This window comes from Gossypium arboreum, chromosome 1 (assembly GCF_025698485.1).
Source record: "Gossypium arboreum isolate Shixiya-1 chromosome 1, ASM2569848v2, whole genome shotgun sequence".
Taxonomy (NCBI): domain Eukaryota; kingdom Viridiplantae; phylum Streptophyta; class Magnoliopsida; order Malvales; family Malvaceae; genus Gossypium; species Gossypium arboreum.
The window spans coordinates 32,067,571-32,139,659 of NC_069070.1; the positions used below are offsets into that span (position 1 = coordinate 32,067,571).

The following is a 72,089-nucleotide window of genomic DNA, read 5'->3' on the forward strand; positions in this document are numbered from 1 at the left end:
CCCTCCGCCACCCCAGAATGAAAGGGGCGATCTCGTAGTTCTTGGTCTGTGAAGATGCATTGTTAGGTGCTCTATTTTATTTTCCCATTGAGGTTGAACTTAAACCTGTGCTCGAGAGATAGCTATCCATACACTGATAAGGGATGTATGGATTATTAAAAATAGAAAAATCGTGGTGGTCCCCCCTAGACCGCCCAGATCCCACGAATGAATAGAAAGTTAGATCTACATTGGATCTCACTTGAATCACCCCATCTATCCTCTTGAGGAGAAGTTTGGTTTCAAACCTTGGTTCGAACCTAAGAAGTACGCCATGCTAATGTGCCTTGGATGATCCACATCTTAGGGTCAGACATTGATGAGCACATTGAACTATCTATGTGGCTGAGAGCCCTTGCAATCCAGGCACAACGATACAATTATCAGGGGCACACTCTACCACTAAGCTAATAGCCCGTCCCTTTCTTTCCTTTTTACACCCCCATGTCACCACATGAAAGGGACCTGAGGGCGTAAAAGGGGATCCTATCAAATTGTTCCGACCTAGGATAATAAGCTCATGGGCTTGGTCTTACTTCACCGTCAAGAAACAAAATAAGACTTTCATTGCCAAGTTTAATTCAGATCTAATGCGCTTTTTTTTTTGGGTGAAGCAGTGTCAAACCAAAATACCCAACAAGCATTAGCTCTCGCTGAAAAGGAGGTGATCCAGCCGCACCTTCTAGTACGGCTACCTTGTTACGACTTCACTCCAGTTACTAGCCCTATATTCGACATCCCCCTCCTTGCGGTTAAGGTAATGACTTTGGGCATGGCTAGCTCCCATAGTGTAATGGGTGGTGTGTATAAGGCTTGGGAACAAATTCACCGCCGTATGGCTGACCAGTGATTACTAGTGATTCCGGCTTCATGCAGGTGAGTTGCAGCCTACAATCCAAACTGAGGATGGGTTTTTAGAGTTAGTTCACCCTCGCGAGATCGCGACCTTTTGTCCCGTCTATTGTAGCACATGTGTTGCGTAGGGCATAAAGGGCATGATAACTTGACATCATCCTCACCTTCCTTCGGCTTATCACTGGCAGTCTGCTCAGGGTTTTAACCTCAACGGTGGAAACAAAACACGAGGTTTGCGCTCATTGCGGGACTTAACCCAACGCCTTATGGCACGACCTGACGATAACTATGCACTACCTGTGTTTGCGTTCCCGAAGGCACCTCTCTCTTTCAAGAGGATTTGAGGCATGTCAAGCCTTGGTATGGTTCTTCGCTTTGTATCAGATTAAACCACAGGCTCCACCGATTGTGCAGGCCCCTGTCAATTCCTTTGAGTTTCATTCTTGCAAACATACTCCCTAGGCGGGATACTTAACGCGTTAGCTAAGCACTACACGGGTCGATACGTACAACGCCTAATATACATTATTTACGGCTAGGACTACTGGGGTATCTAATCTCATTCATTCCTCTAGCTTTCCTCTCTTAGTGTCAGTGTCAGCCCAGCAGAGTTCTTTCGCCATTGGTGTTCTTTCCGATCTCTTCACTGCTCCACCAGAAATTCCCTCTGCCCCTATCGTACTCCAACTTGGTAGCTTCCACCGCCTGTCCAGGGTTGAGGCCTGGGATTTGACGGCAGATTTAAAGACACCTACAGACGCTTTACGCCCAATCATTCTAGATAACGCTTGCATCTTCCGATGCTTATTCTCCAGATACCGTCATTGCTTCTTCTTCAAAAAAAAGTTCATGACTTGTAGGCCTTCTATCTCCACACGGTATTACTCTGTCAAGCTTTCGCCCATTGCAAAAAATTTCCCACTGCTGCCTTCAGTAGGATTCTAGGCCGTGTCTAAGTCCTAATATGGCTGATCATCCTCTCGGACCAGCTACTGATCATCGCCTTGGTAAGCTATTGCCTCACCAACTAGCTAATCAGACGTGAGCCCTTCATCGGGCGGATTCCTCTTTTTGTTCCTCAGCCTACTGGGTATTAATAGTCATTTCCAGTTGTTGTTCCCCTTCCAAGGGCAGGTTCTTACGCATTACTTACCCGTCCGCCACTAGAAACACCACTTCCCATTCGACTTGCATGTGTTAAGCATGCTGTTAGTGTTCATCCTGAGCTAGGATCAAACTCTCCATGAGATTCATAGTTGCATTACTTATAGCTTCCTTATTCGTAGACAAAGCCATTGTCTTTCATTCCAAGGCATAACTTGTATCCATGCACTTCATATTCACCTGGAGTTCGCTCCCAGAAATATAGCCATCCTTACCCCTTCATGTCAATCCCACAAGCCTCTTATCCATTCTTATTCGATCACAGAGGGGGCTAAGGCAAAATAGAAAAATTCAGATTAGGTTTAGGAATAATTAGGCTTGAACTGATGACTTCCACCACGTTAAGGTGACGCTCTGTTGCATTGTCAAAATCTATGTACATTTGAAAGAGGTTGACCTCCTTGCTTCTCTCATGGTACAATCCTCTTCCTGCTGAGCCCATTTTTTCCTCGGTCCACAGAGACAAAATAGAATGTAGGACTAGGACTGGTGCCAACAATTAATGACGGAAGAAAGAACTCACTAAGATGGGATCACTAACTAATACTAATCTAATACTAATAGAATAGAATACTAATCTAAACTAATAGAATAGAAAAATAGAATAGAAAATACTAATATAATAGAAAGAAAGAACTGCTTTTTCTGTATAATTTCCCAGTTCTATTGCTATCGTGAGCTTTACGTAAGCAATCGGATCATATAGGTTCAACACAACATAGGTCGTCAAGAGGATCTTAGAGACTCACCAAAGCACGAAAGCCAGGATCTGTCAAAAATTAGATTCCTATTCGAAAAGTGCATAACTGTAAGGATTAACTCACACTAACCCGTCAATTTATCCAATTCGGGATTTTCCTTGAGGGTATCAGTAAGGAATTGGAGTGTAATAATATTGATTCATATAAGAGGAAAAAGTTCTCTATTGATTCAAATGTTGTACCTATGGGATAGGGATAGAGAAAGAGGAAAAATCGAAGATTTCACATAATGCATTTGATCAAAAAATTAATCTGATTTATTTCGTACCCCTCGCTCAATGAGAAAATGGGTCAGATTCTATAAGATCAAACCTATGGGAATTAGGGAATGATGGAAGGGAAAAAAATTAAAAAAAAAGAAATAAAAAAAGAGGGGAAAAGTAATAAAAATAATAAATAAATAAATAAAAATAAAGTAGAAGAACCTAGATTCCAAATGATCAAATTCAAACTTGAAAAGGATCTTTCTGATTTTCGAAGAATGAGAGGCAAAGGGATTGATCGAGAAATATCTCTTATTCTTATTATAAGATCGTGTGATTGGATCTATAGATGTTTGGTAAAAACAATTTCTCTTTTAAGAATAATCAAAAATGGAAAGTGTTTAATTGGAACACAAAAACATGATTAAATTTGTTCTAGTTACTCTTCAGGACAAAGTGGAAGAAGGGAGGAGATTCTCGAACGAGAAAAAGGACCCAATGACTTCGAAAGAATTCAATAAGGGGCCGTATAAAGTGAAAATCTCATGTACGGTTCTGTAGTATAGCAGTAAAGGTGACTTATCTGTCAACTTTTCCACTATCGCCCCCAAAAAACCAAACTCTGCCTTACGTAAAGTTGCCAAAGTACGATTAACCTCTGGGTTTGAAATGATGGCTCAGATACCTAGTATTGGCCATAATTCACAAGAACATTCTGTAGTCTTAGTAAGAGGGGGAAAGGTTAAGGATTTACCTGGTGTGAGATATCACATTGTTCGAGGAAACTTCTTCTTCATTTTTTTTTTCTTATCGATTATTTTATTTTTCTTCATTTTGATTACTGTCGTAATTGAATACGGAACTACTCGAAGTTATCTATTGTTAGTTGCACTGATTGAAAGGTTATTGCGCGAGGATATCGGGAGTAGTGAACCTCAAAACATCAATTTGAGTAATCGTTATTGATCTTTCAGCTTTGGAAGTCTTCTGCATCGTTCTGACTTCAAAATTACTTCAAGTGCATGCCAAACACCCAAGTTTTTATGTATTTCAAACGCCAGAAAACATGGCTGTTGACGTCACACAATCATGTGCCAACCGTGTGGCTAGGACAGGCCATGTGTTAGGCTGTGTAACTTACAGTCTACCAAATATGAGCTACACAGGCAAGGGACACGGGCGTGTGTCTAGATTGTGTGTGGTTAGATTAGTGCAGGATTCACATGGGCCAAAGACACGTGCGTGTGTCTAGACCGTATGACTTGCTGTTGTTTTTAGATATCACACGGGCTAAAGACACAAGTGCGTGTCTGTAACACCCCGTACCCGAGTCCGTTACCGGAGTCAAACACAAGGTGCACACAGACTTAACTTAATTGTTTTCACAGTCCATAAAAAATTTTTCCAGATAGCTGGTTACTGCGTCACTGTCGCCTTAAAAATCATATCTTGAGTTTTAAATCTAGAAAATCAGTTTCGTAATTTTTCCCTGAAACTAGACTCATAAGTCCATCAACATATTTTTTTCTAGAATTTTTGGTCAGGCCAATTAGTACAGTTTATTAGTTAAAGTCTCCCCTAATCCAGGGTTCCACTACACTGACCTTCACGCATTACGAATTGGATATCTCCCTGTACAGGGCTTCAATACTGATTCCGTTTTTTCTATAGAAACTAGACTCAGAGAGGAATCTATACATATATGGCATGACTCCTAATTACCTCTGGTTAATTTATAATGAATTTCCAAAGTCATAATAGGGGATCCAGAAACCGTTTTGGCCCTGTTTCACGAGAACTTTAATATCTCTTAACATATAACTCATATGACCGTTTCGTTTCTTCCATATGAAAGTAGATTCATCAAGGTTCATTTAAATAATTTATTTACTATTTAATTCCATTCCTAAAATTTTTAGTGATTTTTCAAATCCACACCACTGCTGCTATCAGCATATGTTTTCAAGGTAAACCTTACCTATTTCGTGGTTTCCATGGACCAACTAGAGTTTTGTCATACATAGGTCCACATATGATCATATTTAGCCATTCCAAGGGCTGATCATTGCCCAACACTTCCATTCCAGTCCATAGTCACATCATGAAACCATATATATATACATAAACACAAATGGTCTAATGCCATACTCCACTTTTACGAGCCATTTTCGCATGGCTGTACACACATACATCACAAAACGTACTTGAAAAAAAAACAGCAAAGGGTAGTCCTATACATGCCATATCCAGAGTTCAACTAAAAGAGTACCAAAGGGCTTTGATAGTGTGGATGACTTGACTTGATGATCCCGAATCCGATAGCTAACGAGCAAAATCTATAAAATAGAGAGCCAAAGCAACGGGGTAAGCATTTTAATGCTTAGTAAGTCTCAAGTAATGAAATCAGCTTTGACTAAAGTATTACATTCACATACCTAAATGAATCACTTTAGTAATACACATTCTCATAATCATACTTACTTCACACTTCATCAACATATACACACACAAGGTATCAACCTATCTAAGAGCCGAAAGTTCGTTAGTCGATCGAACGAACACTATTTCAAACGAATCGACTTTTCCGATGCACATGTAAACATACCTTATCGTATGGGTTTTTTTTTTTGAGCGTATTAATTGAATTTATTACAGCACCAAAACGCTCACCTTCAACCGAGCTTCTTCGGAATTTAGCCGGATATAACCACAAGCACAATTGCCTTGGTCTTAACTGGATTTGGTAACTTGCACAAATGCCTTGGTCTTAGCCGGATATAACAACTTCATACGAATGCCTTGGTCTTAGCCGGATATAATCACTAGCATAAATGCCTTGGGACTTAGCCCGGTATCATTCAAATGCTCATGTACACATATATCAATAATCACGACACATCCATATTTCATTCTCGTTACTAAGGCTCAAACACAAAACATTTATCAAACCTTTCCAATTTGGCTCAATAGCCACACACAAAGAGCATGATTTCAATTGACTTTATAACTTAGTCCCTACAAACATTCGCTGTCCGCCATAATATGACAAATCATTTCAATATAATTCAAGTAGGGTCATTACTCAAGACTTACCTCGGACGTGGTCGAATGATTTCGACTGACTATTCGACTACTTTTTCCTTCCCTTTATCGGATTTAGCTCCCTTTGCTCTTGAGCTGAATTTAACAAATAAATTGATTTAATCATTTGAGCATCGAAGAGGAATTCAAGGTACTTAGCCCACATATTTTCATTAGACATTAAAGTCACATATGTACGAAATCATGAATCAACTCAACACATTAGTTAGTACTCTCCTTAGCGAATTTTCTAAGCCAAGAATAGGCATCAATATGCTTGCCTCTAACCGAATGCATGCACACCAATTCCCTCATGTGGCCGAATATGCATGTCCATGTTGAGGCCAATTATACACTTAATACCACAAAAAACAGCATACATTTTACTAACTAACGCATTCCATATTGTAACTCAATACACATCTATCATTTCCTTCATAACCGAAACATCATCATAAGTAAATATATACCTTGAGATAGTATATATGTCATACCAATACATCATGTGCAAACATATATACATATATATATGCTAGAGTCGAATCTCAAGTTGATTGTAACTAAACATGAACATAAATCCAAAACACAAATCTTACTTTTCATGCAATGAGCATAAATCATACTTATGGATGTACCATGGCCGAATACATCACAACACCATAATTTTTGGTCATGATTAAACAAAGAACTTAATGTCTTACTCAAAAATACTAAAAAGAAAGTCCAAGAGCCATCAATCCACCATCACATGTATCATTAGCAAGCTTCATATTTAACATGCAATGGCATTAACACAAAATCCACCTTGGCCAAATACCATCCCCATGATATAACAAAGATTTGAACCATGGGCTAATAAGAGCATCAAGCTATCAACTAAAAACATGTATGAATCTCATGGCACAACCTCAAACATACCTTAATCTAGATACAAGTATGGCCAAACCTCCTCCTAATCCTCTTCCAAACCACGCATGAAGCAAAACTCCTTCCTTCTTCCTTAGTATTTTCGGCCAAAAGGAGTGAAAAAGGATGAACAAATTTTTTTTTCTTTGCTTTTCTTCAACTCACGGCAAAGGGGAGGGGGAGAAGCCTTCACACACATTTTTTTTTTCATTTTTTTATTACCATACAACTTATTTTATATATTCCAACATAAACCACTTACAAAACATGTTTCATGACATGTTTTGCCCATCCCTCTTTGTCATGGCCGGCCACTTGTTCTTAAATGGGGAAATTTGACATGCAAACCCCTCATTTTTTGCATGCATGATCAACTAGTCATCACACATTTCCCTATCATACTTTCAAAGTTTACTACTAGGTCCTTTCTAGTGAAATTCACATTTATAACTCTAAATCAAAACATCAAAAAATGCCACACATGAGTTAACACACATTATAGGCATCAAAATAAATTTTAAATTATTTTTATGCCTCGGTTTTGTGGTCCCGAAACCACATTCTGACTAGGGTCGTTTTAAGGCTATCACAGTGTCCAAGTCGTGTGACTCACTGTTTGCAATTTAAGACCACACGGGTAGACGAAACTAGTGTGTGTCAAATTGGGTGAGACACACGGGTGGAAGCATGGGCATATACCATGCCGTGTGGAACCACACAGGCATTTAGGTAAGGTTTGGAATTTATCTCTGAGGGTATAAGTGTCGTTCAACATGAACGTAGGCCTTCTGTAGTGTATTTATGATCTGAATTAGATTATATGAATGCTATCTGATGCTCCAAGATTAAGGTATTGATTGAATAAATGTATATTGATTGTGATAACTATCGATGATATTGATCTGTATCACCAAACTATTAATTGAATCTGAATGACTGTGTATATATTCTTGATTACGTAATCTGCATTTGCATTGGATAAGAATTATGTAAAGGAAGAAGTAATCTGTTCCAATTCAATGGCTAAGCCACAATTTATATAAGAATCTGACGTTTAATTTCAGTTTGATCTGCATCTCATTAAATGTGTCAAACTGACACTATATGGTGTAAAGGGTTGGACAGGTTTTAAATGCCCTTAACGGTGTATTGGGACGGTCGAAGATGGTGTGTAGCGGATGAGGGTAGGAATAACTACATATGTTTCTGATCTGTCCTGTATCTAAAATAGAATTGTTCTGCCTTATCACTGATACATTAAATCTGTGCTGGATATTTTCTAAATCTAATTGAAATTGAGATTTGAGAATTCGTTATTATAATTGTGCTTCTAATTGAATCTATGTTGGTTATACACCAAGTTCTCTACTCACTATGTTGTTGACTGAATTTCAAATAACTCATAGGCTTGACCGGGTCGGCGTAGTGGAAGCTCGGTCAATCTGCTTTATCACCCTTTATCTATATTATCATATAGTTCTAGTATTTCTTAGTACTACAAATTTTCTAAGGTTGTTGAACTATCAGTTGGATTTAATGGTTGTTATGATCTGTCAAATGATTTTAACTTTACTTATAAAAGTTGGTTTTTTTAACTTTACTTATAAAAGTTGGTTTTCTTAATAACGTTAATGTAACTCTTCGGACTTGGTCTAGATGCCTAGGCTGGGTTGGGGTGTTACACTCTCCCAACTCTCTCAAACTCTCTCAACTCTCAAAAAGGTTTTTATTAATTTTTTTATATTTTCATTTAAAAATAATATTTTTTTAATTATATCGTTTTTTATTCGTTCGGACTTGTTTATTGAGAATGAAAGTCTCTTTAATCTGCTTCGACGACAACAATATTTTCGTCGCCTAATTAGCAATGATAATTCGTCATTTTAAATTTTTTGTTATTTTTAATCATGTTAATTTTTTCGATAAATCTAAATAATTTTTTTATGTTGTAAATAGGCGAATATGTGCTAGAGGCGTTTATACGTAATACGAGAGAGCCTTTGATCCTTGAAATTCGTGGGTACTTGTAAGAGGCTGCATTCTTGTATGCGTCTTACATGCAAGGGGGTTGGAAACTTGATCTCACATTAAACGCCACGTTGGTGGAAAGATAGAGGCTCAAAACACACACTTTCCACTTGCCATGTGGTGAGTGTACAATCACACTTGTGGACATAGAGTTATAGCTTGGTCTGCTGGTAGGTGAGCCAGTCATCATGGGGTCAGTGATGGTTCTGAAAAAAATGGACTTCTACATGGCAATGTTAGGGAAGGTCTCGAACAAGTTTGAAGGTGGTCGAATATCGATCAACTTGTTGGTGAAAAATTTCAATAAGCTTCCTGAGAATGCAACGAAGAAGGTCATATAATGATAAGTTCGAGCATTCATCATGAGGTTAATTGGGGGTATTTTAATGCCTAATAAATCTAGAAATTTGGTGTACGTAAGGTGGGTTTTACATTTAATAGTCTTCAATCAATGCGCAAAACTAAATTGGGGATTTGTCATGTTGTCGACGTTATATTGGGAGCTTTGTCGAGCAACGCAAACGGATAAGATGTCAATCAATGGTTGCTTGCTGCAGCTGTAGTCGTGGGCTTGATAGAGAATACCGTTTCTACGTCCTAGAGTCACTGACCCATACATGTTCTCGTTGGTGACGAGGTAAACATAATTTATCAATAAATACGTAGTTTGTGTAATAAATGTTTTTATTTATTATATGTTTCACATAATATATCACTTGTACAGGTGGAACCATGGGCCGAGTTACGTTGGATTGCTAGATCAATGCTTTGAAACCGAGGTTAATTTCCTATCCTTTTCAAACCTATATTAATTATGCAATGATTCATTAAACAATCAATACGTAACGATATTTACAATTTATGTTTTTCATTTTGAATAGATGTCGTATGCCGACCCCAAGATCATATCTTGCATCTCGTTGGAAGTGCTGGACAACCAGGAGATGTGGAGGTAGTGTACGCGATGGTGGAAATGCACGAATCAGACCAGGTTCTACAATAGTTCGGGTATAGGAAACGAATTCCACTGCCACCGCGGGCCATGAAGAAACTACACAAGGTGGACATGTAGGGGAAGAACGATGAAGACTAGGCAAAGAAGTACAATAAGCACATCCAAGCTTGGGATCGTAGGATGGAATCCATACCCATCTGGGAACCATTTTTCTTGGCAGACACAACGATAGTCGATGATTACTTGACATGGTTTGAAGCCTTCGGCAAGCCCTATCTGCTACAACCGGAGGAAAAGAGTAGGCAAATTTGGTTGAGGAGGCAATGTTGACTGCTACAGTAGCATAGGAGGGGACGCAGTTGCACGACGGGTTCGTCATCGACTCTGGTAGAAGATGCGTCGCCTGTGGCTACGCAATATTTGGGTTAATTCCCTTAACTTATTCCCCTTCAATTTATTAACCCTATGTATTTTTGACAAGCACCACCACACTATGGACCACTGTCGCACGTGGCCGGTTATTCTACGTACCGATGTCCCTCGTATACTACCTCTATGCAGATGATGATGCCAACGTATGCATCGCCATCAGCGATGACACTGATGCAAACACCCATACATCAGTCAATGCTAATATCGATGCCCAAGTCGATACTGATGTATCCGGGATTTGAGGCACCATATGGTTACATTATATAATGATCCAAACACCGTGCACATCACTATTTTATTGGGATGGCTCATCGTTGCAACCACCTGATGCGAGAGAGGTGAATATACAATGGGCGACAAGGATGACACAACAATCGACCACGGAGGAAGATGATGATGCTGCCGATCCGAAAGATACAGTTGCCAAATGGGACATGTGAGGTTCATTTTCAGGCGATGACGACGACGAAGAGAAAGTCTATAGGCCCACACTTTCGAATACACCTACGGAGGCCCCTCTGGTTGCACCTCCTATTGAACCTTCGGTTGTACGCCCGATTCTATGGAGGAATCCTGCACGCGGTCTTTGTCCACCACTTTGCAGCACACATTTTGCCCGTCGATGAATGCGATGTATTTTTGGTTATAGATATTGTCCTGTAAATAAAAATTTCATAAATAAAAAATAGTTTATTTTTACAAAACAATCTGCTTAGGTGTTGTACATTATTAATTATTACAATTAGTATAAGGTCTCTATTTGAACAATACTTTTGTCTTTTCATTAGTTATGCATAGTTTAAAAATAAATAAAAAATTGAACCAAATTGAATACGCGCAACACGCTAATGAATATGAAAGTTTATTGAAAGTAATGTTATCGACATTGAGGCCCAAACATATTCCTGTACATAGAACATGTTGTCTTGTTATGCCCTAGGTTTCTACAATACCCGTATAATTTTTGTTGATCATGCCTCTCCTAAATATTCATATTGTTCCTTATCTAGGAGGAATTTGGGTGACCTTTCAGGACGTCATGCAGGTCCTTATTTGGCACCAACTCGAACGGTGCATTAGACACAGGTGGCCACATACTCTCATTTAAGATGGGTGGGAATTCAAGACTCTACACACTATGAATGTGTTGTAGACAGTAAACATTGTTGATGTAAGGCACGTACTCAATTAGTATGTTTCAACATGCGGTAATTGCATGTGTGCATGGGAACCGAAGTGCTTAGAATCTCCCACAATTATAGGTCCCTTTTGTTAGGTTCATACGATAGGATGCACTTGAATTTCTTGGTTGGGCCTAGCGTGCTCTGTGCATAAAAATCGAGGTTTCGACACAAGTGACACACTATTCTCGCTGTTCTTCGTCGAATCTCTTGCATCACATCATCGTAGAATGTACCTTCACCTGCTATCTGTCCAGCATACATCGACTCCCTCTTAGGAAATAAAGGGGCTAGTCGAAAGTATGACTCTTTGACAACCAATGCTACTGGAAAGTTATTCGTTCCCTTTAGTACCAAATTAATGCACTCGACCAAGTTTGACATCATGTGCCTATATTATAGATCCCTGTCATACGACTACGTCCATTGTTTGAACGGTACATTTGAAACATACGTCGTACCGTAGGTGTTAATGGTGCTCAAGTTTTTAAACTTTTGATGAAAAACATGTTGGACGAGCTCGTAACCTGTCGATAAATTGCTACACATTAGTGTAGTGGAATAACCAAGTATTTGAAAATTCAATGTGCAGTGAATACGTAGCTAAACTACAAGCCCATGTCGATGACTAGATCTCACTCAGTTGCCAAAGAATATTTTTGGTAGTAGTTGAATCCCACATGTCATATACGGTACCTATGATAAGTGCAATCCCAAAGGGATCCATGATGATCAATCGTCGACAGTATTTCGAGTCCCTTGTCCTATATACACATATGTCAGGCTACGATCAAATGAGCTGGTGCAACCGGCTCAGTAAGAAATCTCTGTCATCTGTCGTTTCCCTGGAAGTTATTGCGAACGTTATCGACAGAATCTTTTGATTACCATCTTGAGCAATGACAAGCAACAAATGCTATTGTACTGTGACAGCCCTAAATTGACCCTAGTCGGGAAGTGGTTTCGGGACCGCTAAACCGAGTCACCGAAGTATTTGAATGTGATATTTATTGTCTAGAATATGTGAATATGAATGTGTGAAAGTTTTAAGCTTCGATTTAGTCGATTGCATGTGAATTTAGTTAATAGGACTTATGTGAGAAAATTTAGAAATGTGCTAGGCAAATGTAAGTGGCCTATTAATGCATGTTATAAAGATGATGGGTTTGCATGTCAAATTACCCAAAATTTGAACTAGTGGCCGGCCATGCTGTGGGTTTAAACCTATTATAAACATGTTGTGTTAATGCTTTATGTTAGAAATAATAAAATAAAAAAGGGTTAGTAATAAAATAATGGGAATTAGGGGGGTGATGAAAAAAAAAAGAAAAAGTTCTCATTTTGTTCTTCTTGACCGAAAAATAAAAAAAAAAAAAGAAAGGAAGAAAGGTTGAAGAGGTTCGGCCATGCTTGTAACTAGGTTAAGGTATGTTTGATGTTGTTCCATGAGATTCATGCATATTTTTAGTTGTTAGCTTGAGTTCTACCTAGCCCATGGTTTAAATCTTTACTATGTAATGGAGATGATACTCGGCCATGAGTGTTGTCTTCTTGGTTGGTGTTTGATGTTATGGTGATGAGACATGAAGATGATTGAATTTGAGTGCTTAATAAAAAGGATTGAATGTGAGTGTGTGTGAGAATTTGAAAAGGATGGGTCTTAACAACTTCATGAAGTATTCGGCCATGGTGCTAAAATGTTGTATTGTGTTTAAACTTAGAATTTTTAGTCATATGGATGTGTCTTGTTGTATGAGTGCTTGAACAAACTATGATTAAATGGATGCATAGATTCAAAGTGGGAAGAATTGGCTATTATGCTTGATACTAATGCCGAATATGAGAATGTTGTACTTGAAAAAAAATGTAGGTGAACATGACAAGTGTATTGACTTAGGGCATAAGGATATGAAAATTTTGGGTATTTATTTTTGATTGTGTGTGCATGACTATGGATAGTTGGCTGTAAAAATATTATAAATACATGGTGTATGTTAAATTTATTAAGCTACAAAACATTATACATGTTCGGCCAAAGTAAATTATTTGAGTAAAGTATATCTTGATGGTACATTTCGGCTAGTATAAAATGTATATGGATGTCGTATGACTATGTTTGATTTGGGAAGAAAATTGTTTGATTTAGCTCAAGAGCCTAGAGGATCAAAGTTGGATAAGGGAAGGAAAAGTGATCGAATAGTCATCGAAATCGTTCGACAACATCCGAGGTAAGTCTTTGAGTAATGGAACTTAGTTTATGATTTGATTAAGTTATGACGTATAAGCATAACAAATAAACAGTGATATAATGATTTTACTTGAATTATATGTCGAGATAATTAGTTTATACCTATGACGGGTAGCCGAATGTGCATAGAGATCATGTCTTAAAGCAAATCAATTTGTGCTCTTTGTATGTGGCTATTGAGCCGAAAATGGGAATGATTGATAAGTGTCTTGTGTTTGAGTTCTAGTGATGAAAATGAAATATAGATGTGATATGATTTATTGATATATGTGCATGAATATTCGGATGATAACCGGGCTAAGTCCCGAAGGCATTTGTGCGAGTTACTATATCCGGGCTAAGTCCCAAAGGCATTTGTGTGAGTTTCTATATCCGGGCTAAGTCCCGAAGGCATTTGTGCGAGTTACTATATCCGGGCTAAGTCGAAGGCATTTGTGTGAGTTACTATATCCGGGCTAAGTCCCGAAGGCAGTTGAGCGAGCAGCTATATCCGGCTAAATCCCGAAGGTACTTGGTTTGGGAATGAGCGATCTTGCTGTAATAATTTCAATTAATACGCTCGTAAAATCCCAACGATGAGGTATGTTTCGTATATGCATTGGAATAGTTGATTCCTTTTAAATAGTATTCGCTCAGTCGATTAATAAGCTTCCGGCCTTTGGTTAAGTTGATCCCTTATGTATGAATATAAGGGTTGGAAATGTGAAGTAGGTATGATTTTGAGAATATGTGTATATGAAATTATCCGTTTAGTCATATGAATGCTATACTTCAGTTGTGCCTAATTTCATTGCTCAAAACTTACTAAGCATTAAATGCTTATTCCGTTTCTTTGATTCTCTGTCTTATAGATTTTGGTTCGTCAGCTATCGGACTCGGGAGTGTCAAAGTCGAAGTCGCCCACACTATCAAAGCCCCTTTTGGTACTCTTTTAGTTGAACTCTGATAATGGCATGTATAGGGCTGCCCTTTTGTTGTTAGTCAAGTACTTTGGTATTGTATATATTTGGATAGCCATGCGAAAATGGCTTATATATTTTGAGCATAGCGTTATAATCATTTTGTATATATATGGTTATTGAGAGGTGTGGAAATGCTTGGCAATGATTAGGCATTGGAATGGTTAATCACGATCATATTCTTGTGCTATGTATGTTAAAGGGCTAGTTGAATCATGGAAGTTATGAAATAGGTAAAGTCTACCTTAAAAGCAGATCGACAAGCAAGCAGTGATGTGAATTTGAAAATCACTAAAAATAGTAGGAATGGAATTAAATAGTGAATAAATTATGTAATCGAACCTTGATGAGTCTTTTTTCATATGGAAGAAACGAAACGATCATATGAGTTGTAATTTAAGAGATGTTTAAGTTTTCGTGAAATAGAGCCAGAGTGATTTTTGGATCCCCTGATCTGACTTTGGAAATTCACTATAAATTAACCAGAGATAATTAGAAGTCATTCCCTATATGTACAGATTCCTCTTCGAGTCTAGTTTCATTAAAAACAAATGAAATAAGTATTGAATCCCTGTACAGGGAGATATCTAAGTCGTAATGCATGAAGGTCAGAGTAGTCGAACCCTGAAACAGGGGAGACTTTAACTAATAAAATGTACTAATTGGCCCAACCAAAAATTCTAGAAAACAATTTGTAGATAGATATATGAGTCTAGTTTCAGGAAATATTTACGGAATCGGTTTTTGAGCTTCAGAACTCGAGATATGATTTTTAAAGTGACTGTGATGCAGTTAACCAGCATGTCTAGAAATATAAAAATGAACTGTGTAAGTAAATGAAATAAGTCCGTAAATACCTCGTGTTCGACTCCGAAAATGGTCTCGGGTACGAGGTGTTACAGATACCTTCCGTACAGCCAGGTGCTGTCAATTTGGATCATAGGCTTAAAGTGCTGAAATGGCCCTCTGCATCGCTCAAAGGTCTAAAAGAACTAATGGAATACTATTTTCCTAGGAATCAACTAATCACTGCAGTACCCTGGGCGCGTTTTGAGGTCAGTTTGCCGATCCAATACCTGACACCATTGCCTTAGATTGTTATACAAACCCTCCCACCAGTAATGCAACTTCTGCATAGCCTTTGGTTTTACAACCCACACGTTGTAGTACATTGGAGTGTACTGATGCTAGCTACAAATGTCTACAATCAACACCGATATTTCAATCCAGGGACTGGCCTTCACCATTGGTAGAATAATGTCAGCAATCATGTCTGAGTCTAGCCTCAGATGGTCCTGACTTGCACCCGTCGCAACACACGTATAGGGACTGGGATACTTCTTTATCATCCATGGCTCAATTTTTTCCGATAAGACATCATGATTTTCCCCCTCTCATCCTGCATTACACACTTTTCTTCAAATTTCTAGAAATAGGACATCATGACGTAGTAGTTCATGCCACTCTTGATGCTGTTTTACTTCAGTGCAGTAAAAAAATCATCTTTGTTGGGTTATTCCATTCAAACTTCCAGTACTTGTACATCACAATATGTGCTTACATGACCAGGTGTTCTATGCGAAAGCTGTGAAAACTCTAAACCACCCTCTGTCAATAAGTCGATATTTTTCATGTGCGACAAAGGTCTATACACCCTAAATCGCGCATATGGACTTGGAGCATTGTCCAAGGTGTCATCGCCAGACTCACAAGGTTTTGGCTTTGTTGTAACCAGACTTGGTTCGAAAAGTAGTGCCACTTTTGAACCTTCTAGACCGCAATGGTGAATTAGCTCAAGTTCTGAATCCTCCCATTCATTTACATCTGCAGTCTTTTCTTCCTCACTTGCATCCTCTTCCTCGTCCGCTCCTTCATTGTCATATTTGAGCATATGTTGGACATACCCTCGTCAGCCCCTTTGGAAAGGAGTAAATCATTGGTTCTCCTGTAACCCATGTAGTCGCCAGAATATTTAACGGGTTGGTACCAATGTACGTTGATGATCCTCTGGTATAATTGCTTCTTCCCCAAAATATCGACCTAGTGCCAAAGTTGAAATCGAATGCATTGATTGAATATCGAGCATGAGTGTCCAAATTTGGGTTATGCTGATACCTCTACTGGTACTGAACATAGAAGTTTAGATAATTTCTGGAGATCGATAAGTGTTTTCCCATAGATGTTTCGGGAACATTGTAGTAGCCACTTTGAAGAAGGCTAGAGAACCCACTACACAACCTCGTAATAGGACTTTTTGCTTCAGCTTCGATACCCGTATTCGTTGCGACTGTGGTCGAAGATGGGCCAGATCCATCAGCATCGGTGATCTCGACATATAATTCAATAACTACATTTCCACTTTTGATGTGCAATTATATGACCGTCTCAAGATACGTCTTGCTAATCAAATCGAATAACTCAGACTTATAGGGGTCAAAGGATGTAAGATATCTACATTATAACCTTGTAATTCTTTCTCGGGTTGATCCCCTGACTTTCCTCCTGATTCTAGTCTGTAGCTCACGTATTTTAATGGTACTATTGAACGCAAATTCCATGGACTTCACTCCTACAAACACCACCCCAAACTCTGTATTACATATTTGACCATCGTAGTATATAACATATTTCACTCGTCTGCCCATTTCAATATCGCTCACGATTTGGATGAATAAACGCAAAAAAAGTAGAGACTTGTCCGAAAGAGTAGACACAACTCTCACTCGTGATCCAAGGTTATTCTTTTTTATATTAACTTGATGTGTGACTATATTATGCAAATTACGCCCCTTTTATAAGAGAATTAAGTAGGGAGAAAGAGAATACGTGCTATGAATCTCGTTTACAAATGCACACATTTTTGCATATTGTATGGTATAAATACATTTTATATCAGGTAATCAGAAGTCATATAATTTCATTGAGATTTGACCCTGCATAACGTGCTCAACATGCATACGAAAAGGTCATTTTTTCCCGAGGAATAGGAAATTGGTTACAGAAAGAAAGGGCGTCCAGCTAGGTGCGCTTTCCTGCCATGTCAGCAGAAAAACTCCCCCAGCTGAACGAGCATTCTCTAACCAATTTCCTATTCCCTTGATAAAAAATCCTAATGCTTTGAATAATTCGGGCACTTTAAAAAATTTTCAACATGTTTAGAATATGTCCTAGTGCACTTTCAAGGTTTTTCTTTGCAAACAGACCCTTCCCTACTACTATAAAATGGCTCTCACATACCAAGCTTCATCATTCATTAGTTATATAATTTCTCTCCAGTCCTCTCCATTTCTTTACTATAAACCATTTTTCGATCTTAAAAATTTTGGTGGCTAAAGATATTTTGTTTACATTCGAGGTATTTTTGAGTTGTCAGTGATGTGATATTGTTCTAAGCTGCAAACATTTCATATATCATTGCCTTCGAAGCTTCTCTTAGAGAAGTCGGTTATAGGGTTATTTTGCTTTCTAAGGTCAAAGGTGGAAGTCGATGTGGAGGTCTTAATCGACGGTCGGTATGCGGGAATGGATCGGGTATAACAGGGTAACCAGTTGACGGTTGTTATGTTGCCATGAGCTCAATCTTTTCGAATACCAAAAAATGATGCCATATAAATACCATACATAAGTTCGATGGCATATTCATACGAAAAACTTTGGGGCTTCTCGCTATAATCGGTGTAATTTTTTTCTCCATTTCCAGACAACTGGTACGTTTAACATTTCTTCTTACTCGAAGGCCAGCACCATCGTGGATGCAAGAGGACTCTTAAGCGGTGAGTGGCTATTGCGGTGCACTAAAGGTGATGCTCCTTTCGGGGTGACAGCGGTTGTCATTATTACATAACCCATTAATAACTATAATCGCTGTTGCGTTGACCCAATTTTAACCTCTACTATGTCGAAACATCCGCTCTCCTCCTAAGAGCCCTATTGTGTCCACCTCAGCATTAGGCTTCGAACAACAATGAAAGGTTAAAGATGCCGACTACTTGGAAATAGAGGAAAATATTACTTTGATTACACTGAAAGTCTCCATAGTTTTTTCGCATGATTATGGTATCAATCTTATGTATGGTATATATACGACATTGTTTGTGGGTAACCAAAAAGCTTGAACTCCGGACTGCGTAACGATTGTCACTTGCCCCCCGGTTATACTCGTACTCGTGACTACATCATTGCCCCCGACTAGGACCTTCACGTTGACTTCGACCTCTGATCGTATCAAGCAATGTCGCCCTCAAAACCTTATTTTTTTCAGGATAGGTTTCTCAAGTGATGGTCTTATCCTGCCATGATATATGAAATGTATGTGTACTGAGGCACAATATCACATTCCCAACCCTTCAATACTACCTAAGAACTTCTGTCGTTTCATTTGGAAATCCTGAACACTTTTAAAAAAACCCTAAACCTTAAAAAAATCTAAAACCTAACCCCAACAAATTAATAACCTTAACCATAACCCTAAAAAACCTAACCTTGGAGAGAGAATGTGAAAGCGTGTCCAACTGGGCGCACTTTACTGCCATCTGTGTAGAAAGCACGCCCAGCTGGACGCGCTTTCACATTCTCTCTCTCCTAAAACTGGCCAATTTTCCTAATTAAAATTAAAATCAATCTCAAGGCCTAAATAAAAAATAAAAATAGCCTATATAGGCCTTATTTAGCCCTCTTATCTTTTACATAATTATATTATAAAAATATTATAATTGTAAAAATCACTATATTTAATTATTTTATTTTCTTTTTCAACTCAACCAATTAACTCAAATAAAATAATATGCAATCCTTTTCTTTCCTATTAACTTTTCTTTTCTTTTCTTTTACTTTCCTTTATTTTCCTTTACAATTATTAATCCAAATATAGTGTAAAGGTTGATTGAAATAGTAAAGTTAAATGATAAAATTCATTATATTATGAGTTCAAATCTCATTATGATTAAATTTTTATTGATTTTATGTTAAAACACTCTTATAAGAATATAACTTATTTTACATCCCTATTGACTTGATGCCCAATTGATTAGATACATATAATAATATAACTTACATTATAGAATATAGATATACAAATATATTAAAATCTATAAATATAAAATATTAACGTATGAAAATTAAAATATTAAAAGAGAAATTATAGTAGCAACATGTAATACCTTTATAGGCAATGATTAAGGAAGTAAGGTGGTATGTTGTCCATGTTTTTGTTGCCACCCATGTTTCCCACATCTTTATCCAGCTGGTAGTTTGAAATGCTTCAAATGGTGTTGGACTATTGTTTAAAATTTTCAATGTTGATGGCCTAATTTTTTACCAATCCAGCCAGGACAAGATTGCCATGCTCAGCCTAACTGCATGTGTCACCCAATGGTTAGCCATAGAAACCGAGCTCTTCAGGGCACTAAAAACGGAAATAACTTGGAAAATATTGTTCACATTTATGTAAACAAAATATTTCAGGCTTCCTCAGCAGAAAAGCTTGTTCTTTTTACAAGCTCAAGTTGGGGCTGGCTGAGCAACACCTGCAGCAATGGACAATGGCACAAATGAAGGCATGTTACATTACAACTTTCTCAAAAAAGACCCAGAATCAGAATGATTATAATAAAAAGGAACATATACTTTTACAAGTATTGAAACCTGGTCCATAGTCCATATAACTCCTAACCGGAAGAAACTCCAACCCTGGCATATTCATCGATCATTCTAAGATTATCAGATACCCTTAACGACGGCTGCCAAGTCAAAGCTAATGGGAGAGACAAAAGGAACAGGCGTTGTTGTATACAAAACTTTGGACTGTTTGGAGAAGGAGCGACACAGCCAAGATGAAGAAATGCTAATTAAAAATGTAGTGGAGGTTCGGGGAGTTGAACACCGTGCCTCTCGCATGCAAACCAAGCGCTCTACCATATGAGCTACACCCCCGATTTTTATTCAAATTACTTTTTCCATATATATAATTATTAAAGGTACATTGCCACAAACCTTATATATTGCTTTGATATATTAGAGTTGGCACAAGTCTAAGCACAAAAACCTGCCTGTGCCAATCCAACTTGTAACGATCTAAGTCCGAGAAAACTCGAGTCTATAACAGATTCGAGCTCAAGAAAACCCAAGCTTGTAACAGATCCAAGTTTGAGACCGATCTGGCCTGAGCCCTATATAAATCTGACCAAAAGCCCAAGAAAGCCTAATTTTATAGATATAATCATTAAAGGTACTTTTCCAAAAACCTTATATATTGCTGAATATTAGAGTCGGCTAAACAAGCTTGAGCATGAAAGCCCGCCCATGCCGATCCAACTTGTAACGATCCAAGTTTGAGAAACCCCGAGTTCGTAATAGATCCGAGCTTGAGAAAATCCAAACCTGAGAAAGCCCAAGCTCAAGAAAACTCAAGCCTGAAACAAGTCCAAGCCCGATATAAATCCGACCCAAAGCCCAAGCAAACCCGACTTTATAACTAAACAACCATAATGTACATTAATAATTAATATAATTTTATGATATTACTTAAAATAAAAAATAAATAAATGATAATTTTTTATATTTTGAAAATGTATTCATAAACCTTGCATATTTATATTACGAAATCAATTACTTAACTTGACCTTAAACCGATATACTAAATTAGTATATTACTAATACATAAAATAATATTATGATATATAACTATTACTAAAAATATTAATATACATATAACTACTATTATAATATAGATTATAATAAAAGATATAGTATTACATAATATTATAATGTTTAATCATCAACATATATATATACACACTATTAATATTTTATACGATATGATATATTATTATATAATATAGCGGGAGGGCTAACTTTTAAATGTACAAAAATTATAGAGACTTAAAGAATATTTCAACTAGTTTAATAATAAACAATAATATCTAATGTACTCCTATTATATATAACTATTATTGTAATATAGATTATAATAAAAGATATAGTATTATATGATATTATAATGTTTAATCGTAGATGCATATATACAAACTATTAATATTTGATATAATATAACATTATACGATATAGTAAGAGGCTAATTTTCAAATGAACGAAAAGTATAGGGGCTTAGAGCATATTTCAACTAGTATAATAATAAACAATAATATATAATAATATGTAGTATATAATGTACTACTATTATATATAACTATCATTATATTATAGATTATAATAAAAATATAATATTATATGATATTATAATGTTTAATCATTTATGCATATGTATAAACTATTAATATTTTATATACTATACTATATGATATACCATTATATAATATAATAGAGAGATAACTTTCAAATGTACGAAAAGTATAGGGACTTAAGGCATATTTCATCCAAGTATAATAATAAATAATAATATGTAATATATAATGTACTACTATTATGTGTAACTATCATTATATTATATATTATAATAAAATATATAGTATTACATGATATTATATCGCTTAATAATTGATGCAACTATATAAACTATTAATATATTATATACTATATGATATGATATAATATTATATAATATAGTAAGACTAATTTTCAAATATACGAAAAGTATAAGGGCATAGAGCATATTCAACTGGTATAATAATAAACAATAATATAGTATAATAATTAATATATATGATGAACTACTATTATATTATAGAATAACATAAAAGGTATTATATTACATGATATTATAACATTTAATCATTAATGCATATGCATATATATAAACTATTAATATATTTTATACTATATGATATGATATAACATTATATAATATAGTAGGAGAGCAAACTTTCAAATGTAGGAAAAATATAGAGATTTAGAGTAAATTTCAATCAATAGAATAATAAACAAAAATATATGATAATAATTAATATATTAAGTACAATCTACTATTATAGTATGTGATATATAATTATATAATGAAATAATATGTTTTATAAGTATTAATATACAACTATTATTAAATTAAAGATTATAATAAAAGAAACAACATTAATAGTTATTTGTAATTTAGTATATTAAAATACATGTTTATAATTATAAGTATCAATACATAAAATATTATTAAAAATTTAATATCTTAATAAAATATTATTTTTAGCTTTTGAATTGGGCTTTAACTTTTACAAATTGTCTTTGGGTATTAGACTTGAGATTTTGGCATAATTAGTTTATTTTGAGTTTGGGTGATAATGAGTATATTATTTGGTTTTGAGCTTAGTATAATATATTTAGATTTTGAAATAAATATTTTAGAATATGAGTGTTAGGTTTATACATATAATAAGAAAGATAAAATTTTATTCAATTATTAATATAATATAATAATGAATAATAAAAATATTTCCATTAATTCAATAATACCATAGAATAATAAATTTACATACATTTACACACTTTAATTATTTTATATAAAATAAATTTATTAAATATATATAATTTATTATTTTTGTAAGGCAAATTTGAATTGTGTTGTCCTCGTATAAAAGCAAAATGAATTGTTACACTCGAAATTAAAATATTTATAAATTATAAAATTCAAAATTATTTGAATCCATTAGAGTTCGCTCGACTTGATTTGAGCCCAAATCTGAAAAAACCCAAACCCAAAAAAGTTCGGTCCAAAAGGACCCAAACCTGAGAAAATCCGAGCTCGTAATAGATCTGAGCCTGAAAATACCCAAGCTAATCCAAGCTTGAAATAGCCCGATCCGAATCTGCTCGTTTGCCCGTTCTACTTGATATTAACTAGAAGGGAAAAAAAAGGATAAATATCAATTTACATATGAAATTTATTGCAATATGATTTAATTCACAAATTACTAACATTATTATTCCATATTTAAGTTATGTAATGATCTGAAAGTTAATAGTGTCAGAAAATATGGTTTTGAAATCTCATTTCCGTAAACCGGATCCATAAATATTAAATTAAATTATTTATGGAGTTGGTATAATCGAATATTAAAGTTTAGTCTTTCAAATTTGTTTATTAATTATTTAATTTAAGTACAACGACTAAATTGTAGAAGTCCAAACGCTATAGATTTTTAAGTATAAATTGGCTTGAGGACTTAAATTATAGTTAACCAAAGGTCTAAAACAAGAATTAGACCATCTTAAAATGATACATAGTGGACGAGTGATGATGGTTGATTAATTAAATAAAATTAAGATTAATTTTAATTAAATACATAATTAACCTAAGTTAAGTAAACGTTAAGCTAGGTATAAATTAAAACTTAGTGGAGAAAATAGTACCTCCTTCTCCATTACACTCACCCACCGTCTAATAAGAAAGGAAACCCTACGGGAAAACTCCAAAAACCGTAAGCTTTTAGCCATTAAATTTGTGAGTTAAACTCCAAAAACCGTAAGCTTTTAGCCATTAAATTTGTGAGTTCAATTAGGTCCTTTTTTTATTCATAGATTTAAGGTCATGGGAGCTTGATTTAGATAGCTCATGTACAAATTTGTAAAACTGTTAAAGTTTTAGAAAGTTTCCATTATTGATTTCTTGAAATTTTAAGTGTTAAATTGATAGATTTTAAGTTTAGATGTGAAAAAGAACTAAATTGTAAAAATTAGTTGAATAAAATATAAAATTGACAGTAGGTATAAGAATTAGGAGGTACCCAATGAGTAATAGTTAAATCAGATTTTGTTTAGGAGTTTTAATTTGAAAGTTACGCTAGTTTCGGTTTTAGGGACTAAATTGAATAAATTGCAGTCCTTAATGAGTAACAGTGAAATATGTATTTTGATATGGAATTCAATATTGAATTATTATTAAACTATTATTCATAACTAAAAATGACGCAGGACCATCAAGAAAGAAATGAAAGACGAGAGCTGATGACGAGTGACGCGAGCTTTCAGTTTGTATTTCTATGACCCGAGATTAATGTAGTTACTGCATATTCATGATATATTGCATTATATAATATTGAGGTAAGCTATTGATGGTTATTGAGTTGAATGCTTTGTTTGAACTTGAATACCGAGATAGGGACTAAGGGTTAGTTTGGATGGGTGGTGTGTTTACCTCCGGTGAGGTTAAAAACAGCGGTGGCGGTAAGATTAGTTACTGTAGCGGTGAGATTGGATACTGTAGCGGTGAGATTAGAAACAATGGTGGAGTGTTTGTTTGGATTCAAACGCAACTGTAGCGGTGAGGTGAAAATAAAAATTGACTATTAAGGACATCAGATTAGATTGATATGTAATAGAAGTTTTTAAATTATTTTACTTATATAAAATTATTAAAATATGTGAATTTATAAATTCATTAAATAAAATATTAAAATTTATCTTCCAATATTTTATTATAAATATTTTAATGAATTATATAATCAATTTAAATTATTTATTAGATAAAATGATAATTATTTTTAATTTTTTATAGTTAAATATTCTTTTATAACAATGATAAATATTATTTTCTAAATAGTAACATTATACTTGGATCAAATTTTGAAGTATCTAAATGAATGATTTTTAATAAAAAAAATAGTAACATAAGACATAACAAGTTTCATTATTACTAGAAATTAGGTTATGATACAAACTTGTTTTTACAAATATTGATTCATTAAACTATTTGCAATGGTTTCCCTTAACATTGCAATTTCAATGTCACTTTCACTATTAGAAGAACTTGATTCATCTCTATCAAAATGGCCTGAAGAGATTGGCATGTCGGGTATATTCTCAAATTGTCGAAAATCCTCATCATTTGACCAAGCATGTCTTTGAATGTAATTATGCAAAACCATTGTTGCAATAACTATTAAAACTTGCTTCTCGAATGAATAGCTTGGAATATCTCTTAATATTGGCCATTTTTTTTCCACACTCCAAATGTTCATTCAATCACAGAGCGTAACGAAGAATGGGCATGATTAAAGATTTCTTTTTTTCCAGATGCTCGATGATTACCTCGACGAAAGTCAGGTAAATGATATCATTCCCCCCTATATGGACCTAGAAAACCTGCCATTTGTGGATATCCTGAATCCACAAGATAATATTTTCCTACAAAAAAGTAAAACATAATATCAAGTTTAAAAATAAATTAAAAATTTTAATATTCTTTTTATGTAAAGATTAATTAAAAAATTAAAGTTCAACCTGGTGGAGGGTGTGGAAACTTTAACTCTTGTTTTCCAAGTGCTTGCAAAAAAATTCTACTGTAATGTGTTGTTCCTTCCCAACCAGGAATTGTAAAAATAAAGCACATGTTGAAGTCACAAACTGCCATAATATTTTGAGTTGGTTCACCTTTCCGTCCGATATAAGGTATTTGACAAGAAGGCGAAATGCATGCTTTTATGTGTGTTCCATCTATGGCCCCAATACAATCCTTTAAAATAAATATATGTAACACCCCAAACCCGACCCAGACGTTACGACCGAATCCGGCGTGTCACATTGAAGCATTACTAGAAAAGTCATGTTTTATCTAAAGTCTTTCTTAGTGTTTAAAGAATATCTTCGTTAAAGATTAAAGTGAATGGAAGCTGTGCACCAGGTAGGATGCCAGAAAAGAGGAGGTGAGTCAATTAGACTGCTTAAGTACCCAGCTCTTCACAGATCCAATCCTAGACATGCACACAACCATTGCCACACTTTAACTGAGTGATTGTTCAGGGAAAACCAATTCGTTTAAAACCATTTGAAAATGTTATTAATTTTGAAAATGTTTTCGTTACGGAAGCCTTGCTTTGTTATCGCGATATTTTGAAATCAAGTAACCTTTTTAAAACGCGCCCTAGAGCTATTCAATTTCAAACAGTTAAAACAATATCATATCTAAGCTGACAAAACATACTAAAAATAATTAAAAATAATTAAACTGGCCTTATTACAAATTAAACCCAAAAACATAAAGGAAATAATCTAAAATAAAAATGAAGACATAAACACTTATTTTAAATAGTCCATATGGCCACTCTGAATCCCTCCAGCTCCAAGTCCACCGATCTAAGGCTCACCTGCAAAGATGGGAAAAAGGGAGTGAGTTTGGAAAACTCAATGTGTAAAATAAACCCAACTAGAGCCTAAATCAGCTCAAGCTCTACTGGGCCCAAGTCCTATTTAGAAATCAGAGTTAACTGGGCCTTAGCCCATATCATTATTAATCTGGGCCATAGCCCCTTACAGTATCAGGTATACTGGGCCTAGCCCATATCAGTATCAATCTTGGCCATAGCCTTATTACAAGTTGAGATATATTGGGCCTTGCCCATATTAACACAGTTGGGCCCATTTCAATACAGTTGGCCCATAACAAAATAGTCTCATATGATTAATGCATGATAACCCCATCCAACCCTGCACTTGCTTCTGTCCATCCCTACACTTCCTGTGGGGAATAAATCACCCACGCCATCCCTACACTTACAGTGTTAGCACCGGTTGCAGCATTAATTATAATCCACAACAAAGCTACTTATATCAGAATATGTGGCACAGCCACCAGAACGGGTTCTTCCTTCATAAAAAAAAACCCAACCCCATGCAGTATGACATGTATGCAGAGAATATATAATTAACAAGGCATGCTTCAGAAAGGCAGTCAGATTATAGCGTAAGAACAGTTCTTTACCCTCGAGGGGCGTAATCATAAACTTACCCCTTTAAGGGTATTACAGTAATTCTACCTTACAGAGGTATTTCAGTAATTTTATCAGTTTTTTTAGGGTTTCATACTCATTACAGCTATTAACGTATTAACAGAAACACTTACCGAGCGTTTTTACCGAATTGGGTCTGTTGGCCCATTAACCAGATTTCGGCCCATTAAGCCTAAATATACTGAAGTGCACGAAATTGCGCACTCTGCAATCTTACCGTTGAAGTTACCAAAATTATAAATACAAACAATCCCATGAGCGCTCGCACGCTTGCAAGTTCTCGAAATGCCGGCTTTTTGGCATTTTAGCTTTTCGACTTTTGCCGATCTAGTCTACTAATGGGTGTCGTTTACACACCTGATTTGCAACAACTGCTACCGAAATCTCCCACGATATCCTACAATCGATCACTAGACATATTAGATCCAAAGTATAATGGCAAACATCATAAACTTACTTACCATAATCGGCCATCAATACATATGGCCCTTGAAATCCTACCTTTGGCAAAACTAGTGACTAGATCTCGATCTAGTCGTTCCACTTGTCCAAGCCTTCGATCAACAGCCTCTAGATCACACTAACACCAAAACAAATCAATTGTTACAACCCTTAGAGCTTTAAGCTCCATTCGACAGCCTCCCTATGCATTTAGGGATTTCAGCTTTTCTAAAACCCGAAATAAAGAATAGATCTGAATACTTACCACAGGTTCTTTCAACCAAAATGATTCCACTTCAGTTTCTACTCAGATCTGATGCAGATCCAGCCCTTAAACACTTGCAGAAATTGAATCTTAGAGATCTAAAGATTCGGCTATATGTCCCTAAAAACTATGGTGTTTTCGGCTTTTGGAACTGTGAAGAGGAAGATGATTTGGTATGGTGGTTTTGCAGTGGTATTTCTGATAGGGGTTGAGGTTTAGAGGATGTGAAATTTGACCAAAAGAGATGAAGAAAATAGGAGGATTTTGGCTAGAAGAAATCGGCACAAGAAACAACTTTTGGGATTTCGACTTTTATGGCAATCGACTATAGAGGTTTAGAAAAGAATGGGAATGAAAGAGGAGATGAGTAGAATGGTAGGAATGTTTTAACTAGAGAAGAAAAGAAGGAGAAAAAGAAAATAGAAGAAGAGAGGAGAAGAGAAGGAAGAATTCGGCACTTAGGAGATCTAGCTTTGCGTTTTTCGGCTTTTTGAGACACTGAGAAGAGAATAGAATGAAAGGGAAGGCTCTAGGTGGCTAACCCTAATTCGGTAAAACAAAAAGAAAATAAAGCTTTCCCTAATGGCCATTCAAACCCACGGCCCAACCTTCCTAAAGCCCTAATTGAATTTCCACTTAAGCTCTATCACATACCCGGCACATGCACAAAAAAAAAATAAAAGTAACAATACGCTTACCTTGTGACTTGAACTCTGGCTCCCCCTAAACATCCACACGTCACTCTCCAAACACCTAGGTGGTGCCACATGCTACTTTACCACATATCTTTTTGTATCCTATTTTACCACCTCAACTTTAAAACCTCATATCGCCAGAACCCTCTCTCCCAAAATTAAAATTCAGGAATTGCCTCGAATTAAATTTACTCTTGGGCCTTTTTTCCCACACCATAATCCCTTCGTAATTTATTTAATTACTAAACTAAACATACGAAATAATAATAATAACATCCAAATTATTCGGACCGTTTTCTACCAGAACCCAGACTCAAGGCCCAATACTTCCAGGCCCAAAAATCGGGGTGTTACAATACAAGTAATGAGATAAAAGTTAGAAATAATTTATATGTTAAAAATATAAAGATTGAGTAAATTTTACCTTAAAGTGAGGCCAATATCTTGTATCATGTCGAATATGGTTCGGTACTCCTCGAATTGACCTTCAATGGGTTTAATCGTGTCTATTCCCATTCGAGCAAATATATACAACATATCAGTAAAAATACGACTAACAGTTTCCCCAAATCGTTGAAATCGCTTTGATGCATTTGAATTTGATTATCTATTTCCAAGAATATACAATGATAATGCTAACTTTTCCATCGCAGATACCTTCCAATGCTTTAAGCCATAATTTGTTTGCAAATCATGCAACAAGCTGTGAAATGTAACATCTCGAAATAGGGCCTAAATGGAATAGTGGTTGCGAAACCACAAATCTGAAATAGAAAAGTTTATTTTGATTAATTTTTATGATTTACCGAGTGATTAGATGCATGTGTTAGAGTATTGATAAGAAATTTTATAGATTGCATGTTTAATTTGCCTATTAGGGCTTATTTGCAGAAGTTGCTATAACAGCCCGATTTAAGGCCTAAACGGAACGATGGTTTTAGAACCACGAATTCGAAGTCAAAAAATTTATTCCGATTAAGTTTTAAGGTTTATTTATTGATTAAAATATTGTGTAAAAATATCGTTAAGTAATGTTACTTATAAAGTGCTTAATTGGACTTTTAGGACTGAATTGCAAAAGTTGCAAAATATGTGTTCTAATTCATAAGTACTTGATTGAAATGGGGGTTTAAAGAGGAGGTCCTTAAATGGAATTAGACCATTATATTTCATTTGGACAAAAATGGGCATGAATAGGACAAAATTTTAAAGAAAGGCCTTAAGGGCATTTTAGTCATTTGGTAATTAAAAGAAATAAAAAGGGAAAATAAAGCCAAAATTGACTCATCTTTTTCATGGAGGCCGAAATTAGCATAGGGAAAGCCATGGCTAGGGTTTTCAAGCTTTCCAAGCTCAATATTAAGTCCGTTCTAGCCCCGTTTTTCAAGTTCTTTACGATTTTGGAATCCTGATAACTTGATTAAGCTTATTCTAGCAATAATTTAAGCTAGGGTTCATATTTGGAAAAACACCCATAGGTGAAATGTGTTTATTTTGATGTTTTATGGTAGAATATAAAGGCTGAAATTATATTAAACAACTTTTGCTAAGCGGTTTTAAGCAAAAATGAGTAAAACGGCTTAATCGATAAAAGTTGTTATTGTTCATAACTATGTGTTAGATTGAGAATTTGATGTTGTAATAGAAGGAAAAAATGATCAGCATGTCATAAAACATAAGAATAAGGGATGAAGTTTAATTCCCGAGCCTAGGGGCAAAAGTGTAAATATGCAAAAGTTTAGGGAAAAAATTGTAATTTTTCCAAAGTTTGAGTTAAGGACTGTTTTGAATATTAAATTAATTAAATAAGTAAAATATGATGTTTTAGATCCCAAAAAATGAGATTTGAATCTAGAATGGGAGAAAAATCGAAAATCGAGAAAGTTGACAAAATGGCCGTTTTAGTATCGAGATAAGTTCATATGTATAATAAGCATTAATTTATGAATGTTTCAATGTAAAATTGATATATTTACTATGATTTCCGAGGTGTTGAAAGTAAGTATAATTATGATGATTTAAATGTTCAATATTAATTCGACATGGAAATGAGAAAGTATGTAAGTTTGTATGTAAATAACACATTATCTTTCTTATGTTTTTGTATTTCAGCATCTTTTATGTATTGTAGCTGATTTTTGAATCATAATTGACTATTGAAAGTATGGAATCAAGTATTAGAGAGAGAGAGAAATCCTGGTTGAACCTTCGGAAAGATTGGATGATACAGATGGTATGTAGCTAGGTCACATGTATGGTGCTGAGTACACATCATGTGTACAAGAGAGCTACGAGACATTATGATGTAGCTAGGTCACATGGGTGATACTATGTGTCCACCATGTAGACAAGAGAGCTACGGGATATATGTAGCTAGGTCGCATGCGTGGTTCCAGGTGAAGGACACTATGTAGACAAGAGAGCTACGAGATAAACTGGCTAGGTCTCATAGGTGGTACTAAGTGTTCACCATGTGTACAAGAGAGCCAAAATTATGTGTACAATCGAGCTAGGTCACATGAGTGGTGCTAAGTGAAGGCCACTATGTGTACAAGAGAGCTTCGATTTTAAAGGTGGGCTGTGTGCGATACCATTGCGTATCTGTTATTATTCTGAAGCGTTCAACTGGGAAATTGGTTAAATGAAATTGTGTATGACTTTGTGATGATAAGTGTAAGTATATACGTGTGTAAATTATGAGCAATATGCTCGATATGTGATTGGAAATTGGAAAGATTGTTATGGGAAAGTGATGAATACAATTGAATTGTGAAAGATCATAATTTACAATAAAACTGTTTTGGATAATTGCAGTGACGTGAATCTAAAAATTTACCAAAAATAGTAGAAATTGAACCAGAGACTGAATAAGATGTCAAATTAGAGCTTAATGAGTCTGTTTTTATATAACAGAAACAGAGCAAGCAAAGGAATTCTATATTATGAGATATTTAAGTTTTTGAGAGACTGGTTCAGAATGACTATGTGATCCCCTGTTCTGACTTTGAAAAATCATTAAAAATTGTAAAAGAATAATCAAGGGATATAATTTATATTCTTAAAATCCTTAATGAGTATAGTTTCAAATGAAATAAACTATAACATCCTTTGAATTCTGTACAAGGGGAAAATTGATTCGTAGTGAAGAGTGGTCAGGACAATTGAGCAGTGAAACATGGGTAACTTCAATGAATAAACTGTACTAATTGGATAGACCAAAAATTTTGAAAATTTTATGGTAAGAATATATGTGAATCTAGTTTCAAGGAAAATTAACATTTTGTAATTTGGAGCTCTGTAGCTCTATAAATAAATAATTTAGTTGCTAGTACTCTGCTAGACAGCTTATTTTGAACCTGATTATGATTGTAATAGTGAAAGTATGTGTGTTTGTGATGGTAATATTCCGGGAACATATTTTGACTTTGTTTAAAGTATGATAATGTATTGTTTATTAATATTTACATACTTACTTACTAAGCTATAATGCTTACTCCCTTCCTTTCCTTTTTCCTATAGTGTCGCAGATGTTAGCTCGAGTTGGAGGTCGCCGAAGGTTAAATCACACTATCAAACTATTGATCGATATATAAAGGTTTTAAAGTATTTTAAGTCTTTGGCATGTATGGAGACTTGTTTAATTGTTATTAAGTTGCTAGGAATTGACTTAAAATACTGACCTATGTTATTTGAAGGTCTCTATTGTATAAAGTCATTTAATGTGGATAGTCTTGATTATGTTATTAATTATGAATCGATTTTTATACGATGATTAGTGATTAAGTCCGGTAATGCCTCGTATCCTGTTCCAGCGTCAAACACGGGTAAGGGGTGTTACATGAAATATATTTTTTGGCATCCTAAAACTATTCATGCAACGATCATCATGCCCATTTAATACTTCGTCCACCCACATTTGACCTGTATAATTTGAATCCATACACGGTTGCATAGTGAAATAAGTTTCATGGTGTACCAATACACTGCTTAACACTTGTTCTTCCTCTTCATGATAATTGTTGTGCTCAGCTTGTGTAACAATTGTGGCTATTCTTCGTTGAGCTTTTTCACTTAATTCAGGGGTATCATAATTCATAAAAAAACTATTATACATATTGTTATATTCATCCATAACCTGAAAAAGTAATCAAATGAAAATAAATTAATAACTTGTGACATTCTATACAACACAAAAAATTGAATAAAAGTATATCATAAAAATACCGAACATAAAAAATATCATACATTAGTTTTACATATAAAAAGTAGATCATACATTAGGTTTACATATAAAAAGTTGATCATACATTAGTTTTGCATATAAAAAGTAGATCATACATTAGTTTTACATATAAAAAGTAGTATAGTTATATTATAATAATAATTCTAAGGAGCTTATGGTGGAGGCGGTGGATGGTACGGTTGGAAGGGAAATGAGGATGTTGCTACCAAGGATGAAAATGATGCAATTGGATTTTGTTCAGCATACTCACGTCGAAGCCACCAAACCCTAACATCTGGATCTAAGTTCAAAAACACTTCTTGTTTCACCGGTATTTGGAACATTTTGATGGCAAAATAGTACAGTTCATCTTTTTTTGGAATTTCATCTCCCAAATCACGCAAAGCATCCATTGCATTTGAAATAGTATATTGAGAGTGAGGAAAAATAATTTCATTCACTGACTTCCTTGGACTAGCCATACTCTCACACAATATCTCAATATGAGTAGCTAATGAATTTCTTGATGATTTTCTACTTGAACTTGATTTTTTTCCTTTACCATGTACAACCCCAAGTGTTTCTGTTCTTCGATTAGGAGTTTCATGAGAAGGGTTTGATGGTACCTCATTAGGAGGGATACCTTCATTCTCATTACTATTTTCATCTGAATCACCAAATCCCTCATTAGGTGTATCATCTCCCATAGGAACCCCACTTGGAAGAACACTAGACGAAGGTGCCCATGCATTCTCTCCAGTGGCTACAATGCCACCAAACATTTGTCACATTAAATCATTCAATCGTGGTTCAATTCCTTTCTTCTTAAATCCTTTAAAATCAGTATTTTCCTACAAAACATGTTAAATGTTAAATGTTAAATGTTAAATGTTATACTCAGATTTTTATATTTGTAAATTATTAATGTCAATAAACTGTATGCATTAAAATAATGATAAAGTTAACACTAACCTTTATTTTTTCAGCCCACCATTCTTCGGTAGCATCGACCGTCTTTTTAGATGGACGCCATCCAATACCTGTAGATTCCTTAAGCAACTCCCTCCATAACCTCCATTCCTTTTTTAATGTATCCCACTTATTTTTCAATTGAGGTTTTTCATAATTTTTTTTTTGTTTTTGCTTGAAAAAGAGCAACGACATTTTCCCATCCTTTTGAGTTTAGATGAGTTGTCGGTCTATTACCAGCATTGACTTCATTCATAAAGTTCACAAAATATCAACGTCGACTCATCATCCCAAGCGACTTTTGTTGCTAAGGTACTATCTCCCTCCACAAATTTTCGTGTCTTTACCATCTATTATTATTATTTTGATTTTAAATATCAACCGACATAAAACCATAAATATATAATTAGATAAAATAATATAGTTTCATAAAAAAATTAAGAATAACACATCACAAAAAGATGAAAGCCATAAGATGAACACTAAAGAAAAAATTCTCAAAGATCTATGGTAAACAATAACGAGGATATAGAAAGGATAATTGATTATGACTATCTTCTCAAAAGTGTAAGCAAACTTCATTCCTTATGTTTTCTTAGCAACACTAGTCATCAAGAATTGCTTTGTCTAATACATCAATGTGATATTTCTTTTCTTGAAACAACTGTGATGACCAATGATAAGCGATTATGAGCTATGACCTATAATCTATTTGATGACTATGTTTTAAGTGTCAATTGCTATTGAGCTGATAATTGAATTTATTATTTAATGGATGATTGGTATTTGGGAGATAGGTGTGAGACTGTAGAAAAAAATATTTATCTTGTTTAAAGGTTCAACTTGATTCAATTTACTAGGTACAGGAGGGTTTCAAACAAAAAAAGAAAGTTAAAATATGGTATTTAACATATAGGGTTTTAGACAATTTTCTTTAAAGACCTAATTGCACCAAAGCATTCTTTAAATTGGTTCTTAAATTTCAAAATATTTTAATTACATTCTCAAACTATTTATGTTATATCAATTAGGTATTTTTATTTTTAATTTAATCATTAAATAACATGCAAAATCATATGACATAAAAGTAAAATGTTGCTTAATTTTTAAAATTTATAACTAAAATGTAGTTCGAATAAAAGAGTGAAATATACTTTTGTAAAAACTTCAAAAACCTCATAATCAAGATTTTCATAACATTCACTTTTACAATATCAATCTTCTTTAAAGCTTTTATTTTAAATTATGTCACATTTAATTTTAGTAACGAAAAGATTTGATTTATATAATATAAATAATTTAAACATGTAATTAGAATATTTTAAAATTTGAGGACCAACTTGAATAAATGTCATGGTCTAAAGATTTCTAGTGCAATTAACTCATTCTTTCAGTAATCTTAAATTTTAGATCGATTTAATTTTTGTTTTATTATTTTAATTAGTTTAGTCTTTATTATTTTTACCAAATAAAATAGAAGTATAATAAAAACATAAATCTCTCTTTTTTAATAATGAAACAATAGAGGTCATACATTAAAATTAAAATTATTACATTTACTCTAATAATTTATTATTAGCATGTTAATTATGATTATAGTTGCAATTATAGTTGGTGAAGCAATTATATTTTCATGAGCTAAACTATTATTTAGAAATTTATTTCAACACTCTATATTTAATATAAATTGTAATTAATTTATAATGGAAGCAAAAACCTTGATTTTTTTGGCAAATTAAAATTTTGTTAAAACCTTAAAATTTCGTGTCTTTACCATCTATTATTATTATTTTGATTTTAAATGTTAACCGACATAAAACCATAAATATATAATTAGATATAATAATATAGTTTCATAAAAATAAGAATAATACATCATGAATGGACCAAAACGAAAACTTACCCATAGTTTAGTGACTAATGGTAGTTTACCCTTAAAGGAAAGCATATAGACTAAGCACAAAAATTGAGCATAAGAGAAGGACCAAAACCATAATTTGACTCTTTACTTAGAATAGCAAAATGGGCTTTGGCTGTTTTCTGCTAACACATAATCTCTTCTCTTCTTTTTCTTACTCACTCGAGTCTTGACATTTCTGAGGTACACACCCAATATACAAAATCTCTCTCTATTTTGCTCATAAGCCTCACTCTATAAGCTTTGAATTTTCCTAGGTTCGTTTCATTTTCTTTAATTTTTTGTTATATATATTTTTCTAAAAATTTTTATTTGTTAGATTTTTAATGATATAATTGTTTCTTTCTGGGTACATTCTAATGGTCAAAACAACGAATATGCTTTAATTCCATCAACTGTCCTCTTTTTTCCCCATTTATTTATTTTTATTTTGATTGGTTCAATCAAGTATTCAAATTCTTTTTTTTTTCTTTTTTCTTTTTGAATTTACAACTGAGAAATATACTATAAAATAGAAAAAAACCTAGAGTTTCTCAGCTATTTTTTTTTTATTAATCTTGTTTGGTTTGCTTTGATTCATGTTTTTCTTGTTTCTATTTTGTGGAGTTCACAGAGCATTGAACAATTCCCAAATTTATACGTTATTGTCTCGCTATTGCTTTGTTCATCAGTTTTGTAACTTTCTAACTGGTGCGTTATTTTTTCTTTAGCTAAGAAAAAACATTTTTTTAATTGATTGGGTTCTTGAATTATGTATTGATTTTGAGTTTTATAATCTGGGTATTTGCAGAATTGTTTTATAATCTGGGTATTTGCAGAATTGTAAGTTCTATACTTTTTAGAGTGAGATTTGAAGAATCCCAATTGACAAAAAGGCAATCTTTTGGGATTGGGATTTTAAATTATGGTTGAATTTTCAACTGTTTAAGATCTGGGTGTGTCTTTAGAATTTTCAAAGGGAAGAGGATGTATGCTATGGGGAGACTAGGTAGCTATATATCTCATGGTGTTTATACTGTGTCTGGTCCATTTCATCCCATTGGTGGTGCTGTTGATATAATTGTAGTTGAAATACCTGATGGGACCTTTAAAACATCACCTTGGTATGTTCGGTTTGGTAAATTTCAAGGGGTTTTAAAGATAAGGTAACCTATCCTCCAAACCTATGAGATTATCATCGTCGACACCATAATCCCTAAAATCCTCTCTATGGCCAATGAGAAACTAGTCAGTTGGATTACCCTATGGTTCTTTTTTGGTATTTCTGGGTCAACAGTTATTTTTTTAGGGTTTTTAGGAATGATAATCATGGTTTTAAAGCATCAAGTATTATCTAATACATTAGTTCATAGTCTACTCATATTAGAAAATCATGCAAGAAAAACGGGTATGTTCTCTTTTTCTTTTTACTTGTTCTGCTTCTCTTTTGTTATTTTCCATAGATTCTTTATTTCACAAATGGGTTTAGATTGATTTTGTTTCAATCTCTTTGTTGTTTTTTTCCCATAGGCTCCAATGCTGGTGGTTTATAAATTAGTACATTATTCTTTGTTCCTTTCAAGAGCTAAATTTTGCATTATTTCCCAATATTTATGGTCACTCTGGTTAAAACTAAAATTGAGTCAACCCTACCAAAGTCAGCCTTTCCTATCATCCAATAACCAATAGCAAATTGAAATGGATAACCTTATCCAACTTTCAACAGAAACTTAGAAGTCACAAAATCTTTACAAAAATCTGTAAAACTTCCCAAAGATGAACAAATTACATGCAATTTACCCATTTTTTTGAAACTTCTCAACTTTCAACAGAGTCTTATTCAAATAATACCTCAAAAAAGTTATGGATTTTAAGAAACCCCAAAATTGTGAAGATCCAAGCTACTAGTTACAAGCAATAACAAGATCTGACATTGTAGCTCATTTTGCAGCAAACTTAACACAGTTTATATTCAGACAAGAAAAAAAGAGAGAAGAAAGTGGGTATACCTGGAAACACTTGATCTTGCTTACTTCAGTTTTGTAGTAGCCACAACCAAGAACAAAGCAAAAAAGAGTGGAGAAACCGGCTTCAATCACTGTTTTAGTTCTCAAATATGAAAAAAAAAGGTTGTTTTCTTCCCAAATCTGAAAACAAATAAGGTTGGGAAAGAAATTAGTTTAACTTTCAAGGATAAAATGGTAAAATAATAAATAAAAGCAAAGGTATTTTTGTCTGTTAAAAATACCTACTACACCACTGCCTTCAATTGCTGCTGAAACCTCTAGCTCCTTTTTAGCATAGCACTGTGGTTGAAATCAACTTTCACTGCACTGTGTTACTGAACCAAACAACATATCAGTGAGGTTGCTGCCCCAACTGCACCTTACTGACGTTAAAAGCCAAACCAAAGGAGTCCTAAATTGAATAGAATAAAAAGTTGTATGACTGCACTAATACAAGAAATTGGTATGAAGTCGAGTTGAATTATGTTATATTACATGATGAATTGATGAATTGATGTTTAACTGAGAATGATGGGATGTGAATTGAACTGTGTGATGAAAATGGAAATTGGTTACATTATTAAATTTATAGGTTTATACTTCAGTTCAGCCGATGATGCATTTACGTGCCAGTATAATTGCTTTGGTATATTTGATGATGCAATTACATGTTTGTATATTTTTTTTAGTACATCTGATGATGCACTTTGCATGCCAGTATGATTGTTTCGGTTTATCTGATGATGCACTATGTGTGTGACAGCCCAAAATTGACCCTAGTCGGGATGTGGTTTCGGGACCACAAAACCGAGGCATAAAAATAATTTAAAATTTATTTTGATGCCTATGATATGTGTTAATTTGTGTGTGACATTTTTGATGTTTCGATTTAGTGTTATAAATGTGAATTTCACTAGAAAGGACCTAGTAGTGAACTTTGAAAGTATGATGGGGAAATGTGTGATGACTAGTTGCTCATGCATGCAAAAATAAGGGATTTGCATGTCAAATTCCCCCAACATGAAGTGGCCGGCCATGGCAAGAGAGGATGGGCAAAACATGTCATGAAACATGTTTTGTTGGTGCATTAGGGAGAAATAATAAACAAAGGTGTATGGGTAAGAAAAGAATGAAAAAACATGTGTGTGAGTGTGGTATTCCCCCATTGCCGTGAGTTGTAGAGAAAGAAAGAAAAATTTTGTTCATCCTTTCTTTGAGCCAAAACTAAGGAAGAAGGAGGATTTTTGCTCCATTTTTTTGTTTGGAAGAGATCTAGAAGGAGATTTTGGCTATACTTGCATCAAGATTAAGGTATGTATGAGGTTGTGTCATGAGATTCATGCATGTTTTAGTTGCTAACTTGATGTTCATGTTAGCCATGGTTCAAATCCTTGTTATGCCATGGAAATGGTATTTGGCCAAGGTTGTTATTGTGTTGAAGCCATTGCATGCTAAATGTGAAGCTTGCTAATGATGCATGCAATGATGGATTGACTACTCTTGAAATTTCTTTGTAGCAATCTTGAGTAAGACATTGAATTCTTTGTTTAACCATGACCGAAGTTGAAAGAGTATGGTTGTGATGTATTCGCCATGGTGCATTCATGAGCATGATTTATGCTTGTTACTTGATTGGTAAAAATTTGTGTTTGGATTGGTATGAACCCCTTGAGATTGACCTTGCACCTATATGTGTATACATGTTTGCACATGATGTATTGGCATGACATATATACTATTTCAAGGTATATATTTGCTTGTGATGATGTTTGGTTATGAAGTACATGAGAGATGTGTATTGAGCTACAATATGTAATCGTTAGTTAGTAAAATGCATGCTGTTTTGTGTGGTATTAAGTGCATAATTGGCCTCAACATGGACATGCATATTCGCCACATGAGGGGAAATTGGTGTGCATGCATTCGGTTAGAGGCAAGCATATTGATGCCTATTCTTGGCTTAGAAAATTGGCTAAGAGGAATATTAACTAATGTGTTGAGTTCGATTCGTGATTTCGTACATATGTGACTTTGATGCCTAATGAGCATATATATTGGCTAGGTATCTTGAATTCCTCTTTCGATGCTCAAATGATAAAACCAATTTATTTGTTAAATTAAGCTCAAGAGCAAAGGGGAGCTAAATCGGATAAGGGGAAGGAAAAAGTCGTGGAATAGCCGTCGAAATCGTTCGACCACGTCCGAGGTAAGTTTTCGAGTATCGAAACTTAGATTTTGATTCGATTGAATGAAGTAATGAGCAATCGAATTTGTGCCTTTGTATGTGGCCATTGAGCCGAAATGATATTTTGCTAAGGAATTGTGCATAAAAGTTGTGTTATGAAATTGAAACAAAGATGTGTATGAATGTTCGAGTGATATCCGGCTAAGCCGAAGGAAATTGTGCAAATTGTGATACCGGGCTAAGCCCGAAGGCAATTGTGCGAGTTATGATATCCGGGCTAAGCCCAAGGCAATTGTGCAAATTGTGATATCCGGTTAAGTCCGAAGGCCTTTGTGCGGGTTACCATAACCGGGCTATGTCCGAAGGCGTTTGAACGAGTAGCTATATCCGGATAAACTCCGAAGGTATGTGATTCGAGAACTTTGAACTTGCTGGAAAATTTTCAGTTAATGCACTTGTGAAATTCCCAACAACAAGGTATGTTTTGTGTGTGCTTCGCACACTATGAGTAAGTGCGTATGAATATTCGCTCTAATGATAAATGAGCTATCGGCATTAACTAGGCCGTTATTTGTGTATGAATATAAGAGTTGGGATTGTGAAGTAAGCATGTCTTTGAGAAATTGTGCATATGAATTATTGTTTAGATACTTGAATGCTATGCTTTGGTTGTGTTTATATTATGGCTCGAAATTTACTAAGCATAAATTGCTTACTTCGTTTCTTTGTTTCTCTGTTTATAGATTTTGCTCGTTAGCGATCGGATTCGGGATCATAGAAGTTGAAGTCAACCACACTATCAAAGCCCTTTTTGGTACTCCTTTAGTTGAGTTTTGGATATGGCATGTATAGGACTACTCTCGGTTGTTTTTAAGTACTTGTGATGTATATGTGTGCGGCCATGCGAAAATGGTTCGTAAAAGTGGAGTATGGAATTTGACCATATGTGGTTTGTAATTATATTTGGTTTCATGATGTGATTATGGTTTGGAATGAGAGAGTTGGTCACATGATCAGCCATTGGAATGGCTAAATATGATCATATGTTGGACCTAAGTATGACTAGACTATAGTTGGTCCATGGGAACTACAATATAGGTAAAGCCTACCTTAAAAACAGATGCTGCCAGCTGCAGTTACGTGGATGTGGAAAATCACCAAAATTTGTAGGAATGGTGTTAATTAGTTAATAAATTATGCAATCGAACCTTGACGAGTCTATTTTCATATGAAAGTAACAAAACGATCATATGAACAGTATACCGAGAGATATTAAAGTTCTCGTGAGACAGGGCCAGAACGGTTTCTGGGTCCCCTGTCGTGACTTTGAAAATTTACCATAAATTATCCAGAATGAATTAGAAGTCATGCCTTATATGTGCAGATTCCTTTTTGAGTCTAGTTTCATTAGAAACAAACGGCATCAGTATTGAAACCCTGTACAGAGAGATATTCAAGTTGTAACGCGTGAAGGTCAGTGTAGTCGACCCCTGTAACATGGGTGACTTTAACTAATAAACTGTACCAATTGGCCCGACCAAAATTCTAGAAATAAATCCATGGATGGATATATGAGTCTAAATTCAGGAAAATTTACGGAATCAGTTTCGAGTTGTGAAACTCGAGATACGCTTTTAAGGCGACAGCGATGCAGTTTTCAGCTTGCCTGAAATGTCAAATTGGTCGGTGCCATAAGTGGTTTTGGCTTGTTACCCCTCGTGTCCGACAACCGCAACGGTCTCGGGTTCGGGTGTTACAATTTATTGGTATCAGAGATACGGTTTAGTCGATCCTAGGACTACCGTGATATGTTTGGGGTCTAGCTATACATGCCATTAAGTGATAATTGATAGTGTGGTTATTTCGACATTTTGAAATTTGTGTTTGTTTATAGCCATGGATCCCGATCCCAACCGAGCAATAGCTGATAATATGGAGAGTGTGGCGCTGCTCTGCGCAAGGGACAGACGGCATGGACTCTCAACCTATTGCTAGCAATCCGAATGATGAGGCTAAGCAAGCCTTTTATAGCGTGATGACTGATTGGTTCAACCAATACATTCGAACTAACACTACTGTTCCACAACCTCCATTCCCGACTAATGCAACCCCGCACCTACAATACCTCCGAGAATCGACCAAATAAGGTCAAGTAAGCCCCGATCGACGGAATTGAAAACATGGGGCTACTGAATTTAAAGCTACGGATAGCGACGATGCCGAGCAAGCTGAATTTTGGTTGGACAACACTATCCGGGTGCTCGATGAGCTATCATGTACACCCGATGAATGCTTAAAGTGTACTATCTCCTTGCTATGCGATTCCGCCTACTATTGGTGGAGTACTCGACTTACTGTTGTGCCTAGGAGCACGTAACTTGGGAGTTCTTTCTAACCGAGTTCAAAGAAGTATATCATCGAGATTTATGGATCAAAAACGGAAGGAATTTCTTGAACTTAAACAAGGTTCCATGTCGGTTCGACTACTGAACGAAAATTTGTGAGGCTTAGCCGATGCAGCTGAATGCATTTCTTTAGAAGTCGTGATGTGTAAACGCTCAAGATGGATGAATGATGATATAAAGCGGTATGTTGGCATTTTGAAATCCGAGAGTTTGTGGCTCTTGACGACGAGCGTGCAAAGCCGAGGAGCTCAAGATGGAGAAAAGAAAAGTGAAGTGGGAGCAAGGGAGTTTCAGAAGAGGTCTTGGGAAGCCCTTCCCACATCATCAAAGAAATTTAGAGATGGCTTAGGCGGTCTAGAGACACTTCGGGCTTTTCTAGACGAGACGCGATCGGCCCCCTATGGGCACGCGAGTCACTTCGATCGCCGATGTTGGCAATGATCGTCGAGACAGAACGGAGTGCCAATATTGTGGCAAATGGCATTCTAGGAGTTGAAGATTCCGTGACCGCTCCTGTTACAGGTGCGGATCAGTCAATCATTTCATTAAGGATTGCCCGAGTTTATCTGAACAAAACGTAAATCAAAGTGGGAACCCGGGTGCTACTACAACTCGAGGTAGGCCACCTAGAAATATGGGCAATGCTAGTGGCAGTCAGAGAGGATCTAGAGATGCTACCATTAGATCCGAGGCTCGTGCTCCTGCTAGGACTTATGCCATACGCGCACGTGAGTATGCTTCCTCGTCAGATGTTATTACCGGTACTTTTACTCTCCTTTACACTAATGTGATTGCTTTGATTGACCACGGTCCTACTCATTCTTATATATGCGAAACCTTAGCATCCAAAGAAGACTTTGCCCATTAAGTCTCTTGAGTTTGTAATTCGGGTGTCAAACCCCTTGGGTCATTACGTGCTTGTCAACAAAGTGTGTAAGAAAAGTCCCCTAGTATTCCGAGGTTCTTGTTTTCCGCGGACTTGATGCTTTTGCCGTTCGATGAATTGACGTTATTCTTGGTTTGGATTGGTTGACCATGCACGATGCGGTTGTAAATTGCAAAAGCAAGACTATTGATCCGAGGTGCGCAAATAACGAGATAATTCGGGATGAGTCTACGGACTTAAAGGGGTTGGCGGTGTAATATCGCAATGTTGGCCCGAAATATGTAAGAAAAGGGTGAAGCGTACCTTGCGTATGTGCTCAATGACAAGGAGTCGAAAAGAAACCCGAATCTGTGCGATGGTTTGTGAATACCGGATGTTTTCCGAAGAATTGCCGGGTTTACCACTGTTCGGAAATAGAATTTGGCATCGAATTGGTACCTAGTACCACTCCAATTTCTATAGCTCCGTATCGTATGGCACCAACGAATTAAAGGAGTTGAAAGCTCGGTTGCAAGAATTGGTGGATAGAGGTTTTGCTCGCCGAGTTTCTCGCCTTGGGTGCGCCGGTGTTGTTTGTGAAAAGAAGGATGGAACCATGAGATCGTAGATCGACTATCGTCGACTTAATAAAGCGACGATAAAGAACAAATATCCGCTATCACAGATCGACGATTTGTTCGATCAACTAAAGGAGCTTCGGTGTTCTCGAAAATAGATTTGAGATCGGGCTATTATCAATTACGAATTCGAGATTGGACGTACCCAAGACCGCCTTGAGCGAGATATGGTCACTACGAGTTCCTAGTGATGCCGTTTGGGCTTACTAATGCCCTGCGGTATTTATGGATTTAATGAATCGGATCTTTCGACCATATTTGGATCGGTTCGTAGTCGTGTTCATTGATGACATCTTGGTCTATTCAAGAAATGAGACCGAACATCTTTGAACACCGAGGTTAGTCTTGCAAATTTTACGGAATAAGCAATTATATGCTAAGTTCAACAAGTGTGAGTTACGGTTAAGAGAGGTTAGCTTCTTGGGGCATGTGATATCGCATCGGTATTCGAGTCGACAGAACAAAATTTCAGCCATACTTAGCGGAAGCCTCCGAGAAATATTACCGAGGTTCGAGCTTTTTGGGCTGGCGGTTATTACCGACGATTTGTGAAAGGTTTCTCAACGATAGCCACGCCAATGACGAAGCTACTACAAAAGGATGTTAAGTTGAATGGACGGAGAAATGTCGAAAAGTTTCGATCAATCTGAAAACTTATTTGATGAAGCCCCAATTCTAGTGCAACCCGAATCGGGCAAAGAGTTTGTCATTTATAGTGACGCATCCCTACTTGGGTTGGGTTGCGATTGATGCAAGAATGGCGAGTTATGGCCTATGTGTCGAGACAATTAAAGCCACATGAGAAAAATTATCCGACCCATGATCTCGAATTGGTCGCCATCGTATTCGCCTTTAAAGATATGGCGATATTACTTATTTGGTGAGAAGTGCCATGTGTATTCGGATCACAAAAGTCTCAAATATTTGATGACCCAAAGAGACTTAAATCTGCGACAAAGACGTTGGCTCGAGTTGTTAAAAGATTATGAGCTCGTCGTTGATTATCACCCGGAAAGGCTAATGTGGTTGCGGATGCCTTAAGTCGTAAATCATTATTCGCTTACGAGCGATGAATGTGCACTTGTGCATTCGATCCGACAATGTGTTAGTAGCTGAATTGAAAGCCAAACCATTATTGATACATCAAATTCAGTAAAGCTCGGAAAGTCGACGACGAGTTGGTCGCAAAACGGGTGAGTGTGTTCCAAACAAGGACTCGGAGTTTCAAATCGATGATGACAATTGTTTGAGGTTCAAAGGTCTTCGTGTGTTCCAAAGAATTGAACTTATTTCGATAATTCGGACGAAGCCCATTGTAGCCGAATGGCAATCCACCCGGAGTACGAAGATGTACAACGATTTGAAACGTCGGTTTTGGTGACATGGTATGAAACGAGACATCTCCGACTTTGTTTTGAGATGTTTAATATGTCAACAAGTGAAAGCGGAACATCAAGTGCCTTGAGATTACTTCACCGATCACGATACCCGAGTGGAAATGGGATCGAGTCACAATAGACTTTGTATCCGGACCGCCATTGTCGACAAGTAAGAAGGATGCGATTTGGGTCGTTGTAGATAGATTGACTAAGTCGGCTCACTTTGTCCCGTCGTGCGGGTTTTCAATGGACAAACTAGCCGAATTGTACGTTTCTCAGATTGTGAGATTACACGGGGTGCCTATTTCTATCATGTCGGATAGAGATCCGAGATTTACCTCGCTTTTTTGGAAGAAGTTGCAAGAAGCTTTGGGTACCAAGTTGCATTTCAGCATCGCCTTTCACCCCCAAACCAATGGTCAATCCGAGCGGATAATTCAGATACTTGAGGATATGTTAAGATGTTGCACCCTCGAGTTCAGTGGTTCATGGGAACGGTATTTGCCTTTGATTGAATTCGCTTACAACAATAGTTTTCAATCAAGTATTAAGATGGCACCCTACGAGGCTTTGTCCGGTCGTAAATGCCGACGCCATTGTTTTGGTGAGCTCGGTGAAAGCAAAATTTTCGTGGTGGATTTGATTAGAGATCTTTGAATGAAAGTGAAAGTAATCCGTGAAAGTCGAAGATAGCCTCCGATCGTCGAAGTCGACGCGGATGCAAAGCGAAAAGACATCGAGTATCGTGGGAGATAAAGTGTTTCTCAAGGTTTCGCTGGGAAAAAGATACTCGATTCTACCGTAAGGGCAAGTTGAGCCGAGGTTCATTGGGCCATATGAGATATCCGAAGCGAAGTCGGTCCGGTGGCATATCATCGATTTTGCCCCGAACTCGAAAAGATTCACGATGTCTTTCATGTTTCGATGCTTGACGCTATAGATCCGATCCATCGCACGTGATTAGTCTATCGAGGTTGAAATTCAAGCCAATATGAGTTATGAGGAAGAACCGATTCGTATCCTATCACGTGAAGTGAAAGAGTTGCGAAACAAGCGGGTTCCGCTAGTGAAAGTGTTATGGCTCAAACACGGGATAGAAGAAGCTACTTGGGAAACCGAGAACTCTATGAAAGAGCGATACCCAACCCTATTTACCGGTAAGATTTTCGGGGACGAAAATTTCTTAAGTGGGGGAGAGTTGTGACAGCCCAAAATTGACCCTAGTTGGGATGTGGTTTTGGGACCATAAAACCGAGGCATAAAAATAATTTAAAATTTATTTTGATGCCTATGATATGTGTTAATTTGTGTGTGACATTTTTGATGTTTCGATTTAGTGTTATAAATGTGAATTTCACTAGAAAGGACCTAGTAGTGAACTTTGAAAGTATGATGGGAAATGTGTGATGACTAGTTGCTCATGCATGCAAAAATAAGGGTTTGCATGTCAAATTTCCCCCAACATGAAGTGGCCGCCATGGCAAAGAGGATGGGCAAAACATGTCATGAAACATGTTTTGTTGGTGCATTAGGGAGAAATAATAAACAAAGGTGTATGGGTAAGAAAAGAATGAAAAAAAATGTGTGTGAGTGTGGTATTCCCCCATTGCCGTGAGTTGTAGAGAAAGAAAGAAAAATTTTGTTCATCCTTTCTTTGAGCCAAAACTAAGGAAGAAGGAGGATTTTTGCTCCATTTTTTTGTTTGGAAGAGATCTAGAAGGAGATTTTGGCTATACTTGCATCAAGATTAAGGTATGTATGAGGTTGTGTCATGAGATTCATGCATGTTTTAGTTGCTAACTTGATGTTCATGTTAGCCATGGTTCAAATCCTTGTTATGCCATGGAAATGGTATTTGGCCAAGGTTGTTATTGTGTTGAAGCCATTGCATGCTAAATGTGAAGCTTGCTAATGATGCATGCAATGATGGATTGACTACTCTTGAAATTTCTTTGTAGCAATCTTGAGTAAGACATTGAATTCTTTGTTTAACCATGACCGAAGTTGAAAGAGTATGGTTGTGATGTATTCGCCATGGTGCATTCATGAGCATGATTTATGCTTGTTACTTGATTGGTAAAAATTTGTGTTTGGATGGGTATGAACCCCTTGAGATTGACCTTGCACCTATATGTGTATACATGTTTGCACATGATGTATTGGCATGACATATATACTATTTCAAGGTATATATTTGCTTGTGATGATGTTTCGGTTATGAAGTACATGAGAGATGTGTATTGAGCTACAATATGTAATGCGTTAGTTAGTAAAATGCATGCTGTTTTTGTGTGGTATTAAGTGCATAATTGGCCTCAACATGGACATGCATATTCGGCCACATGAGGGGAAATTGGTGTGCATGCATTCGGTTAGAGGCAAGCATATTGATGCCTATTCTTGGCTTAGAAAATTCGGCTAAGAGGAATATTAACTAATGTGTTGAGTTCGATTCGTGATTTCATACATATGTGACTTTGATGCCTAATGAGCATATATATTGGCTAGGTATCTTGAATTCCACTTTCGATGCTCAAATCATAAAACCAATTTATTTGTTAAATTAAGCTCAAGAGCAAAGGGGAGCTAAATTCGATAAGGGGAAGGAAAAAGTCGTCGAATAGCCGTCGAAATCGTTCGACCACGTCCGAGGTAAGTTTTGATATCGAAACTTAGATTTTGATTCGATTGAATGAAGTAATGAGCAATCAATTTGTGCCTTTGTATGTGGCCATTGAGCGAAATGATATTTTTGCTAAGGGAATTGTGCATAAAAGTTGTGTTATGAAATTGAAACAAAGATGTGTATGAATGTTCGAGTGATATCGGGCTAAGCCCGAAGGCAATTGTGCAAATTGTGATACCGGGCTAAGCCCAAGGCAATTGTGCGAGTTATGATATCCGGGCTAAGCCCAAGGCAATTGTGCAAATTGTGATATCCGGTTAAGTCCCAAGGCCTTTGTGCGGGTTACCATAACCGGGCTATGTCCCAAGGCGTTTGAATGAGTAGCTATATCCGGATAAACTCAAGGTATGTGATTCGAGAACTTTGAACTTGCTGGAAAATTTTCAGTTAATGCACTTGTGAAATTCCCAACAACAAGGTATGTTTTGTGTGTGCTTCGCACACTATGAGTAAGTGCGTATGAATATTCGCTCTAATGATAAATGAGCTATCGGCATTAACTAGGCCGTTATTTGTGTATGAATATAAGAGTTGGGATTGTGAAGTAAGCATGTCTTTGAGAAATTGTGCATATGAATTATTGTTTAGCTACTTGAATGCTATGCTTTGGTTGTGTGTATATTATGGCTCAAACTTACTAAGCATAAATTGCTTACTCCGTTTCTTTGTTTCTCTGCTTATAGATTTTGCTCGTTAGCGATCGGATTCGGGATCATAGAAGTTGAAGTCAACCACACTATCAAAGCCCTTTTGGTACTCCTTTAGTTGAGTTTTGGATATGGCATGTATAGGACTACTCTCGGTTGTTTTAAGTACTTGTGATGTATATGTGTGCGTGCCATGCGAAAATGGTTCGTAAAAGTGGAGTATGGAATTTGACCATATGTGGTTTGTAATTATATTTGGTTTCATGATGTGATTATGGTTTGGAATGAGAGAGTTGGTCACATGATCAGCCATTGGAATGGCTAAATATGATCATATGTTGGACCTAAGTATGACTAGACTATAGTTGGTCCATGGGAACTACAATATAGGTAAAGCCTACCTTAAAAACAGATGCTGCCAGCTGCAGTGACGTGGATGTGGAAAATCACCAAAATTTTTAGGAATGGTGTTAATTAGTGAATAAATTATGCGATCAAACCTTGACGAGTCTATTTTCATATGAAAGTAACGAAACGATCATATGAACAGTATACCGAGAGATATTAAAGTTCTCGTGAGACAGGGCCAGAACGGTTTCTGGGTCCCCTGTCGTGACTTTGAAAATTTACCATAAATTATCCAGAATGAATTAGAAGTCATGCCTTATATGTACAGATTCCTTTTTTAGTCTAGTTTCATTAGAAACAAACGGCATCAGTATTGAAACCCTGTACAGAGAGATATTCAAGTTGTAACGCGCAAAGGTCAGTGTAGTCGACCCCTGTAACATGGGTGACTTTAACTAATAAACTGTACCAATTGGCCCAACCAAAAATTCTAGAAATAAATCCATGGATGGATATATGAGTCTAAATTCAGGAAAAATTTACGGAATCAGTTTCTGAGTTGTGAAACTCGAGATACGCTTTTTAAGGCAACAGCGACGCAGTTTTCCAGCTTGCCTGGAAATGTCAAATTGGTCGGTGCCATAAGTGGTTTTGGCTTGTTAACCCCTCGTGTCCGACACCGGCAACGGTCTCGGGTTCGGGGTGTTACAATGTGTGCCAATATGATAGGTTCGGTTTGTCTGATGATGCACTATGTGTTCCAGTATACATTTTTTGGTACATCCGGTGATGCACTATGTGTGTCAGTATATTTTCTTTTGTTTATCCGATGATGCACTACAGTGCAAGTTTGAGATGCAGATTGACTAATCTGACTATTCGTTTTGAAAATCCAAGTCAGGTTAATAGGATTATATTAATGTGATTTGGCTATAGGGTAGATTGAATATGAAATGTGAATTGATTTGGTATAATTACATACTTATGAAATGTGATATGTGATAATATATAAAAGAGCATGCAATATGAGTCGAAAATGAGCCCTAAAGGCCGATTGAGGATTTACGAGCCAAAAGACTAAAAAATGATTGAATGGATGAAATGAAATTGAATATGTAAATTTTTGAATGTATATATACGAGTATATGTTTGTAAATGGTGATATGAAATTATCAAACATGTATGAAATGAAATATTATGAAAAATAGTTAGATAGGTGTTATAAAGTAATATATTAGATAACCAAATGAATTGATCACTAGGTTTGTACTACAATTTGGTATACGCATTAGTTGAATAATAGACTTGAGTTGATTATTTTCATTTGAATAACATTTATATTATATTAACATGAATTATAAAAATACCACTGAGCTTTAACACTTAATGCACGATTTATTTTTCCTTGTGCAGGTTAGGTACAAATCAAGATCTCGACTGTGGACTTCAGCATCCAATCAAAGATCCTAGACTCAACGATGTTTGTGTACCTCTTTCACTTGTTGTTTGGCATATAACTAGGTTGTGTTGGAAAAAACGTGTTTGGAAAACACAATGGAAAATAAGTTTAAGGGAAAAACCAGAGTTTTAAATTTTTTTACAAAAATAAGAACTTAGTTGTGATATCTAAAGTAATAAACACTTAATCAAACTTGTACCTTTTTGATTCATTTAGGATAAATGCCTCGATTGAGTAGTCTTTTACACTATCTTCTAGCTCACATCTGCTAAGTGTGTGGGCTTGCTTCGAATTAGAAAATTTTTCACAAAAATTACCAGTGGGACAATTTTATAATTTCTCTAAACTTTTGGGTCAAGTTGTAAATAAGAAAAATATCTTTAGAAATCTTATGAAATAATTTCTTTAGAAATTTTTCTCTCTACAACTTTCTCTTAAATTCAAGTGCGTGTAAAATAATGACCAAATTATCTCTTCATATAGGGAGATTTTAGAGAGTTAAACTATAATTAAACATAATGTAACGCCCCAAATTTTACAAGTTTGCTTCTGTAAAATTTTGACACAATTGTGTATCTGCTTTAGTGGTTAAGTGTTCTGGGTGTGTGTGAGAGGTCCCAAGTTCAAGCTCTACCTTTGGAAAATTTTGGTATTTTTTTGAGTTTAGCCTCATACTTGATCAGTGGGCTTATATTAAATTATGTATTAAATCATATTAGAATGGGCTTGCTGGTCTGGTGGTTAAGTTGAGTGTTAGATTGCTAAAGTCTTGTATTCAAATCTCTGCGCTAGCAAGGGATTTTATTTTTGCTTAATTCCCGGTTAGAGTTTTGGGAGAGTGGGATTCTGAGTAGTTGGATGAAGTGGGTTAGTGGAAGAGTGAATTTAGGGATTTGGGTAATTCCTGTTATTATTTTATTTTGTTAATTAATATTTTTGTTCCGTTTCGAAAATTTTGGTCTCTCTTGGAAGCTTTTGATGTTTTTCTCTCCTTCGTCTTCTCCTTTTCCCTTTTTCTTGTTGCGCTTCTATCCATTCAACATCTCTTTGTTTCCAAATCACTATTTTCTGCTCACAGGTTGCGTACGTAAGTGATATGTTTCGCTCATTTGGTTAGCCTTAGTTTGTAATCTGTTTAGAACTGTGTGGTTTTGTGCATTGATGTAAATTACATTTTGGCAGCAGTGAATTGTGAAGATCTTGGTTCTACTCTTGCAGGCTAGTAGTCGATCGTTCAGCGTGTTTGGGGTAGGTGTTGAACAATGTTTTGGACTTTTGTAGGTATCGAGTTTCTGATCAAATCTTGTTTTAGGACTAATTTCGAGTGTTGTTAGGTTGATTATTTTCTTGGGAAGGCTCGGGTGTGGTCTCTACATAGAAATGATACCAGGTGTGTACCCGAAATGCAGAAATCGCTTGCGGCAAAAGTCAAAAAAGGCTACTGTCGACGACACACGGGCGTGTGGTAGGCAGTGTGCAACAACACGGTCATGTGATTGACGAAGGCTAGGCCATGCACAAGACACGACCGTGTGATGGTCGGGATGTGGCCATGTAGGCCATACGGGCAAAACTAGACTAGATGTGTGGGCCACACCGGCGTGTGGAATTTGGGCCAGGTTGTGTGATCCACACGGGAAAATCACGTGGGTGAGTGGGCCTATTTAGCTAAAATGTTTCCTAGGGTTGCAAGGGTCGACCAAGTCAACTGTGAACCTACTGTAGGGTCAGTAAGTGCTACTTAGACCTTAAATCGTGTGATTTGAATATATAGTGCATAAATTGAGCATGTTAAACCTATGCATGTTTACTTATTTGTATGTATGACTGATAACTGAATTTTAGCATGTAAGCTTGTATTTCAGTATGTCTGCATTGAGCATGTTTAGTTGCATCTGCATTGGGGTGGGATGATTCATTTTTGGAGGAAGTATACTGAAAGGCTTTCATGCCTATTATCTGGCAACTCATCTGCAATATTACTCATAAGTGCCGCATTCGGTACGACTTGAAGTGTAGGGCTGGGTGGGTGTTTTAAACCCCACATGGTGTGTAGGGATGGTCGAAGATGGTGTGTAAAGGCTGGTGGGTAGGATACTAATTTACATTCTTGTATGCATATCAGATCGAGATGGACTAAGGCCCTAATTTATATCAAATCAGATTCTGTATGGGCTAAGGCCTAAATCGCATCTGAATCAGAATGGGCTTAGGCCTGCATCGCAATTGTTGATAATCGTTGTTTGACTGTATGCATGTCTTCTGTGGGGATTACACATTAAGTTTACGTAAACTCACCCCTTTTTGTTTATCTGTATAGGTAACCCCCAAACTCAGACGGATCGGTGTGGCGGAGGAGTCAACGGTGACCACTTGACTATTGAATTGATTTAATTCCATTTAAGGTTTTTAATTCCTATTATTTTTGGGGTATTTTTTATGTAAACTGGGATTTTGGACTGTTTGCCTTTATTTTGGATTTTTAACTATTTTCATGGACTTTTAAACTGCAAATCTCAACGAATACTCAGTTTAATCAAAAACAATATTTTCCTAAATGTGAACGGTTTTCTTTAAATATCACGGTTTAAAAAGCTTTCGCTATGGAATATATTTTTAAACGAATCAAATTAACGAGAAAATAGTTTTGGAATGAACGAAAGATAAATAAAAGCTAATAAATGGAAACAGTTCTAACTTGATAAATTCGATTTCAAATTCCATTCCTTGTGACATTGCTAGATTCGGCTATAACGTCTAGGCCGGGCTTGAGATGTTACACATAATCATTTTGATTTTAAATTAATATAATACTTATCAAGATAAGTATTAAATTAAATTAAATATTAAATTTATTAAAATGATATTATTTTTGGAATAATTAATCTAAAATCAAATTATCCAGTAGAGTCCCAGTAGGAGTGTGATTCTTCCACTACTCAATGCAGAAGGACCACCCGTCGGCAACCAGAATGTAGTTGTTGTCATCGTCGCCGCCAGTACTGTCATGTTCGATATATGATAAATATTAAACTAAATTTAATATTAATTTAATATTAAGATAATCGCTTTAGTAATAAATTAATAAAATACTATCAAGATAAGTATTAAATTAAATTTAATATTAAAATTATTAAAATAATATTATTTTTGGAATAATTAATCTGAAATCAAATTATTTGATAGAGTCCCAGTAGGAGTGTGATTCTTCCACTACTCAATTGCCGAGGGACCACCTGTCGGCAACTAGAATGTTGTCGTTGTCGCCGCCGCCAGTACCGTCGTGTCGGTGGTGCCATCGCAGGTGCCACACCCTTATGACACATTGAGCCGGTCCGGTCCAGCCACTAGTTGGACCGTCGGCCTGGTTTCACTTACCAGGCCCGATACGACCATTTTTGGGTATCAATCTCGATTTTAGGTTCTTGGGCCCAATTTTCGATCTCAGGTCCAATTTTAAGTTCAATTACCCATTAGGCCAATATTAACTTGAAAATTAATTTCCAAAAATATCATATTAATTTTAATTAATTTAAAATTTAATTTTACTTGATCAAAATTAATTTTCCCAAAAATCACTTAGATTTTCGAAATTAAGATTTCAAGAAAATTCTTTAATCAAATTCTCTATCTGAACAATTCTCGCGATCGCCTAATTTAATTCCACATCGAATAAATTGACTCAATTAAATTATTTCCAAAGTAGTAGAATTTTCATTTGGTTCAAGTGCAGTCTGATCGAGCCTTTGTTGAGCTAGCAGAGGGAACAACCAGACATATACAATTAGACTTTATTAATTACAATTATGTCCGAAACATTATTCCAATAATTCGTAATTTACTTAATCATGGAGTCAGTCTACACGAAGTAGTATAATTGAAAACTTCTTATTATATACTCTTTATGAAAGCAACTCATCAAACTATTTTGTCCAATGACCTCGTTGTAACATCCCGATTTTGGGCCTAGTCGAAACAATGGTTTCGGGACCACAAATTCGATGAGGAAAATTTTATTTTTATTATATTTTTATGGTATAAAATTTCATAAAATGATTTCGTGAAAATTTTGTTTGAAAATTTTGACGTTTGGGCACTCAATTTAGTCAAAAGGACTAAATCGTAAAAAGTGCAAAAGTTGAGTTCTACATGCTAGAGGTGTCCAATTGTTATGAAATTTTAAATTGGAGGTCCTTATATGGTAATTAGACCATTGGTTAAGTTGGTGGACAAAAATGGACATGGTTAGGTATGTTTCCAAAGTTTTTCATTAAGGGCATTTTGGTCATTTTGTTATTAAAATGAATTAAAGACAAAATTAAAAGCCAATTTTTGTCCATCTTCAACCTCTTGGCCTAAACTTGCATGGAGAAACCATGGCTATGGTTTTTCAAGCTTCCAAGCTCGAATGTAAGTCTGTTCTAGCCCCGTTTTTAATGATTTTCACGTTTTTGCAATCCTTGTAACAAGATTTATCTATTTCTACCAGTAATTTGAACTAGGGTTTATGTTTAAAAATTGACCCATGAGTGATATGCATGCATTTTGTTGTCTAATGGTAGAAAATGAGTGTTGGGTGTTAAATAAACGACTTTTACTAAGTAGTTTTCGATGAAAACGTCCGAAAGGACCATTTTGTAAAAGTTGTAAAATGGTATAAAGGTGTGTTTTTGATGAGAATTTTAGTTTTCTATAGTTATGAAAATGATTTGGCTAGCTTTAAAATTCCAGGAAATTGAATAAAAATCATTTTACGTGCCTAGGGGCAAAAGTGTAATTTTGACAAAGTTTAGGGGCAAAAATGTAATTTTTCCAAAATATGATTTTTGGGTCAATTTTTAATAATGTGAGTCTTAAATGGGCTATATTTGAAATGATAGATAAAAGAAATCGAGATTTGGGCTTAAATCGGGAAAATACAAGGTTATGGACTAAATTGATAAATTGTCGTTTTCGTATTCGAGGTAAGTTCGTGTGATTTAATAAGCATGTTATTTATGTTATTATTTTTATACATGAAATATATCTTGCTATAATTGTGTTGAAATTGATATTAATGGAAGTTTGATGGAACATGACATTTTAAATGACATGAGTAAGTTGTATGGAAACAAGGTGCTATGTTATTTTTATTGTATGGTTTAATGTTTAATAAACATGAAAATGAGTTGGTTTGAATGTACATTACAAGGTCATCTATGCTTATTAATATACTTGATAAAAAGTGAAAACCCCGGTTGAATGAAAAGGATGTCTGATGGATTTTCCTAAAAAGGAATTGACGGTAAAAAGGATCTAGCTCGGACGGGTGTTCCTAAAGTTATCTAGCCTCCCGAAGAATATGTATGCAATATTTAGCCCAGATGGATAATCCGATTAGGACCTGAATTTAGCCTGAACTGGTAATTCAGATCCGAGCTCATGAGAGTAATTTTCGTTGCAAGGGGTTTAGCCTGGACTGGTAATCCCGACATTTACTCGATGAGTTTATACTACGGGGGATTTAGCCTGAACTGGTAATCCTGCTGTAAGAGCAAGGTTCACGTGTAACACCCCCTTACCCGAGACCATCGCCGGAGTCGAGCACGAGGCGTTAACAGACTTAAATTATCACTTAAACAATTTCAAACAATTTATTTCACCTTTCGTAATAAATTGTCCATTTGCGTCACAGTTGCTAAAAAAAAATAATATCTCGAGTTACCAAAATAAAAATTAAAATCTGTAAATTTTCCCTAAAACTAGACTCATATATCTATTTACAAATTTTTTTCCAGAATTTTTGGTTGGGCCAATTAGTACATTTTATTAGTTAAAGTTTCCCCTGTTTCAGTGTTCGACTGCTCTGACCTCTATTCACTACGATTCACTTTTCTCTCTGTATAGAATTTAGATATTATGCTGTTTATTTCTATTAAAATTAAACTTAATAAGGAATCTATAAATATAAAGTATGACTCCTAATTATTTGTTTACAATTTTTAGTGAATTTCTAAAGTCAGAACAGGGGATTCAGAAATTGCTCTAACCCTGTTCCACCAAAACTCAAATTTCTCATAAAATAAAACTCATTTACCTATTTTGTTTCTTCCATATGAAAATAGACTCAATAAGCTTCAATTTCATATTTTATTCATCATCTAATTCTGTCTCTACTATTCTTAGTGATTTTTAAAACTCACATCATTTCCGTTGTATGATACTATTTTATAGCAAATTTCACCTTTTTATGAATTTCCATAGATTAGATAGCATATTAAGTATACATAACACCAAATATGATCTTGATTAGCCATTCCAATGGCTAATCATTACCAAACATTTCCTTACCACCCAATAGCCATATCATAAGATCATATACACAAAATGATTATAATACTATACATGCCATACTCAAAATATACAAGCCACTATACCAAAATGGTCCACGGATAGTGTGAGCGAGCCTCCGACCGTTCCCAATTTCCGAGCTGGCTTTTCAAAACTAAAAAGAATGGAAAGGAGGGAGTAAGAATAAATGCTTAGTAAGTTCACATGTAAATAGCAAGTAACATAATCATGCAATCTAACATAAAACATCATTTGTATATATATAATCAAGACATTCATGTTACATTTGCATTTACTATCTTACCACGATTTCATCATAACAAGTTCTCAACCCAAGGGTTTAAGCGCATACCTATCCAAATTTTCTCATTCACCACACTTACCAACATGTCACCTTCGTCTTAAGTATTCTCCTTATTCACTTAAGATTCACCCGTTGAACACATCAGAATATAATTTGGATACACGGATTGCATGCACATAAGTGCCATACCCGCAGCTAGACAAACTCAATAGCCTGTAGAAATTATGTAGCCAAGCTACCATGTAACTCGCCCATAAGCGAACTAGGACTCAACTCAACGACCTCAGGCGTTTGCATCCATAAGTGAACTCGGACTCAACTCAACGAGTTCGGATGCCTAGTTACATCTCACGAACTCGGACTCAACTCAACGAGCTCGAAACTCAAATATCTTAGTGACATGTCACTTGTATCCTAATCTATTCCCAAGGTTCAAACAGGATTTTCCTCAATCACACATCTTTGCCGTCTTCCACGGAATGTCGGAACCGATACTTGGTAGCATTTCATATTTATCAAGTAGCTCACATAATTTGCATATTACTAAATAATCCACAAAGTATAATATTTCATGATAACAATCATCATATCATATAAATAACATTAAATTACTTAAAATGACAATTATGTTACTACATTTACACATGAACTTACCTCGGTACAAAATGTTAGAAATCGAGCCTATTCCTCGTAAACTTTATTTTTCCCTCGATCACAACTCGAATCTTATTTCACTTGATCTAAAATAAAAAATTTAGCTTATTTAATACTAACATTTATTAAAACAATCCTTGACTCAAACTTTGGAAAATTACATTTTTGCCCCTAAAATTTACATATTTACACTTTTCCCCAAGGCTCGGAAATTAAACTTCATCCTATTTTCTTATGTTTTATGACATACTGATCATTTTTCCCTTCTATGGAAACATCAAATTCTCACTCTAACATGTACTTATGAACATTAGGTATTTTTACTGATTATGTCGTTTTACTCGTTTTCACGTAAAATCGTTTAGCAAAAGTTGTTTAACACAATTTCAAGCTTCATATTCTAATATAAAACATCAAAATAAACACATTTCACCTATGGGTATTGTAACACCCCGAACCCGAGACCATCGCCGGTGTCGGACACGAGGGGTTAACAAGCCAAGTCCACATATTTTGCCCACCAATTTGACATTTCCAGTCAGGCTGGAAAACTGCGTCACCGTCGCCTTAAAAATCATATCTCGAGTTCCAAAACTCGGAAACTGGTTTCGTAAATTTTCCCTGAATTTAGACTCATATATCCATCCATGGATTTATTTCTAGAATTTTTGGTTGGGCAAATTGGTACAGTTTATTAGTTAAAGTTACCCATGTTACAGGGATCGACTGCTTTGACCTTCACGCGTTACAACTTGAATATCTCTCTGTACAGGGCTTTAATACTGGTGCCGTTTGTTTCTAATGAAACTAGACTCAAAATGGAATCTGTACATATAAGGCATGACTCCTAATTCTTTCTGGATAATTTATAGTAAATTTTTAAAGTTCCGACAGGGGACCCAGAAACCATTCTGGCCCTGTCTCACAATAGCTTTAATATCTCTTAACATGTAACTCCTATGACCATTTCGTTTCTTCCATATGAAAATAAACTCATCAAGGTTCATTTACATAGCTTATTCACTATTTAATACCATCCCTACAAATTTTGGTGATTTTTCACATTCACATCACTGCAGCTGGCAGCATCTGTTTTGAAGGTAGGTCTTACCTATTTTGTAGTCTCCATGAACCAACTAGTCTTGCCATACATAGGTTCACATATGATCATTTTAACCATACCAATGGCTGATCATGTGACCAACATTCCCACTTCCAATCCATAATCACATCATGACACCATATATATATATACAAACCGCAAATAGTCTAAGTTCAGTACTTCACTTTTACGAGCCATTTTCGCATGGCGAACACATATACATCACATCATATTTAAACCAACAAAGGGTAGTCCTATACATGCCATTTCAAAGTTCAACCAAAATTTATACCAAAATGGAGGCGTTGATAGTGTGGATGACTTCGACTTTAATGATCCCAAATCCGATTGCTATCGAGCAAAATCTATAAAACAGAGAGCCAAAGCAACGGGTAAGCATTTTTATGCTTAGTAAGTCTCAAGGAATAAAATCAGCTTTAATTAAAGCAATACATTCACATAGCCAAATGCATCATTTCATTAATACACATTCACATAATCATTCTTACTTCCCACTTCATCATTATATACTTTCACAAGGTATCAACCTATTCAATAGCTGAAATTCGTTAGTCGATCTCAAACATGTCGACTTTCCAATGCACATATAAACATACCTTATTCTTTGGGCCTTTCGAGCGTTTAATTGAATTTATTACAGCAACCAACACTCACCTCCAGCCCAAGCTTCTTCGAATACAACCGGATATAACCACGTGCACGAATGCCTTCGGTCTTAGCCCGGATAGAATGACTCGCACGAATGCCTTCGGTCTTAGCCGGATGTAGCCACTAGCACAATTGCCTTCGGTCTTAACCGGATATAATTTCCAGCATAAATGTCTTGGGACTTAGCCGGATATCATTCAATTGCTCATGCACACATGCATCAATAATCATTAGACATTCATATTTCATTTTCGTTACTAAGGCTCAAACGCAAATATAATCACAAGCATAATCGCCTTCGGGACTTAGCCCGGGTATCATTCAAATACTCATACACACATAAATCAATAATCAATACACATCCATATTTCATTTCACATAATTCAAGTAGGGTCACTTCTTGAGGACTTACCTCGGATGTTGTCGAACGGCTTTTACTGTAACACCCCGAACCCGAGACCGTTGCCGGTGTCGGACACGAGGGGTTAACAAGCCAAGTCCACATATTTGCCCACCAATTTGACATTTCCAGTCAGGCTGGAAAACTGCATCACCGTCGCCTTAAAAATCATATCTCGAGTTTCAAAACTCGGAAACTGGTTTCATAAATTTTCCCTGAATTTAGACTCATATATCCATCCATGGATTTATTTCTAGAATTTTTGGTCGGGCCAATTGGTACAGTTTATTAGTTAAAGTCACCCATGTTACAGGGATCGACTGCTCTAACCTTCGCGCGTTATAACTTGAATATCTCTCTCTAAAGGGCTTTAATACTGGTTCCGTTTGTTTCTAATAAAACTAGACTCAAAATGGAATCTGTACATATAAGGCATGACTCCTAATTCTTTCTGGATAGTTTATAGTAAATTTTTAAAGTTGCGACAGGGGACCCAGAAACCGTTCTGGCCCTGTCTCACAATAGCTTTCATATCTCTTAACATGTAGCTCCTATGACCATTTCGTTTCTTCCATATTAAAATAGACTCATCAAGGTTCATTTACATAGCTTATTCACTATTTAATACCATTCCTACAAATTTTGGTGATTTTTCACATTCACGTCACTGCAGCTGGCAGCTTCTGTTTTTAAGGTAGGTCTTACCTATTTTGTAGTCTCCATGAACCAACTAGTCTTGCCATACAAAGGTTCATATATGATCATTTTAACCATACCAATGGCTGATCATGTGACCAACACTCCCATTTCCAATCCATAATCACATCATGACACCATATATATATATATACAAACCACAAACGGTCTAAGTCCATACTCTACTTTTACGAGCCATTTTCGCATGGCCGTATACATATACATCACAACATAATTGAACCAACAAGGGTAGTCCTATACATGCCATTTCAAATTCCAACCAAAATTACACCAAGATGGAGGCTTTGATAGTGTAGATGACTTCGACCTTAATGATCCCGAATCCGATTGCCATCGAGCAAAATCAGAAACCGAGAGCCAAAGCAACGGGTAAGCATATTTATGCTTAGTAAGTCTCAAGCAATAAATTCAGCTTTAATTAAAGCAATACATTCACATAGCCAAATGCATCATTTCATTAATACACGTTCACATAATCATACTTACTTCACCATCCCAACTCTTATGTTCATACACAAATAACGGCTTCGTTAAGGCCGATAACTCGTTCCATCATAGGAGCGGATATTCATACGCTCTTACTCCTAGCGCGCAAAGCACACACCACACTTACCTTGTCATTGGGAAATTTCACAAGTGCATTAGCTAAAATTTTCCAGCAAGCTTATAATTTTCAAATCACATACCTTCGGAGTTTAACCGGATATCGCTACTCATTCAATCGCCTTCGGGACATAGCCCGGTTATGGTAACCCGCACCAAGGCCTACGGGACTTAACTCGGATATCACGATTTGCACAAATGCCTTCGGGTCTTAGCCCGGATAGAATGACTCGCACGAATGCCTTGGTCTTAGCCCGGATATAATTACTAGCATAAATGTCCTCGGGACTTAGCCGGATGTAGCCACTAGCACAATTGCCTTGGTCTTAACCCGGATATAATTTCCAGCATTAACGCCTCCGGGCTTAGCCCGGATATCATTCAATTTCTCATGCGCACATACATCAATAATCATTGGACATACATATTTCATTTTCGTTACTAAGGCTCAAACACAATTATAATCACTAGCATAATCGCCTTTCGGGACTTAGCGGGTATCATTCAAATACTCATACACACATAGTCAATAATCAATACACATCCATACTTCATTTCACATAATTCAAGTAGGGTCACTTCTTGAGGACTTACCTCGGATGTTGTCGAACGGCTTTTACGGCTATTCGATCACTTTTTCCTTCCCTTGTCCAATTGTGGCCCTCTAAGCTCTTGAGCTAATTCAAACAAATTCAATTTATTAAAACCTCATTGTGCTAGCTTATGGCGAATATGACAAGGAGTTTAAATGATCATATGGCCAACCTTTAGCTTGAATACACAATGGTCATGCACATTTTATACTACATCAAGCAATTCAATACAATTCATTCGAGCATCAAGGAAAAGCTAAGGCCTTCAATAGGCTACCCAAGGCGAATATTCATGTCCATGTTGAGGCCAATTATGCACTTAATACCTCACAAAAACAGCATGCATTTTACTAGTTAATGCTTTGCATATTGTAGCTCAAAACTTATAATATAGCATCAAGCACTCATATGTGTGCTAGGCGAATGTGCTTGCGATTTCACAATCATTCTTCAACATCTTCTTCTTTAAACCAACATATTCATCACTTAGTTCATAACCAAAACATCATGTGCAAACATATATATACATATATGAGCATGGCGAATTTCAAGGTGTCCATAGCCATCCAAAACACAAATTTTAACTAACATGCAAGAAGCATGAACCATGCTTATGAATGCATCATGGCGAATATGACAATCATGCTCCTTTTCAACTTCAATCATGATTAAACAAAAGAAAACTCAAAATCTTACTCAAGAGTAGACAATCCATCATTGCATGCATCATCATCAAGCTTTACACTTAGCATGCAATGGCTTTATCACCATAACAACTTTGGCCAAATACCATTTCCATGGCATAACAAAGATTTGAGCCATGGCTAACATGCTCATCAAGTTAGCAACCAAAACATGCATGAAACTCCTAACACAACCTCATACATACCTTAATCTTGATGCAAACTTAGCCAAATCTCCTTCTAGATCTCTTCCAAACCAAGCATGAAGCAAAAATCCTCCTTCTTCCTTAGTTTTGGCTCAAAGAAAGGATGAACAAAATTTTTCTTTCTTTCTCTACAACTCACGGCAATGGGGGAATACCACACTCACACACATTTTTTTTCATTCTTTTCTTACCCATACACCTTTGTTTATTATTTCTCCCTCATGCACCAACAAAACATGTTTCATGACATGTTTTGCCCATCCTCTCTTGCCATGGCCGGCCACTTTATGTTGGGGGAATTTGACATGCAAATCCTTATTTTTGCATGCATGAGCAACTAGTCATCACACATTTCCCCATCATACTTTCAAAGTTCACTACTAGGTCCTTTCTAGTGAAATTAGCATTTATAACACTAAATCGAAACATCAAAAATGTCACACACAATTTAACACATATCATAGGCATCAAAATAAATTTTTAATTATTTTATGCCTCGGTTTTGTGGTCCCGAAACCACATTCCGACTAGGGTCAATTTTGGGCTGTCACATTTACGGCTATTCGATCACTTTTTCCTTCCCCTTGTCCAATTGTGGCCCTCTAAGCTCTTGAGCTAATTCAAACAAATTCAATTTGTTAAAACCTCATTGTGCTAGCTTATGGCCGAATATGACAAGGAGTTTAAATGGTCATATGGCCACCCTTTCGCTTGAATACACAATGGTCATGCACATTTTATACTACATCAAGCAATTCAATACAATTCATTCGAGCATCAAGGAAAAGATAAGGCCATCAATAGGCTCCCTAAGGCCGAATATACATGTCCATGTTGAGGCCAATTATGCACTTAATACCACACAAAAACAGCATGCATTTTACTAGTTAATGCTTTGCATATTGTAGCTCAAAACTTATAATATAGCATCAAGCACTCATATGTGTGCTAGGCCGAATGTGCTTGCAATTTCACAAACATTCTTCAACATCTTCTTCTTTAAACAAACATATTCATCACTTACTTCATAACCAAAACATCATGTGCAAACATATATATACATATATGAGCATGGCCGAATTTCAAGGTGTCCATATAGCCATCCAAAACACAAATTTTAACTAACATGCAAGAAGCATGAACCATGCTCATGAATGCATCATGGCCGAATACATCACAATCATGCCCCTTTCATCTTCAATCATGGTTAAACAAAAGAAAACTCAAAGTCTTACTCAAGATGGCTACAAAGAAATTTCAAGAGTAGACAATCCATCATTGCATGCATCATCATCAAGCTTCACACTTAACATGCAATGGCTTTATCACAATACCAACCTTGACCAAATACCACTTCCATGGCATAACAAGGATTTGAACCATGGCTAACATGAACATCAAGTTGGCAACTAAAACATGCATGAATCTCATGACACAACCTCATACATACCTCAATCTTGATGCAAGTTTAGCCAAATATCCTTCTAGATCTCTTCTAAACAAAGGAAATGAAGCAAAATCTCTTCTCCTCTTAGTATTTTCGGCCAAAAGGAGAGAACAAGGATGAACAAATTTTTTGTTTTCTCTTCTTGGTTGCACTGCAATGGAGGGGGGAATGCTACTCTCTCACACACATTTTTTTTCATTCTTTTCTTACCCATGCTTATTTGTTTATTATTTCTCCCTAATGCCCAACAAAACATGTTTCATGACATGTTTAGCCCATATCTCTTTGTCATGGCCGGCCATCACTTGTAAAAGGGAATTTGACATGCAAGTCTATTATTTTGCATGCATGCTTTAATTAGTCATCACACATTTCCCTATCGTACTTTCAAAGTTCACTACTAAGTCCTTTCTAGTGGAATTCACCTTTATAACACTAAATCAATCATCATAAAATGTCATACATGAGCACACACATATTATAGGCATCAAAATAAATTTTTAATTATTTTTATGCCTCGGTTTTGTGGTCCCGAAACCACATTCCGACTAGGGTCAATTTTGGGTTGTCACAACTCTCCCCCACTTAAGAAATTTTTGTCCCCGAAAATCTTACCGGTAAATAGGTTTGGATATCGCTCTTTCATAGAGTTCTCGGTCTCCCAAGTAGCTTCTTCTATCCCGTGCTTGAGCCATAACACTTTCACTAGCGGAACTCGCTTGTTTCGCAACTCTTTCACTTCCCGTGATAGGATACGAATCGGTTCTTCCTCATAACTCATATTGGCTTGAATTTCAATTTCGATGGACTAATCACGTGCGATGGATCGGATCTATAGCGTCAAGCATCGAAACATGAAAGACATCGTGAACCTTTTCGAGTTCGGGGCAAAATCAAACGATATGCCATCGGACCGACTCGCTCGGATATCTCATATGGCCCAATGAACCTCGGGCTCAACTTGTCCTTACGGCCAAATCGAGTATCTTTTCCAAGGCGATACCTTGAGAAACACTTTATCTCCCACCGATACTCGATATCCTTACGCTTCAGATCCGCGTCACGACTCGACGATCGGAGGCTATCTTCGACTTTCACGGATTACTTTCACTTTGCTCAGCATCTCTAATCAAATCCACCCGAAAATCTTGCTTTCACCAAGCTCGGTCCAAAACAATGGTGTACGGCATTTACGATCGTACAAAGCCTCGTAGGTGCCATCTTAATACTTGATTGAAAGTTGTTGTTGTGTTTAATTCAATCAACGGCAAATACCGCTCCCATGAACCATTAAACTCAAGGACGCAACATCTCAACATATCCTCAAGTATCCGAATTATCCGCCGGATTGACCATCGGTTTGGGGTGAAAGGCGGTCTTGAAATGCAACTTGGTACCCAAAGCTTCTTGCAACTTTTTCCAAAATCGCGAGGTAAATCTCGGATCTCTATCCGACACGATAGAAATAGGCACCCGTGTAATCTCACAATCGAGAACGTACAATTCGGCTAATTTGTCCATTGAAAAATCCGTGACGTCACGGGGACAAAGTGAGCCGACTTAGTCAATCTATCTACCACGACCCAAACCGTATCCTTCTTACTTGTCGACAATGGCGGTCCGGATACAAAGTCCATTGTGACTCGATCCCATTTCCACTCGGGTATCGTGATTGGTGAAGTAATCCCAAGGCACTTGATGTTCCGCTTTCACTTGTTGACATATTAAACATCTCAAACAAAGTCGGAGATGTCTCGTTTCATACCATGCCACCAAAATCGACGTTTCAAATCGTTGTACATCTTCGTACTCCCGGGTGGATTTCCATTCGCTACAATGGGCTTCACTCGAATTATCGAAATGAGTTCAATTCTTTGGAACACATGACGACTTTTGAACCTCAAACAATCGTCATCATCGATTTGAAACTCCGAGTCCTTGTTCGAACACACTCGGCCGCTTTGCGACCAACTCGTCATCGACTTTTCGAGCTTCTCGAATTTGATGTGTCAATAATGGTTTGGCTTTCAATTCAGCCACTAACACATCGTCGGATCGAATGCATAAGTGCACATTCATCGCTCGTAAAGTGAATAATGATTTACGACTCAAGGCATCCGCAACCACATTCGCCTTTCCGGTGATAGTCAATGACCACTCATAATCCTTTAACATTCGAGCCAACGTCTTTGTCGCAGATTTAAGTCTCTTTGGGTCATCAAATATTTGAGACTTTTGTGATCCGAGTACACATGGCACTTCTCACCAAATAAGTAATGTCGCCAAATCTTTAAGGCGAATACGATGGCAGCTAATTCGAGATCATGGGTCGGATAATTTTTCTCGTGTGGCTTTAATTGCCTCGACTCATAGGCCACAACTCGACCTTCTTGCATCAATACGCAACCTAACCCAAGGAGGGAGGCGTCACTATAGATGACAAACTCTTTGCCAGATTCGGGTTGCACTAGAATTGGGGCTTCATCAAATAAGTTTTCGATTGATCGAAACTTTTCGACATTTCTCCGTCCATTCGAACTTAACATCCTTTTGGAGTAAGCCGTCATCGGCGTGGCTATCGTTGAAAAACCTTTACAAATCGTCGGTAATAACCAAGCAAGCCCCAAAAGCTCGAACCTCAAGAATATTTCTGAGGCTTCCAATTAAATATGGCTGAAATTTTATTCTGTCGACTCGAATACCCGATGCAGATACCACATGACCCAAGAAGCTAACCTCTCTTAACCGTAACTCACACTTGCTGAACTTAGCATATAATTGCTTATCCCGTAAAATTTGCAAAGACTAACCGCAGTGTTCAAGATGTTCGGTCTCATTTCTTGAATAGACCAAGATGTCATCAATGAACACGACTACGAATCGATCCAAATATGGTCCGAAGATCCGATTCATTAAATCCATAAATACCGCAGGGTATTAGTGAGCCCAAACGGCATCACTAGGAACTCATAGTGACCATATCTCGCTCAAGGCGGTCTTGGGTACGTTCAATCTCGGATTCGCAATTGATAATAGCCCGATCTCAAATCTATTTTCGAGAACACCGAGGCTCCTTCATTGATCGAACAAGTCATCGATATGTGGTAACGGATATTTGTTCTTTATCGTCGCTTTATTAAGTCGACGATAGTCGATGCACAACCGCATGGTTCCATCCTTCTTTTCACGAACAACACCGGCGCACCCCAAGGCGAAAAACTCGGCGAGCAAAACCTCTATCCACCAATTCTTGCAACCGAGCTTTCAACTCCTTTAATTCCGTTGGTGCCATACGATACGGAGCTATCGAAATTGAGTGGTACCGGTACTAATTCGATGCCAAATTCTATTTCCGAACAGTGGTAAACCCGGCAATTCTTGAGGAAAACATCCGGTATTCACAAACCACGCGCACGATTCAGTTTCTTTTCGATTCTTTGTCATCGAAAGCACGACGCAAGGTACGCTTCGCACCCTTTTCTTACATATTTTCGGGCCAACATTGCGATATTACGGTGGCAACCCCTTTAAGTCCGTAGATTCAACCCGAATTATCTCATTATTCGCGACCTCAAATCGATAGTCTTGCTTTTGCAATTTACAACCACATCGTGCATGGTCAACCAATCCAAACCAAGAATAACGTCAATTCATCGAGCGGCAAAAGCATCAAGTCCGTGGGAAAACAAGAACCTCGGAACACTAGGGGACTTTTCTTGCACACTTTGTTGACAAGCACGTAATGACCCAAGGGTTTGACACCGAATTACAAACTCGAGAGACTCAATAGGCAAAGTCTTCTTTGGATGCTAAGGTTTCACATATATAAGAATGAGTAGAACCAGGTCAATCAAAGCAATCACATTAGTATTGAAAAGAGTGAAAGTACTGGTAATGACATCCGGAGAGGCAGCATCCTCGGCGTGCGCGTATGGCATAAGTCCTAGCAGAGCCCGAGCCTCGGATCCGATGGTAGCATCTCTAGATCCTCTCGACCGCCACTAACATTGCCCATATTTCTAGGTGGCCTACCTCGGCAAGTGGTAGCACCGGGTTTCCACTCGACTTACATTCTGCTCAAGCATCCTCGGGCAATCCTTCATAAAGTGGTCGGCCGATCCACACTTATAGCAGAACGATCACGAAACCAACAGCTCCCGAATGCCATTTGCCACAATGTAGACACTCGCCTCTCTCGGTGTGGCGATCGAAGTGACTCGTGTGGTCACAGGGGGTCGATCGCGTCCTCGTCTAGAAAAGCCCAAACGCCTCTAAACCGGCTCACATCATCTCGAAATCTCTTCGATGCCTGTTGAAGAGACTTTCCCAAGGACCTCTTCGAATTCTCCGGTTCCCACATCAACTTTTGTTTCTCCTTTCTAAGCTCTTGACTTTACAAGCTCGCTCAACAAGTACTACTGAACTCTCGTATTTCGAGAATGCCAACGAACATCCTTATATCATCATTCAGCCCATCCTCAAGCGTTTACATAATAGCCTCGGACGAAATGCATTCTCGCGTGTCGGCTAAGCCTCACAAATTTTCGTTCATAGTCGGTAATCGACATAGAACCTTGCTTAAGATCAAGAAATTCCTTCGCTTTTGGTCGATGAATCTCGATCGATATACTTTTTGAACTCGGTTTGAAAGAATTCCCAAGTCACTTGCTCTCTAGGTACCACGAAGTCGAGTACTCCACCAATAGTAGGCGGACTCACGTAGCAAGGAGATGGTACACTTTAAGCACTCATCGGGTGTACAAGATAGCTCATTGAGCACCCGGATCGTGTTATCCAACCAAAATTCGGCTCGCTCAGCATCATCATCATCCGTAGCTTTAAATTCAGTGGCCCCATGTTTTCGAATCCTATCGACTGGGGGCTTACTTAACCTTATTTGGTCAGTCACCGGAGGTATTGTAGGTGCGGGGGTTGCATTTGTCGGGAATGGAGGTTGTGGAACAGCCGTGTTAGTTCGAATGTATTGGTTAAACCATTCGTTCATCACACTATAAAAGGCTTGCCTAGCCTCATCATTCGGATTGCTGGCCATAGGTTGAGAGTCCGCCGGCGCTGTCCCTTGCGCGGAGCAGCGCCACACTCTCCACATCATCGATTATCGCTTCGGTTGGGATCGGGATCCATTGCTATAAACAAACACAAAGTCAAATTGTCGAAATCACCACACTATCGATTCATCATTTAATGGCATGTATAGCTAGACCCCAAACACATCACGGTAGTCCTAGAATCGACTAAACCTGGCTCGATACCAATAAAATTGTAACACCCGAACCCGAGACCATCGCCGTGTCGGACACGAGGGTTAACAAGCCAAGTCCACATATTTTGCCCACCAATTTGACATTTCCAGTCAGGCTGGAAAACTGCGTCACCGTCGCCTTAAAAATCATATCTCGAGTTCCAAAACTCGGAAACTGGTTTCGTAAATTTTCCTGAATTTAGACTCATATATCCATCCATGGATTTATTTCTAGAATTTTGGTTGGGCCAATTGGTACAGTTTATTAGTTAAAGTTACCCATGTTACAGGGATCGACTGCTTTGACCTTCGCGTTACAACTTGAATATCTCTCTGCACAGTGCTTTAATACTGGTGCCGTTTGTTTCTAATGAAACTAGACTCAAAATGGAATCTGTAAATATAAGGCATGACTCCTAATTCTTTCTGGATAATTTATAGTAAATTTTTAAAGTTGAGACAGGGGACCCAGAAACCATTCTGGCCCTGTCTCACAATAGCTTTAATATCTCTTAACATGTAACTCCTATGACCATTTCGTTTCTTCCATATGAAAATAGACTCATCAAGGTTCATTTACATAGCTTATTCACTATTTAATACCATCCCTACAAATTTTGGTGATTTTTCACATTCACGTCACTGCAGCTGGCAGCATCTGTTTTGAAGATAGGTCTTACCTATTTTGTAGTCTCCATGAACCAACTAGTCTTGCCATACATAGGTTCACATATGATCATTTTAACCATACCAATGGCTGATCATGTGACCAACATTCCCACTTCCAATCCATAATCACATCATGACACCATATATATATATACAAACCGCAAATAGTCTAAGTTAGTACTTCACTTTTACGAGCCATTTTCGCATGGCGAACACATATACATCACAGCATATTTAAACCAACAAAGGGTAGTCCTATACATGCCATTTCAAAGTTCAACCAAAATTTATACCAAAATGGAGGCGTTGATAGTGTGGATGACTTCGACTTTAATGATCCCAAATCCGATTGCTATCGAGCAAAATCTATAAAACAGAGAGCCAAAGCAACGGGGTAAGCATTTTTATGCTTAGTAAGTCTCAAGGAATAAAATCAGCTTTAATTAAAGCAATACATTCACATAGCCAAATGCATCATTTCATTAATACACATTCACATAATCATTCTTACTTCCCACTTCATCATTATATACTTTCACAAGGTATCAACCTATTCAATAGCTGAAATTCGTTAGTCGATCTCAAACATGTCGACTTTCCAATGCACATATAAACATACCTTATTCTTTGGGCCTTTCGAGCGTACTAATTGAATTTATTACAGCAACCAACACTCACCTCCAGCCCAAGCTTCTTCGGAATACAACCGGATATAACCACGTGCACGAATGCCTTGGTCTTAGCCGGATAGAATGACTCGCATACGAATGCCTTGGTCTTAGCCGGATGTAGCCACTAGCACAATTGCCTTGGTCTTAACCGGATATAATTTCCAGCATAAATGTCTTGGGACTTAGCCCGGTATCATTCAATTGCTCATGCACACATGCATCAATAATCATTAGACATTCATATTTCATTTTCGTTACTAAGGCTCAAACGCAAATATAATCACAAGCATAATCGCCCGGGACTTAGCCTGTATCATTCAAATACTCATACACACATAAATCAATAATCAATACACATCCATATTTCATTTCACATAATTCAAGTAGGGTCACTTCTTGAGGACTTACCTCGGATGTTGTCGAACGGCTTTTACGGCTATTCGATCACTTTTCCTTCCCTTGTCCAATTGTGGCCCTCTAAGCTCTTGAGCTAATTCAAACAAATTCAATTTGTTAAAACCTCATTGTGCTAGCTTATGGCGAATATGACAAGGAGTTTAAATGGTCATATGGCCACCCTTTCGCTTGAATACACAATGGTCATGCACATTTTATACTACATCAAGCAATTCAATACAATTCATTCGAGCATCAAGGAAAAGCTAAGGCCATCAATAGGCTCCCTAAGGCCGAATATACATGTCCATGTTGAGGCCAATTATGCACTTAATACCACACAAAACAGCATGCATTTTACTAGTTAATGCTTTGCATATTGTAGCTCAAAACTTATAATATAGCATCAAGCACTCATATGTGTGCTAGGCAGAATGTGCTTGCAATTTCACAAACATTCTTCAACATCTTCTTCTTTAAACAAACATATTCATCACTTACTTCATAACCAAAACATCATGTGCAAACATATATATACATATATGAGCATGGCGAATTTCAAGGTGTCCATATAGCCATCCAAAACACAAATTTTAACTAACATGCAAGAAGCATGAACCATGCTCATGAATGCATCATGGCGAATACATCACAATCATGCCCTTTCATCTTCAATCATGGTTAAACAAAAGAAAACTCAAAGTCTTACTCAAGATGGCTACAAAGAAATTTCAAGAGTAGACAATCCATCATTGCATGCATCATCATCAAGCTTCACACTTAACATGCAATGGCTTT

The 72,089-nt window shown here is 36.5% G+C and overlaps 1 protein-coding gene across 1 annotated transcript; it reads right to left on the reverse strand.

Annotated features, from left to right (window-relative positions):
* Positions 1-33,273: 33,273 nt before the first annotated feature.
* On the reverse strand, positions 33,274-33,882 carry LOC108481063 (uncharacterized). The gene has a single exon (XM_053018421.1). It carries the CDS (start codon positions 33,880-33,882, stop codon positions 33,274-33,276), a length of 609 nt encoding a protein of 202 aa, XP_052874381.1.
* Positions 33,883-72,089: the final 38,207 nt, after the last annotated feature.

Coding starts and splice junctions, on each gene's coding strand:
- LOC108481063 (XM_053018421.1), bottom strand. CDS start 33,882: ATGTTTGGTGGCATTGTAGCCACTGGAGAGAATGCATGGGCACCTTCG.